General features: G+C 36.8%; 1 protein-coding gene, 3 long non-coding RNA genes and 1 pseudogene across 4 annotated transcripts; all 5 read left to right on the top strand.

Moving 5' to 3' along the window:
* Positions 1 to 5,485: 5,485 nt before the first annotated feature.
* On the top strand, positions 5,486 to 6,297 carry LOC121051151. The gene is made up of 3 exons (XR_005805282.1): positions 5,486 to 5,760; positions 5,883 to 5,918; positions 6,121 to 6,297. It is a non-coding gene; the product is annotated as an uncharacterized LOC121051151 (long non-coding RNA).
* A 7,470-nt stretch (positions 6,298 to 13,767) lies between these two features.
* On the top strand, positions 13,768 to 14,754 carry LOC121051933. Its single transcript, XR_005807514.1, has 2 exons — positions 13,768 to 13,886; positions 14,026 to 14,754. It is a non-coding gene; the product is annotated as an uncharacterized LOC121051933 (long non-coding RNA).
* Positions 14,755 to 29,624: 14,870 nt separating this feature from the next.
* On the top strand, positions 29,625 to 30,185 carry LOC112187038. Its single transcript, XR_002930967.2, has 3 exons — positions 29,625 to 29,685; positions 29,778 to 29,811; positions 30,105 to 30,185. It is a non-coding gene; the product is annotated as an uncharacterized LOC112187038 (long non-coding RNA).
* A 19,017-nt stretch (positions 30,186 to 49,202) lies between these two features.
* On the top strand, positions 49,203 to 50,968 carry LOC112188411 (7-deoxyloganetin glucosyltransferase). The gene is made up of 2 exons (XM_024327520.2): positions 49,203 to 49,846; positions 49,929 to 50,968. The coding sequence occupies exons 1-2, from the start codon at positions 49,351 to 49,353 to the stop codon at positions 50,861 to 50,863; spliced, it is 1,431 nt and encodes a 476-aa protein (XP_024183288.1). The 5' UTR covers positions 49,203 to 49,350; the 3' UTR covers positions 50,864 to 50,968.
* A 6,389-nt stretch (positions 50,969 to 57,357) lies between these two features.
* Positions 57,358 to 59,638, top strand: LOC112189713 (annotated as a pseudogene).
* The last annotated feature ends 12,451 nt before the right edge of the window (positions 59,639 to 72,089 follow it).

Here is a 72,089-nt window from a genome sequence, read left to right on the forward strand (position 1 = left end):
TTGCAAAATATGAGAGACAATGGATGAGATTCTCTTCTTAGTCAAGTTGTTTCATTTTGTGAAAAACAGGAGATTGATGTTCCTAACATGGATGATGTTCCTTTTATTCCAGGAAAATCACGGCATAGATCTCTGAAGGTCACTAATCTGCATAGGTATCGAGTTGAATTATTTTGTGCAGTCATAGATATGCAACTTCAAGAGCTAAATGATCATTTTACAGAGACTACTACCGAGCTACTTCTTTGTATCGCATGTCTTAATCCATCTAATTCATTCTCAGCTTTTAGCAAAGAAAAATTGATTCGGCTTGCTCAGTTTTATCCTAAAGATTTTTCTGCAGTATCTCTCTTGGCTCTTGAAGATGAATTGGACACTTATATCTCTGATATGCGAAGCAGTAATGTGTTTACACAATTGAAAGGAATCAGTGACCTTGGAGAAAAAATGGTTGAGACACAGAAGGACAAGGTTTATCCATTAGTTTACTTGCTCATAACATTGACGCTAATTCTTCCAGTTGCAACTGCCACTGTAGAAAGAGCATTTTCTGCCATGAAGATCATAAAAAGTGATTTGCGAAACCGAATGGGAGACATGTGGATGAATAGCAACATGATTACATATATCGAGAAAGAAATATTTGATGGTATTGATAATGAAACCATCATGAAAAGATTTCAAAATATAAGCAATCGTCGTGGACAATTGTAATTGTTTTAGAGAGACTTAATATTTTTAAGTATTATAATGATTTATAATTTTATATTATTTGATGAAGTTTATGTTTGTTTAATATTATTATTTAAATTCTGACCCTCCTAACTAAGATTTCTGGCTACGCCACCGCCTTAGTGGAAGGGCCCTCTATATATATATATATATATATATATATATATATATATATATAGTATTATTAAGAAAACCCACTTTGTCAGTCAAAGTGGGTGTGAAATAACATAAATATCCTTTAACTATAGGTTAATTTAAAATAATCTTTAATATATGAAGTATACTGTGGTAAATAGTAAAATAATAAAGCAAAATAAAAATTCAGAAAAAGAAAGAAACTGTCAATCCCACAATCTTATGATATATATAACCACCCACATCCTGACATCCTACAGGTATAACTTCCTACTTTTTTTCTCCAACAAGTAAAAATAAAAAAATAAAATGTTTCACACATGCATCGCATGTATCAATGTATCAATAAATCTATACATGTTATAAAGTAGAGAGAATATAGAGAGAGAATAATTGGGAGGAAGTAGAAGTATATCATTCAGTCTCATTAGCCTTCTTTATATAGAGGTAGGGTTTACGTCAAAGTACATAACTAATGAGTATTTACATGGACATCCACATAGATAATAATATGGACTAATTTCAGTTTACCCCCTTAAGGTTAGGGGTCCTCATCATGTTAGTCCATCTAGTTTCAATTTAATCAGTAACACCCTTGTACTCTCCAAATTCATCAGGTGTCTCCAATTTTTGGACCTCCGTCCAAATTGACTGTTAAATCTGTTATGTGGGCCCCACTTAGGAGGTAAAATGGTAATTTTGAGCTCCAAATTATTATATAAAAAAAATCTGTTTTTTCCTTCTTTTCTTTTTCTTCGTTTTTATTTTATTTATTATTATTATTATAAATTTTTGTCTTCAACCTATACACCACAAGTTATAATAGGTTTATAAAAACAAAAAAAATACTCTAGGTGTTTCTTCGTTTTTTTTATATTTTATATTTTTATAAATTTTGTCTTCAACCTATACACCACAAGTTATAATAGGTTTATAAAAACAAATACTCTAGGTGGTTAAAAAGCCTCTCGCTCGTCTACGATATTTGTGATATATCCCCGATAAAGCGAAGAATTTTAGGATATATCTGTAAAATATAATAGGTTTATAAAGTGAAGAATTTTAGGATATATCCTTAATAAAGTGAAGAAATATCTGTAAAATATGATTAAAAAAATAAATACAGATATTTCTTCACTTTATTGGAGATATATCCTAAAATTCTTCGCTTTATTGGAGATATACCACAAATATCGTAGACCAGCGAGCGAAGAATTTTAGGATATATCCCCAATAAAGTAAAGAAATATCTGTATTTATTTTTTTAATCATATTTTACAGATATTTCTTCACTTTATTGGGGATATATCATATTATTCTTCACTTTATAAACCTATTATATTTTATAGATATATTTTACAGATATATCCTAAAAATTTTCGCTTTATCGGAGATATATCACAAATATCGTAGACCAGCGAGCGGCTTTTTAACCTCCTAGAGTTTTTTGTTTTTGTTTTTATAAACCTATTATAACTTGTGGTGTATAGGTTGAAGACAAAATTTATAAAAAATAAAAAATAAAAAAAGAAGAAGAAGAAATAGGAGAAGGAAAAAAACGAAGAAACACCTAGAGTATTTTTTTTGTTTTTATAAACCTATTATAACTTGTGGTGTATAAGTTGAAGACAAAATTTATAATAATAATAAAAAAAAATAAAAAAACAAGAAAAAAGAAGAAGGAAAAAACAGAATTTTTTTTTAAAAATAATTTGGAGCTCAAGATTACCATTTTACCCCCTAAGTGGGGCCCACATAACAGATTTAACAGTCAATTTGGACGGAGGTCCAAAAATTGGACACGGCTGATGAATTTGGAGAGTACAAGGGTGTTACTGATTAAATTGAAATTAGAGGGACTAACATGATGACGACCCCTAACTTCAGGGGGATAAACTGAAATTAGTCCTAATAATATTCACAACACTCTCCATTGGATGTCCACCAATGAATGATGGTATTGGACGCGCTTATTGTTGCCTCGTTAAAAACCTTGCTAGGTAACAAAAACTCAGTGGAACAAAAATAACCCTGGTCGAAGGACAAAAAGAGCACAACGCACATATGTCCTAGGTAGCTTGCTTCTGGATGCTCCCTTGATGAGAATCTCCCCCTGATTATTGCAAGCCTCATTTATGTATGTGATAAGCTACATGTACCATGTATAGTAGTTTGATGTGTCTATCACTGAAGTGAGACCATATGTGCTTTGCATATAGGGGCTCATCACAAATTTTCATACCTGCAAAATTTAAGCAATACTAACAAAGCTAGACAATTTTTAATAAGTCTTACCTCATATGATAAGGTTAGAAATAATCTCATATTCTCAAATTCATACACAAAGTAATAGCTAAACAATATAAAGAAATTGACACATTTAACTTTGTATAGTTTAAAACATTGAAAAATCATCATGGCATACCTAGCCATACACGTCAATATCTTTGTGTATTGATATGTCTCATACAAGCTCTTCAAGAGCTTTACATAATTCATAACTTTGTGAAAGTTAGAATATGTTGCAACATTATAATCATAATTCGAATTCGATTTCATAGTCTTATCATAGTACTCATCGAGGCAATTTGGATCACGTTAACTATAACAGAATTAGTACATATGAGCTAGCTTTATTCCATGAATGAGCTTCAAGCTCTTTCAATCATTCATGGACTTACATTTGAATCCCTCAATGGTTTGATAAGCAATACTCTTATAATGACACTTTACTTTTGAGATTTCTCTTTTAGCAATGTTTCTTTTTTATCTTCATAATATACGGTGACAACATGCCATAAATCTCTCGTCAATATAACAGCTATATGTAACACTGTACTTATAGAAAATTGTCATTTGTATAAGGGAAGATATTCATAATCTCATGTCTCGATAAATAGACATTGTGTCATAGTGATTTTTCTTCACTTTTGATAAATAACCTTTTGTACCGTGTAGGGTTAAAGGTCCAAGTATTTCGTCACGTTTCAAATATTCAATTTCATTGGAATTGTCTCTTTCCAATTTGGCCAATAATATACTTTGTCGATATTCATAATGAAACATGGTACAGCATCAATACATCCCATAATGATTTTTGGTAGCTACCATATATAAATTATCATCAATGATCATTAATCATAGATCCCACACATTCTTATATGCATGCATTAGCTGTAATAAGCTTATTGATATTGGGTACCCATGCCACTTCTGGGGCATACATTGTCAGTTCTCGGACAATCATCTCTCATAGATGAATCACATATAGAATGTGGATCTTTTTACTTATAATCTCATGTAGAGCATTATAGGACTTGTATAATCTTTCCTTTTTGGGGCCTTAAAACTTTAGACCTGGTGGATACATTCCACACAAATTCACGCCGTTATTCAAATGACAGTAATCTTTCCTCCCCCTAACAGCGGGAAGACTGTCTTATTATGACCATGCGCAAAAGATGCATTCAAATATCTATCACTTTCTTTGGTGTGAAGATCTTCATTGGTTAGTGGCATACCCAAACTAACTTTTAGGTCAAAAACATTTAATTCATGAGCATTAACCATATTGATGTACTATTGGATCACTACTACATCATTCCCTAATGGCGTACTTATAACCTTTGTTGTGTAGCCATATTAGGTTCACTGACATTGTTTTATGACATTCTCTTCGAGAGAACCATGTCATTTGCATACATGTATACCACAAATCAAATGGGGTCCAGATTGTTTGTGATAGTATGATTGGTTTTAGGGACTTTAACCCATGCAAATGCCTTTGCGTTTAGCATATGATTTTGTCACTTTCTTTTATCAATTCACTAGTTTTGATATTTCTTGAAGTCAAAATGAGACGGTGGACAAATATCTCACACCAATTCATATCGTTATTCAGGAACAATCTTTCTCCCCCTTATGGCAGGAGGATTGTCTCATTAAAGTGACAACTAGCAAATATACTGTAAATAAACAATTTGCTTGTGAGTAAGATTAGCAGTCATCAAACTTGTAAGTGATTCCACGCAACGTGGTAGACAAAAGATGATGCAATCGATCATGCCAAATAGTGTATTTGGTTCAATGAACTTCTGGTTCATGACATTATATATATGCCTCAATTTACTGTAAAAAAAAATTCGATACAGTATATATCTGATGGCATCAAGTCTTCTCCAACCATATAGGAGGTAATTAATGCAACAATATTTCAAATTTGGTAATATGATAGTAGCTCATTCGGAGCTATAGATCAAGATCTACAACTCTTGATATGGTTGTTACTTGGGCTGGCTTGAAATGCCGAACCTGCCGGAACCAACAGGAAACCGGTGGAGTCGGTGCCGACCAAAACGGCAGCCGGAGGTGCGGTGAGGTAATGCCGTACCGAATGTTGATAATCGGCTCGGTAGCGGTTTAGCAAATAGAGGAGGTTTGGTATTGCCGAACCGACCGAATAGGATAGATTTTAACTATTTTTTATTATTTTTATTAGTAGGTGTGTTATTAACCGTTGATGTATATCAACAATCAGTTTAAGCCATTGGATCTGAGTCGAAAGTGGGAAAGACCCTAAGGGGGTCAGTTAGGGATCTCATTCCCGAAAGCAGCCTCTCGACCCTCTCTCTCTCTCCCTCTCTCGCGACATCATTCTGGCATTCTCTCAGCCTCTCTTTCTCTCAGAACCCAGCCCCAATTTGTTGATTCCACCCCTAATTCCAGTCCCAAAAACACAATCTAAGCAAGATGCAAACCTCACTAACATAAATTTCAACCCATATCGTTTGATTTTCGAAAACCCTAAAAAATCCTAGATCAGTTCCTTGGTTCAAGTGGTGGTTCAGAGGCTTATAAGGTGTTGAAAAGGCGGTTCTTCGCACAACGAATTAGGTAAAATCTAGCTTCTCTTAGTCTTATCTAATTTGTCTGAAAACAAACATAATCTGTATATATTTTTTAAATTGATTGGTTGTGTGGTTATCTAATATATATGTTAATCTGTGTCTTGCTAGGAAAATCCTTTGTTTTGGGATTGCAAAAATGCAAAGGTTAGTCACTGTTAGATTCCATGAAATTTGAATCTACATTGTAAAGCCTGTGGGTTAATGATAAATTATGAATGGTTTTGTTTGAAATGATTGAATTATGATTTTAGAATTAAAGGAAAGATTGATTATTTTGTTTTGGGTAATTCTAATTTGTGAGATGCTGAATGTAAATTAATCATTAATGTGTGTGATTGTTGTACAGGCCAAGATGGGGGGAAACGAATGAGTCTGAACTTTGATAGAGTGAAGTAAGTGATCTTCTTCGATGGCTTTATTAGTTTGTGACATTTTTCATAAATTGTTGTTTTTGAGTACTTCTGAATTGGTTGAGGGTTGAGCAACCTAATTTCTATTCAAAACCAATAAAGGATGAGCATACCTTGTATAGTGATCTAAAAGAACTGCAAAAAGGTTATAATCTAGTAACATTAACTTGCATGTTTTTATTTTTCATCAACTTATGACTATACTGATTATTGACTTGGCTATTTTTATTTTTGTGGTTTTTACTTTGCAGAACCTCCTAGGCTACATTTGGGAGGTGCGAACTCTTCCACAACAACTACTGCTTGAAGATTTGGATGCTGCAAAGTGCAAGCATCAGTACGAAGATATAGTTGTTGGGTTTTTTTTTGTTAAGGGATTGGAGTCTACTTGAAGATTTGGATATGCTGCAGTGCAAACCTCCAGTTCAAAGATATATTGTTGTGTTTTTTGTTAAGTGATTGGAATCATCAAACCATCTACATATTTTTGTTTGTTTCAAGATTTCTAGTTCCTATTTGAAGTTATGTAATACTTAAGTAGTTTTAGACTCAGAAATCAGTTGCATATGATTTGTGAACTTGTAAATTGTCATGTAGAACTGGAACATTTTTAAATATAGGAGAAAGTCTGAAAGAGGAAAACATCAAGTCTACAACTCACATCTCCATAAGAAGGTGAGGAATAGACTTGATGAAGAGGCATTATTCAGAAAATTGCTGAAAGAGTTGAGTATTCAGTATTAGGCATGTGGTAAAAACTGATCAGAAAAATTGGGCTTAAAACAGGCAAGAATGAATAATTGGGCTGAAAAAATACCAATCAATAGTAGGCCTATTCATCCATTTCGGTTGGGCCTTAACCGGAATTATACCGACCAGAAAGTAGGTAACCGACAGTTTCGGTACCAATTTTTTTGGTACGGTAGTGGTACTGCATTTCAGCAAACCAACCTGTTCTGGTCGGTAGTCGGTTCAGCCCCAAAAACCCGGTAACGGTACCAGGGCCAGGCCTAGTTGTTACCTTAGCTTCAGTGAACATTAATTGTGAAATACTGATAATTGGAATGGACCAACTTCATTTTGAACTATTGGCCAAAAATAATATACCCGAAATTTCAAGTTGAAAACTATAATCCATAATAATAGAGTAACTTTATCACGTGGAGAACCTCAAGTTCTGTGTCACATATAAATGTGTGGTCATAAAGAGGATGGACTTCAGGCCCTCATATAATTGGAGATACAAGAAACTTGAGATTTCAATTTTTGTTCATTTATAACAACCTCTTAAGGAACATCAAGTTCCTAGATAATCGGATTAAGAAACATTTAGTTTCAATGGGAACTAAAGAGGTTACAATAAATCTGAGGAATAACACAATAGTGCTTTCAACTTTGCTTATTATAAGCTCAAGATATCAGGGATGTGTGATAATCTCAATGTTCATATTAGTCAATGCAATTTAATTTGACCAGTGCCTTGACAAAAATCCATCATATATTGTACAGTAGACACACGCCTAATTTTCAATTTCCTCACATACGTGGATGGTAGGACATTATTTATATTGACTCATGATTTCTCTTTTACCATGATCCACTTCTTGTGGCATTTCATGCTATAACCATGTCAGTCAGTTTTCTAACTATAGAATGAGACCATGAGAGGGCGAGGTTATACATCATAGGTAATAATATTATGTGCTCTTCTGGAGCCATCAATCAAATATGTAAAATCTGAGATGATTATTATATTATCTTTATGACCATAACTTATAAATGAGGGATTTTAGATAGTTATCTAGTGAGTATGATCATTGAGGAACTTCAGGTCCTCATGTAATTAGGGATCAAAGAACTACATGTTCCGATCTAAATTATGATTAAATCATGAGTAATTGAGGCTTCAAGCTCGAATATTTATTATTAGAACTACAGGTTCTAAGATTTTGTATAATGAACTTTTGGTTCAAATAAATTTAGTGCTCGAAACTTCAGGTTCGAGCAATTGAAGTGAAGTTTTAAGTTCACTTTATAACCAATTTTTATTCTGTACTCAACGCTTCTAGTTTGAGTTTTTACTGTTAGAATTTCAGGTTCTACTATATGGTATTTTGAACTTCTGGTTCAAAAAAGTACACTTGAAATTTGGAGGTTCGAGATATCAGACTGCTGGTCCATATAAAAAAAATTACTTTAATGAAAGAGAAGAAATTAATAGAGTGCGAGCAAATAAATAAAATAATAATGGAAACTTCTGGTTCCATTAGTGAAGAGAATACACAGAACTTCTGGTCTGGTTAACTTCAAAAAATATTTCTCTCTCCTCTAACTGTACGAGTGTATCATATGTAGAACCTCAAGCTAAATATATAGCTTCTCGCTTTGGCCAAGTGTCCGATATTGACCTTCAAATTCACATTGTCGTACAAAGGAGGAACCCTAATATCGAAAAAAAAAATTGAGGAACTTCCAACCCCCTTCTAATGATTGGGGTTCGAAAATATGTGAGTTCATAGACTCAATTGTATAGGTACAAGGATCTTTTGGCCCTCGTTAATTGCATAAATTCTGAAGAGCTTCATGTCACAATTTTCTAATTTACATTTCATAACCCTTGAGGAACTTCAGGTCCCCATATGATCACGGATCAAGCAACATAAGATTTTGATCATTGTATAATTCTAAGGAACTACTGGCCCTCATTAATTGTATAAGCTCTAGAAAAAATTAGGTCACAGCTTTGATCATGTAACTCTCGAGGAACTTCAGGTCCTCATGTAACTGGAATAAGAAACTTTTGATTCGATCTCTTGTGATTACGAAAAAAAATTCACGGTTAGAAATATCTAGAAATATGTATGAGTTCACCATTTCAATTTATCAAATTAAAAGAAATAATAAATAAACTAAGTAATCCACATGGTCAAACAAGATAAATACATACCCGGATTCCCCAAAGTTTATACTTGGTGGAAAACAGTCAAGAAAATTGGCATCAGCAAAGATAAGCCTAAAGTTAGACTTTTATACTCGAGATAAACATGATTTGTTACGATGCAGATCCAAACAAAAATTTCACCGGCATAAGTGTGTGTGTAGAGGAGATAAGATAACCGATATGTAATGGAAACAAAACGGCACAGATAGAGAAATAACAGTATTCTTGCGGCAATCAATACATTATACATATGATATGATATGATCATAGAAGGTGCATGTACAGTCACAGACTTGAGATTAAAATAAACTGTGAAAATCAATTATGCCCAGACATGCGTGAGCTTCTGGGGCTTATGACACTACAACAAAAGTGGACAATAGATACCATTTCTTCTCCACGATTGAGTTAATGGTGAGTGAGCTTTGATTTTATGTTCCTTCCTTAGATGGTAAAGGGCTGACCCACATTATTTGACACCAGATGACAAATGGTGGAGAGATGGAGAGGTGGAATGTGTTGATGATGGTGACTATCCAATTTTTTATGGTGACTATCCAATTTTTTTTTAATACAAAATATATTTTGTGGATGTGATGTTTTCACGTGGTCATAATTTGTTTTTTTTTAATCATAATTTAGGTTGTGAGTGAATGTACTCGTTCTTTCTAGGGGTCGTCAACGGGCCGGGCCGGGCCTTGCTATATTTTTAAATAATTGCGGGCCGAGCTTTATTAAAAATCAAAGGATCCAAGCCCGTCCATATAAAGTGGGCCATGCGGGCTTTTTCGGGCCAGGCCGGGCTTGGCCTTGCGGGCTTTATTTATAAATAAATATTTAAAGACACAAGTTTTTTTTTTAATCAAGCTTTGGAAATTCAATGGATAATGATCAAATACAATCAAAGATAATAGATCTATATAACTATATTGTACCCAAAAAATCTATATTTATATATAGATACTAATTTATTGATAAATAAATTTTTTAAGACACTAATTTTTTATAAACCTATATTTATATATCATACACTCCAAAGAGCAACCCCTATCAATTCAAAGAAAATGGAAAAACCGATCGTTGGATGAGTTTATTACAATAAATTATGAGTATGGTAAAAAATTTAGCCAATTTCACCATATTTTAGAATCCGATCGGATTGGTCAACCGTAATCACTTATATGTTTTATTGGTTGACCGATGGCGTGGCAACCGCGAAACGTGCTTATTTTTTCACATCACGTTTGTATATATTCCATCGATGGATGTGCGTGGACATAAGATAAAAAAAAATTAATTTTAATTACAAACACATTGGACTATACCAATTTTATTCCTAAAGTTGTATGACTTATACATTGCATTTAAATTGTTTAGGTTCATTCTAAAGCAACCATGAAGTGGAAAATGAATTCGGAGAAACCAACCGCTCGATGGAGAGATTGTAATGTTTTATAGTGGTTGTAGAAAATCCAGCCAATTTGGTTCTCATTTCGAATTCGATCAACTAGGTCAAACGTAGTTACTCTTATAAACCTATATTTATATATCATACACTCCAAAGAGCAACCCCCATCAATTCAAAGAAAATGAAAAAACCGACCGTTGGATGAGTTTATTACAATAAATTATGAGTGTGGTAAAAAATTTAGCCAATTTCACCATATTTTCGAATCCGATCGGATTGGTCAACCGATACGTAGAATATATATATGCACATTAGCACATATTTTATATAGAAGTATAAGAACTTCCACACACACACACACAGATATAGTCATATATATATATATACATATATATATAACACACACACACACACACACATATATATATATATATATATAAACACACACACAAATATATATCTATATGTGTGTGTGTATATATATATATATTTATAAACACACACACACACACACACACACATATATATAGATATATATATATATATATATATATATATCATATATCTATATATATGTGTGTGTGTGTGTGTGTGTGTGGAAGTTCTTATACTTCTATATAAAATATGTGCTAATGTGCATATATATATATATATATATATATATATATATTTTACGTATTGGTTGACCAATCCGATCGGATTCGAAAATATGGTGAAATTGGCTAAATTTTTTACCACACTCATAATTTATTGTAATAAACTCATCAAACGATCGGTTTTTTCATTTGTGTGTGTTTATATATACATAGATATATATATATATATATCTATATATATGTGTATGTGTTTATATATATATATAGATATATATATATATATATATAACACACAAATATATATATATATATATATCTATATGTGTCTATATATATATATAAGATATATATATTTGTGTTATATATATATATATATTTATATAACACACATATATATATAAACACACACACAAATATATATATATATATATATGTGTCTATATATATATATTTATTTATAAACACACGCACACATATCTACATATATATATAAACACACACACACACATATATATAATATTTTACGGGTTTTTACGGGCCTGGCCTAGCGGGCTTTTACGGGCCGGTCTAGCAGGCCTTTGGCGGGCCGGGCCGGGTTTTTGCGGGCTTTTGGATGGCCGGCCCTCGGCCCACCGAGGCGGGCTTTTGCAGGTTTTTTGACGGGCCGGGCAGGGCTAAAAGCCCTCAGGGCCGGCGGGCCTCCATCGGCCCACTTGATCCGCGTGCTTTTTGATGAGGCCTAGTTCTTTCAGACGAAAAACATTCTTCTCTCTCTTGGCAGCCATGGCCATACGCAAGGTTTTAAATATCGGTATTTTCATATCTATCGGTACTTTGAAAAAGGGAGATATCGGATATATCGGGGATATATCGGGGATACAGTGTACGAAAATATCGTTTTTGAAAAAAGTCAATTTATTAGAAATTTAGAACTACATATAAATACATATGAATGTAAACTTCATCTACATCCAAAAAGAGACTCTAGGCGGTTGAAAAGCCGCTCGCTTGTCTATAAAAATGCAATAATCAGACTAAGACATATGACCCATAGAGTGCGAATTGTAGTGATGAACATGATAGTTATAGATCTCTTTAGAGCTGCCGACTGTTTCCCCTATAAGGGGATAATAAGGATGAACCCAACTAGATGACTGATCATATACTTCTCCATATTAATTATATCCATAAGCATCATAACCAAATTGATTGTTGCCTTCATGAGATTCATTTGAGATCCCACTGCGCTCTGTGCCTAAACTGATAGAGTCAAAACTTAAGACAATTGAAGAAACATCAAATGGGGTACTTTGATCATCAGTTGCACCTCTAGTCCTCCTCCCATATCGGGTCTTCTCTTGAGCAGCATGACCAGCTGTTCTCACTCCGTGGTCTTCATCTTGGGTGGCATGATCAAAATTACCTTCACAGGTAAATTGGAATCCTTCATCCACAGAAAATTGTCCATATTCATATCTTTCACCTCCACCACCTGTTCCGCTTCCCGCCTCTCCACCATCATCAGAACTATCTGGAGTTGCTGTACCACCCCACGCATCATCACTATCTGAATTATCTTCTGGGTTTTTAACAACTTCTTCAAATAAGACTCTCTCTACGTTGATTCCAGCATTAGTTGCAATTTCTACAACTTGTGGAAGAGGTCTTCCAGCTTCATCATCGAGGTGTGCAGGCATAATCCAATCATGAAGTGGATCAATGCCATTATCAAGTGGCTCACTTGCAACATGAAGTAGATCTATATAGTTGTTTTCATTGACCACATTATTCTTTGCCTGTTTATCTCGCAGCCGCAGCTTCATGTTGTAGTAGCAGTATACAAGCTTTTCCAACTTCTGATATGCCAAACGGTTCCTTTGCTTGGTATGAATAAATAGCAAATGTACTCTAATTTCTCTCACACGCAGAAGAAGAAGCCGTTTGTGCCAAAATACGCATTGCAATTTTCTGCATGTTTGGTGCAGAATACCCAAATTGTGTCCACCAACCAGCTGTAAAGCTACTACAATGAGTTACTACTATAATAGATCAACATTTTCTATTAAAGAAATTATATGTGTGTGTATGTGTGTGTTTTAATGTATACATATACGGATATACCACAAACCTGTATTTTTGGTTTCTCTTGTTTTTCTTGCTATGGTTGACCCAAATGATTCCTTTGCATCTCTAAAGCATACAATTTGCATTAACCATTTGAAAAGAGAAGAAAAGGGAAGAAAATGTGGGGAGGGCCGGAGGAGACGACAGAAAAGAGGAGAACATGAGAGAAAAATAGAGAATTGTCGGTTGCAGTTTGTTATATACTTATATATATTATATATGTTTGATTTTTTTTTAGAAGTACTATAACGTAGTCTATATATATAATCATTATTTTTTATTTTTATAACGTAGAGAATTACTGAGGTTTTTTTTTTTTACCTCAAATTTTATAGATATTTCTTCACTTTATCGGGATATATCGCAAATATCTAATATATCGGGGATATTTGACGATGTCGGAGAAATTTCGCAGAAACGGTGACAGATAAGATATTTACCCCCATAAATATATCGGTCCGTCGAAAAAAGGAGATATCGGGGGATATATCGGATATATCGCAGAGATTTTGAACCTTGGCCATACGCCAGTCCATGGAAACAAACTCTCCCACTTGCTGTCTCTAGCAGCTTAGCAAACTAACAAATTATTTTCAGGGTTTCAAGAACATCGGCCGAGATCTTTTATTACGGGTGGTCTCTATATGCGTTTTTCTTCGTCTCACCTAAATCTCACATCTCTACGAAAGGTGCAACAAATTTATTTTCTTTTTTAATTTTAGGGAATTGATTCTTTTCCTTATGTCTGTTTGTTTCTTGATTTTGTTTTTAGGCTCTTGCATGTCAGCGGATCTAAGCCCAGATTAGCCTCTCTTCACTCTCCTCGTACACATCTCTTCCTCGCTCAAATCACACCAGATTTAGTGTTCGTAGTACAATTTTCGGTTGGGCTCGGAGAACTGTGCAGCTTCTCGTTCTATGCTCAGCTTCGGAGCCCAATTAGAATGCCGAATCCGAAACCGGAAACGACGTCATCTCCACCGTTGTCTTCGATTGATTGGGTTTCTCGAAACGACCTTCTTGACGTTTCAGGATAAAGGTTTGGTCTTTATGATTACGTCGTCGTTTTAGCTACTTCCCAACTTCATAACTATCTTAATTCCAACACCCAGAACAAGGAAAAAGAAAATTTTCCACTATGTTTCGAGAAAAGGTTTGGTTTTTTTTATTGTGAATTTGTGATTTTCCTTTTGATTTTGTCAGTGCTCCACTTCCATTGTTTTGAATGCTTCCATATGGATTAGTTGCCACACATAGTATACAACTATTGACTGCAAAGAGTTTACCTTTTGGATTTGGGAAATCTAATGCTAGCATGGTTTTACTTGGGACTACAACCTCCATGGCAGCTGCTAGTGCTTGTTTCTTGTACATTCTTAGCACACAGTTTTCAGGAACTTCATGCTTCGTATTGTTTGTTATCGGCTTTCCTTTACTTTAGCTTATTTTCATCACTTTAAAGCTTAGCTATGAATGCTATTCGATTTGTTTTCTTTGGTTTGATGTTGTTATTGAGAATGACCTGATTTTGTTTCCTATTATTGAATTGAATTGAAATTCTGCTATCGTTGTTTTGACTCTCACTGTCACCCTGCAGGAGTCAATCATTAAGGAGAAAACCAAAAACCCTTAATATACTGATGGCAAGCTGCTATTAAGTCCTTTGTGTACCAATTACACTGTAAGCCTTTAACTGGTAACATCTTCTCTGAGATAATTTAGAAGATTTTCCTCTTTTTGTCTCTGCACTCTTAGAAATTCATATATTGGTTTCTACGTTTGACTCTTAACTCTTAAGATTTCCTTTTCATTGCTCAGGTTGGTGAGTTTATGCACCTTCTAGGAGCCGAATCAATACCTAAAAAGGAGTTGTTGGGTGTACCAATCGTAAGTCATCCAAAATCTTTCAATTAAAAACATAAGGTTCTGATTCCTTGCCATTGTCATTTGTATGTCAAATGCTGGATCAATTTCTTTAATTTTTGTATACATACCTGTTATGTCTTGCTGTTGGACTGGGTTGGTCAGTTTTTTTTTCCTTTTGTGTATTTTTATCGGTCAGACTGAATATGTAGTGGAATTAGCTGTGCTTTCTCTTATAGTATTACTCACTCCCAGCTTGTTCCGTCACATCTTTAATATTCGTAGGTTTCTCCAGTATTGATCTGTACATGTACCCTAGTTATTTCTCAATTGCTATCCAAGATGTATGGAGCATTTTCAAATGTCAATACTGGCATCCAGTGATACCTTTATGTTGCAAATGGCTCTGAGCAGCTAGCAGGCATCATCAACCGCAATATGCTACTTTGGTATGTTCTCTGGCTTTCCATTTCATCAAACCTTATATGTTATCCATGTCTGAAATTGATATATCATTTTTGGCATGTTAATCTGGCTTTTTTCATCTTATTTGCAAACTGGTTTATCTTTTGTATATTATTGCTTCTTGATACCCTACATGTAAACAATAGTTTGTAATTTATAATAGTTTGAATACTATGATTGTGAGCAGTGGCTGACATGAGCGATTACTTTTGAACATTTACAGAGGCATTATTTTCTTAGTTTAGACCTTCAACTATGCTACTATAACTAATGTTTAACTCTAGCCAGGAGTCAAATATTCTCTCTGACATAGCTTGATTGGTTAATGGGACTTGAGGTCCAAACAGATGGTGTTCCCCTTTAAATGTGGTAGGAAACAGATTCAACTACATGCCCACTATCTAATTAAATTAATAGATTGTGACAGTTTTTCCATTGCATAGTTTCTCTGGGATCTAATATTGACTATGATGCTTTTATTTTGGATCAACAGCCAATGGATTTTGAGTTCCCAAATGGAGTTTCTTGAGGAAGTGGATGCATATAAATATGCTGGAAGGAGATCCTTAAGCTGTTGTTACCAGTATTGGACAGATTACGTGCTTGACAGTACTTGACAGTTTCATCGGGAGATCATACATATATTAGGTAATCATATAACCATTTCCTTAAGCTTGTGTGTTCAGAATTTTAATTGTTACACAGCAATAATTTTAGTTGATATCTCATATTATGGCTATATTTTCCTTTAATTTTATGTGATGTAGTCATCCATGGAGGAGAAGAGAGAATAAGGAGATTATTGATATCATGCCATGGTTTAAGGCTGCCAAGAATTTTATTTTCTCATTATGTGGTTTGATAAAAATTATTGATATTGTAATTTTTTTTATTTATTTGTAATATTGGTAGTCACCATTATTTATGATGGAGCCACATATTGCAAAAATAAAGTCACCAATAAAATGAATGAGATTGATGGTGGTGATGGGGCCCACGGTTTTCAGTCACCAAAAAAGTGATAGTGGTTTCTTGGATATATGTCACGGCAGCAACAGAAACCATCAAGTAATAATGGAAAAGCCCATGTCTATTGTTGTCTCCACACCAATCATTGGTTTCTATAAGATCAACACACACCATTCTCAATGGTGTGGTTAGGCCAGTTTTGTGGTAGTGTGATCAGAGGAAACCTAATCTCAAAACGAATTTGTAAGTTCCATGATTATGTAACTATGGTATGGTATAGCTATTAATGAAACAAACATATAGAATAATATGCAAATAATATTTCAATGGGAATCATATATATATATATATATATATATCATTCAAGTTGCATGTATGATCAGCATACTTGAAAAACGAAAACCGTAGAACCATGAAATATGGATGCAGCTGGGATACAAAGGAATCAGAATCGAAGAAACAACAAAAAAAAAATTTAAGGTAATTGACGAAATTGTAATAGCCGTGCCATCATATAATCTAAAAATTTTGACTCGTAGATTATGAGTTATGGTCAAGAGCAACAAAGTTGCACCAAAAACTCTTAAATCATCAGAGTGAAAAAAAAAAAAAAATTAAGAGTAAGCGTGCTGATAACGTGTTATAAAGTAGAGAGAAGATAGAGAGAGAATAATTGGGATGAAGTAGAAGTATATCATTCAGTCTCATTAGCCTCCTTTATATAGAGGTAGGGTTTACGTCAAAATACATAACTAATGAGTATTTACATGGATATCCACATAGATAATAATATTCACAACAATACTATCATTATGAGAACCCACTCTGTCAGTCAAAGTGGGTGTGAAATAACACAAATATCCTTTAACTATAGGCTAATTTAAAATAATCTTTAATATATGAAGGATATTATGGTAAATAGAAAAATAATAAATGAAAATAAAAATTCAGAAAAAGAAAGAAGCTGTCAATCCCACTATCTACGGATATAACCTCCCACATCCTGACATCCTACAGGTATAACTTCCTACTTTTTTTCTCCAACAAGTAAAAATAAAATAAAATAAACAAAAATGTTTCACACATGCTTCGCATGTATCAATAAAGACTAGTATATATAGTCTAACAGGCAATATTTTATTCTCTATATATATATTTTTTTATATTTTTTTTCTTTCAAAAAATCAGAAACGTACTGTGTACTTTTTTTTTTCTTTGTTTGATACACTCATGGGATATTACTTTTTTTTTAGAGTAATAGTCAACCATTTTATTAAAAATAATAATAAGAAAAATTACAACTTGCAGATGTAGAAACTACGGGGGTGTATTCATTTAAGAGTCTACAAGATTTTTTTTTGTATTTTGAAAGTCTATGGGTATTCAATTGAGATTTTAAACAATCCTTTAAAATATTGATGTATTCAATTAAGATTTAAAATTATCCATTCAAATCTGCAGATATTCAAAAGTATATAGATTTTTAATGATTTCATTAAATGCTGAATTTTGGAGGATTTTATAGTGCTTTTTATACATATCAAAACTCAAAAATAATCCAACCACTTCTCAAGAGATTTTGATGGATTCTTTCTCACTCAAAAAATAAAGAAGCTCTTCACCAAAAACAAAAAAGCAGCTCTCAATATGTGACACTCATCCATTTTGTCTTAGACCTATCTTCCCACGTACTATCCTCCTCTGCCTCTGCTCTCATCTAATAATTTTTTTATTTTTATCACTATAGGTCTGGAAGCCTTAATCCTTCTAGCTAATTAAGCTCACTTTCAATGGTATTGTTAAGATGATACATACACACGTGTTTTTTTTTTTTTTTTGAATCAAACCCGAAGCCGGGTGCCGATATATATACATATATTCATCTAAAGCCAGAATAGACCGTTACATACACACATGTTTCTTTAGTAAATTAGATATGAATTAAATTATATCATTAGTTTACTATTTTATTTTTAGTGTAACATTTTGGATGATTAGTTTTCTCTTATTATTCATATAGTATTATACACAACATAAAAAATGGTAGATTGCCATATATATATATATATATATATATATATATATATATACTTTCAGGCTTGCTCACCTAAGGGACAGTTTTAAGGGACTGTAAGAGACAAATGCATCTCAACCACATGTATTAAATATAAAAGCAGAAATTATAACAATTTAAAACTGTGCATTTATTTTTAGCCGTCAAATTCACTTGTCCCTCTCAGTCCCTTAAAAACTGTCCCTTAGGTGAGCAGGCCTTTATATACTTTTTTGTCACTGATATAGTATTATAGTTTGGTCCATACATCCATTGCTTTTAAAGAAGAAGAAAAAAATTAAAAAAAATTAACCTACCAAAAACATCATAAAGACTTGTAAAATCTAAACAAATACTAGTAAATCAATGTATTAGAATCAATCAGAGTCCATATAAAATTTAAACAATCTTTGGATTAAGTAAATCTATGGATTATAAAAACTCAAACAAAATCTTTTAAAATCTGAATTGAACCCCCTACATCAAAATATAAAATGATAAGAAAAATACTAGATGCGACAAAGCATCAGAAATAATACCTAGCAGGGATACTAAGGGATGCAATTAAGCATTTGATGAAGCACTGGACAAAATCCGGGCTATGTAAAACAGTACCAATAGTATGGTCGACCATACTTCCACGTAAAGAAATGGGTCGAATAGAGGATAACCTTCTAGTAAGGCAACCGGCGGTAGTGTGACCGACCTTGCCTACTCCACGCAAATTAATACGTTGAACAGAGAGAAATCTTCTACCTACGTAACCAACACACCAAATCCAATAAGCAGAAGTATTTATGGCCCTTAAAAAGTCTCCTGGATCCCAAATGTGAACCCCAACAATATCGGGTTCATACACAAATTGCAAAATCTCAAGAGGATAGGCCCAAACCTTGCTTGAGAAATCCAAAATGGCAGAGGCCCAGGCCCACGGGAAACTCCTATGGACACCCAAAATTCTAGGCACCCAACTCCTCCCTGACCTTGACCCCAATCATTGCTCCACCACCCTTCGTCTGAGACTGACTTTCTCGGCTCCATCTGATTGACACCAAGTGCCACCTTCCACACCGGTCTACCTCTACACCATCAACAACTTGATCGTTGCGCCACCATCACCTTCTAACAACCGCACTTCCATCATTCATCGGAGATGATCTGAACCCATTCTGACCAGATCTGGGACGGGCCGAGCGCCAGCAACTCTCCCCCATTCAAACCGCCATGCCAACCCTAGCCACAACCCCACCAAACCAGACCCAGAACCGTTTAAATCCAATTTCAACTGTGCCCTTCTTGGACGAAGATGGCTAACTCTCAGCGTCATTCCGATCCAGACAAGTCGTGCATCCTCTTCTCCACCCAGACCAGAGCCACCACGAAAAGACAAAATCTGAGAACACGAAGACGTCGCCGGCAAGAATGCGAGCCACAGACGATTAGGAGACATGGTATGAACCGTGCGTAAAGACAACGACGCCGAGATCGGTGCCGGAAAGGTACTCCAACGATGATGGAGAAAGGTACATAGAGGCCAAGAGCGTCGCTCTCCCAACCCTAGCAGAGCGCTAGGTATTTTCATTTTTGTAAAATTTCTGTGGTGAAGCCTACCTAACCACAAAGACCTCAGTCTCATGGGATATTACTTATGTAAGGTTGTCTTGCTGGATTAATGGGTGACATGGATTAATTCGAGTATAAGTTATTAGCCTATGGGTGGTTCTGTTGGGAGAATTTTTTTTCTCTTCTTTATGTTTTTTATTGGGAGAAAAATTTTGTCAATAGTTCTAAAATTTCTATTAATTATGACTAATTTGGGATAGGAATAGAAACATTTCTCTGTAATGAAATAAAAGTATATGTGTGACTCTTTGGTTTAAGTGATGGAGAATATTTATCTTGTATTTGGCATCAAAGGTAGATTTTACGATGGTAACAAAATATTTCAGCTATAGATAAGAACTTTATACCAATTACCAAATCAGAAAGTGAAAGATAGAAAATGTCATCATACCATAACAGAAATGCCATCAATGTCTGGTTTTGAAATTCATAGGAGAATTCTCACTACCAGCAAAAATGCCATTGCACACTGATTTTAAACCTATTGACTTGCACACTGATAAAAAATATGTGGAAATTAGTTTTTAGCAACAGATATCAGTGTGAAATGATCTACTGGACCCTACATGAGCACATGTTGACAATATTATCACTGAAATCTGTGTGACATAATGTTTTTCATAGATGTCCGTGTATCCCAAACATTTAATAGATACAGACATCTGTGAGAAATATTCTACACACTGATATCTGTGTGTAATAAAAAAATATAATTTATTAAATAACTTTATTCTTACAGACATCTATAACAAAGTTTTTACACACAGATATTTGTGCATAATAACTAAAGTATAATTTATTAAATTGTTAAAGTAAAATGACAATTGGAATTGGTCTCTAACATAAATACTTAATCGTCTCTGAGGACCCATTTTGATGGGTTGTGGGGGCGCAATTGGCACATATACTGCGCAACCAAATATGCGCAAGTGTGAAATGTCAGGCTCATAGCCAGTTACCAACTAGTACGCAGAAAATGGTTGGCAAGTAGTGGGTCTGAAACGAATGAGTAAAGCTGCGTGCAATATTGCATAACCCCATGCAGATATAGGCAGGTTTGTGTGCATAACCAATGCCCTAACCACCATCTGTAGCCTTTTGATGGTGGCTTCTGTGAGACCATTTTGTGTATTTACATGGGGTACATGATGCTCTACATCGATCCCGATTGACATGCAATAATCATCAAATGCTTTTGATGTAAACTCTCCAGTGTTATCAAGCTTTATAGACTTGATAGGGTGATCAGGGTGGTGAGCCCTTAAACGTATAATCTGTGCTAGGAGTTTTGCAAATGCAACATTTTTTGTGGACAATAAAACGACATGTGACCAGCGTGTCGAAGCAATCACCAGAACCATAAAGTACTTGAATGGTCCGTATTCTAGATGGATAGGTGCAGAGATATCTTCTTGTATCCTTTGTAAGAATGGAATGTTTTGTTTTGAATCTTTAGCATAGGAAGGTCTCAATCCTGTTTTTGCTAAAGAGCAGGCTTTGTGAAACGAGTGATGTGCCTTTCAAATAGTCAATGAGGCATAATGGGAGGGAGGTAGTGCTTTTGGTACTTCAGAAGGCAATGACTGCATTTGAGCAGTAGTAGGACCGACAATTTGCAGTATGGCGGACTTTTCTCCCATTTTATTTTTCACTCGAAAGAAGGGATATCCATAAGCCTGTATGAGTCAGTGTCCCATATTTCATTGTTGGTGACAGCATTGGATTCAATGATCCTAATCGTAGTGAGGTACAGTCCACTAGATTGACTCATAAGTTTCCCTAAAAATGCGTTTCCTTCCACATTCATTAGAGTTAATATCAAGGTATTCAGTTGTATTCTCAGTGTGTTTCTACTGGATAATCGTTGGCACAAATAGCTTTGAAACTTAATAAGGTTGGATTAGCTCTTAGTGCATATAGAGCGTCTGTGACTTGAAATGTTGTGCCATTAGGCAGCAAAAATTTGGCAGTTCCTCGCCCTTTTATTACTTGTGATGATCCAATCATCGTAGTCACAGAGGAATTATAGGCTATTGATTCAATGAATAATTGCCTATTTCTTGATATTGTGTGGGTAGTCCCACTATCAATTAAGCACTCAAGTTCTCCTCCATTCATTAATACAAATAAATGGGAGGTATTTAGAAAATATAGCTCATATTCTTTAGAGTATTTCGATTTGCGTAGAATGGTATTCTTTTCATTCTAATAATTTTTCTCTAGATGAATTGCTTTACATCTTTATAGTGCTATGTCGAACCATGTAAATATGTGTAGTAAATAAATTTGAATAAAATTAGTGCTTCAGAATAAAATTCAAAATTTATTAATAAGCCAACGATAATCAAATCAAGGTCTTTGTTCAGAAATCTAATTCATCAAACCATTCTTTAAGACCAAATAATACTCTAATTAAAAATGAGGCATTATGCCTTCACAACTGTCTGTGGAAAATAAAATGAATAAAGCAGATCAGTCAAGATTGAGAGCATCCATTGACTTAGCAAGTTCCTCTTTGCCGTTGAAGTCTGCAATTGTAAGGTTGGCGTCTAGGTCATGACCTCCTTCTTCCATATAGTGAGCTTCTTGTTCTTTAGACTCTCTATACCTCTTGTAATTGGCTGCTACTCTGCTGTTTGCTTGGCAGTTCTTGTACCGATGCCCAATGAATCCACACCTATAGCATGGTTCATTGTCAACTCTTTCCTTTTGCATCTTTTTTCCACGATCCCCATGTCCCTTTCCACGTGGTGCATTGTTGCCACGTGGGTAGGGACCAGCATGTCTAAATCCCCTTGCATTGGAGTTCTTTCCACCTTTCATTTTTCCATAATAAGCCTCGGGAGTTTTCTTTGTCCCAATGGGCCTGGCATTATTGTTCAAGAGAACCTCATTTTGTCTCTCAGCCACTTGCAGTAGGCTTATTAACTTATTGAAGGTTGTGATTCTTTTCTTGTCATACTCCAACTTATACTGGTTCGCTAGTATAAATGCTGAAGTAGGAAAGGTGGTAAGAGTCTTGTAGATCATATCATCTTCTGTGATTTCCTTTCCACAGAAATTGAGACGTGTCTTAAGGCGCAACATGTCCTTGTTGAAGTCATTGACCCTTTTGTAGTCAAGCAAGCGGATTCCATTCCACTGAACGGCCAGTTCTGGGAGCAAAATGTCATGAATGTTTCCAAAACGTCCCTTAAGGGCATCCCACAGTTCTTTGGGTGTCTTCAACTGAAGGTACTCCCAGCGTAGGCTAGGATCAATATGTCGCCTCAGAAACAGTAAGACATCTGCTTTCATCTTATTAGATAGTTCATCATCTTTGGGATCGGTAATGGTGGTAGTGTAGTCTTTTGCTACAAAGGCAGTTTCTTCATCGGAAACCCAACGATGATACTCAAGTCCTTCTGAGTCCAAGATGTCAAACTCAGGTCGAGTTGGATCAGCCATTTACATAAAACAAGAGAGAAGATATAAATTACGCAGTCATAAAGACATCCACGTAAATTATTTTCCAAAAAATGTGAATTAGATTTCAAGACCAAGATTCGTAATGGTCACATTTTTTTTTCTTTCAATGCTATGTGAAAATGTTTTATCACAGTAAGTGTGTATGGAAAATGCGAATGAATTTTCATTATCATGGCCAAACGGAATTGATATGTTGCATTAAAAATAATCATAGCACATTTAAATATAGCATATAAAAATAAACTACATGGCATGCTCAAATTTCACAAATATACAACAAATTATATACTAAACATAATAATATTAAGAATATATCATGCATAAAAAAAAAACACGAAACATGCTTAAGATTTCATAAATAAAAACATAAGCAAGAAAATACAAAGCATGCTTAAACATAATTATAAATCATGCTTAAAGATAATCACATAAATAACAAGGCATGCTTAAAATGAACAAAATTATCTAACTAAACATGCTCTATAACAAAATATAATAAAAGCATAAACAATTAAGTATAAAGCATGCTTAAAAATAGAAAATATAAATAAAATTCACATGCTTGATTAAAATCATAAACAATCCTAGCGCACGCGAGTGTTGATGCAGGCGTGTGTAGCGATGTTTTTGGGCTTGAGAAAAATTGGGTCTCTTCCTTTTCTCTTTTTTTTTTCAGCAATGTGCTTGTTCTTTTTTCTTTTTTTTTTCGGTTTTTTTTTTTGTCTGAGCCGGCTTTTCTTTAGGCCTTTTTTTTTTTGAAATTTGTGCCAGGTCATTACTTTGGGCCTAGTCACCTCCTTTTTTTTTCTTTTTTCTTTTTTTGTTCGCGTCTTCTTTCCTCTCTCCTCTTTCTTTCTTTGCCTGTTCTTCTTTTCTGGTTTTCTGGGTTACAGGTGGTGGCTGGTTAGGTGCGGATAGCAATGCAGATTGGCTGGCTGGCTGGTTGGGTGTGGAGGGCGCTGGGCTGAGGCTGGAGGGGTGAGCTGACGAAAGGTGAGGCCGGCTGTGGAGCTTCGTGGCCGGGAAGGATGAGGCCGGCTGTTGGGATCTGTCGGCGGGGCGCAGGTTGGGTCAAGGGCACCCTGGGTCTGTTCGACGGCGTCGGTGTGGATTCGGAGACTTGGGTGATCTGGTATGGTAGTGGAGTTGTTGTGCGTTGTTGGGTTTGCAGGGGCCGCGCGGGGATGGGCTGCCGTGTCGGTGCTCGATGTAGCAGCAGGTGGACGGGGGCAATGCGGGGCTGGAGGTTGAATGATCGATCCGGAAGATCGATCTGGCTGTCTGGCGGCGGTGGTGGGATCTGTGCAGCAGGCGACCGATTGGGCAGGTTGGAGGCTGGGCTGTTGGGATCTGCGAAGGTGGTGTGCTTCGGTGGTGACGGCAGAAAAGAAAATATTTCTTTCTTAGGGTTTTTTTTTCGACCGGAGAAAGAAACAAATTTGGAAATTAGATTTTTCTTCTTGGCTATTTGCTCTGAGCGTGCTGATAATGTATTAAAGTAAAATGACAATTGGAATTAGTCTACTCATTTCATTTCATAGTCCCTTTATATAGGGATAGAATTACAATGGAAAAATTGATTACATTAATGATACTAAATGTTGATTGATCCGTAATTGCGCTGATTAATGGTAATCACTGATTCCTTGATTCCCTCTCCGTCAGTTGCTTTGACGAAGGCACACAATATGTTTTTCCTTTAACATAAATAACTTTATACTCATAGATATATGTAACAAAGTTTTTACACACAGATATCTGTGTGTAATAACAAAGCATACAAATTACTAAACAATTTTATACTCAATAAATTTTTATTTCTTTCATCAAAATTAAAAGATTTATTAGAAAGAATTTAAAAACAGAATATATGAATACCAATGGCTAACAGAATACTCACAGAAATCAGTGTGAGTAAATAAATACTCACAAATATCAGTGTGAGTAAATAATCAATCACCGTAATCAGTGTGAGTAAATAAATACTTGTATGGATTAAAATGAACTTATTTAACTAAAAAGAATTAACTAGATACACATACAGATGTACGTGAAAGCCGGGAAAGCTACATTCTTCTCTTTCTCGCCTTTTAAAATTGAAAAACTTTATCTACTCTATCCCATCTGTTATGCACATGTCCATTTCTTGCCTTTCGAAACTGAAAAACAAACTTTATTTCTCTCTCTCTCTCTCTCTGTACCCATACTGCTATGGTCTTTAATTAGAGTCAAGTTTCAATCTCGCTCTCTTTTCCCAAGCCTATTTCAAATACTCAAATATCCAATCTCAGTCTCATCTCCTTCTAATCAAACAACCATTCAGATTAGTCTCTGTGGAACGTGTATAGAGAAAATCCCAAGCTTCCACCGTTGCGTGGATAGATCAAGAAGTAGCAACCCCAAACATTGAAGGCGGATCGTGTTGCTGGATCGGTTTTGGTTGATCAGAAAGGAGATGACATCGGTGCTCCCATCGGGGTGGAGGATGATATCGTCGGTGTATGCGCTTATTTTTGGTTGATTCACATCTCTGATTGCTTATTGTTGGAGGTCCTGCCTGTCACTACTACAGAAACTTAATCACACAACACTAATCACACAACGGAATAGAAATCATCTGTTGTGTGTTTAAGTAAACTCTATCATACAACGGTTTTATTTATATTCTGTTGTGTGAATGTCAACTAAGTGATAATTTTTTTCTCAGAACTACATGGCACAACAGAAATGAAGTAATGTCTGTCGTCTGAGTCTTAAAAACTTTAGCGACAGATTTCCCTCCACTTTCGAGTCTTGGTTGGCTCTTGAAACACTGAAATTTGGGCTACTAGGACAACGGGTTTTACTATTTCCGTTGTGTGATTGAAAAACTAAGCATCAAAGTTTGAGGAAGCTTGCTTGAATGTCTTCCCCTATATAAGCCTAGTGCAAGCTATAGAAATTGTATAACAGATTTAAGATTTTCTGTTGTGTGAACTTGGAACTGAGCGGCAACATTTTGAGCCAAAATGATGTAGGCGCCATGTTTCCCTCCATGATTTCACATTTTGATTTTTAGTGCTGCATTCAGACGACAGTTAGTAAGGTTTAGGTTGTGTGAATAACTTTGAAAATTTTTAGCTAGGTTTAATTGCCATCGTGTCCAAAAGAAAGGAAGAAGAAGAAAGCCTTCCTCTCGACACTTGACGCTCGACGCTCAGCTCTCTCTCGACCCTAAACGAAATCTCAGCCTCTTAAACCTAGAAACTCATCTCTCTTACAAACCCATCTCGATCTCACTCCTCTTCTTCATAGATTGAAAATTCCAAACAAAGCTGGACAAAAAACCCATCTCTCTTTCGAACCCTTTTCCGGCGAATGGATTCAATTTCAAGCTTTGTACTCCGCTCCTTATTCTCATCCTCTCAGCCTCTTCTCCCATGCCGTCACCATCCTCAACAGCCTGAGCCTCGTCCTAGCTAGTTTCGGTTTTTCTCCGCCTCGATTGGTACCTCTAGCTCAGTGACTTGGTGTTTCGGTACTCCAAAAGCGGTGTCGTTTGGGGCCTATCTTGAAATAGAAGACCCTCGTCGTCTACAGGCATTGCTTCCCAGCTTTTCTTCTTCCTTCTTCCTTTCACTCTCATTCTTGGCTTCGCCGCTCACCCTACTGAATCTAACGGCCAGGTACGTCACTCACCCTTTTGAATTGTACTAAACCCTGCTCTGTCCTAAAAACCCCAAACCCTAAATAAATTGTGTATTTGGGGGGTTTTGTAGAGGAAGTGGGTATTGAGAAATGGAACGATTTCGAGAACGAGTATGCGTTCGTGTATTTGAACCTAGAAAAGGGTTCGAAGAAGGTTTAGGTGAAGTGTCTTGTGATTGATGGAACATTAAGTGTAGATGCTTTGGCTGATGGGGCTTCTCAGAACGTTCACTGTGAATTTAAGTAGGTTTTTGCTTTGATTATGTGTTTGTTTTGGAATTGGGTAGTCTTTGAATTCTTGGTTGTTAATTGGGTTTTGGGTTTTTTCTTTAAACAATTTTGCAGTGTTGGTGATTATGTGCAAGAAAATGAGGGCAGTAATTACTCATCACAGTTTAAGAACTTGGACACCCTAGTGAAGAATCTCAACGCTCAAGTTTTGTTGAAATTGGAGGAGTCTTCCACACCCAAGGCAACAAGGTAAATTCGGGCCCATCTTCTATCTTATTTTGGTTCTGTTATGGAGTTGTTGCGTTTTAAATTACGGAATGCTAAACATGTTGGTTTCAATATGGATTCGATGAGCTAGACTGCTAGTAAGACTGAGTTAGAACAGTTATGTTGAGATACACAAATTTGCATACCAATGTTTTTGATAGCTGAATGCACTGAACATGCTGCTTTTTATCTGTTTAATCGTTTTTGTTAGGGAAACTGGCAGTTCAGACTTGACTAATATATCAGCAAATGAACCTGGGCATGGTGCTGTATCTCCAGGGTATCTCTCTTGCTCTCTCTCCCACACATCCACATGCACATTCACACACTAATTTGGTATTGTACTATAGATTTTGGAGTTGCAATATCTGGTGCAAACAAATTGCATCTTTTCCCAATAGGGTTGTCTAGCTGGGTAGTCTGTTGGTGTAGCTAATCTAGTATTTGCCCTGCTAATTTTCTGTTTTATATATATATATATATATATATATATATGATATTTGTTTTTATTTATTGTTACTTTTTATTTATTTATGTAATGGTTAAGAGAGAGGAAGGAGTGGGTTTTGGTTGCTGACTGTGGGGGGTGGGGGATGGAAACCAAAAAGAAGAGGAAGAGAACGGGAAAAGGAAAGGGAGAAGAGGGAGATGAAAATAGGAAGAAGAAAGAAAAGAGAGGGGAGGGGAAAACGACTAGTTGAAAAAGAAAGAAGAATGAGAAGTAGAAAGGAGGAGACAGAGAGGGATTGAGAAGAGAGAATTTGAGAGTTTGGGGTTTTCTCAAAGGCTGCGATTGGGTATTTCTAGATTAGAGGACAGTGAAGCTATAGAATTGTATGAGTTTCGATTGAGTGTTAGAAGAAGAAGAAGGAGGAGGAACGAATGGGAATGAGAGTCTGATTTTTCTGCTCTTGAAACTGAAACTGAGTTTCGGTTGTCTTGCTTTAGGTGAGTAGCTTCTATTTTCTGAATTTGTGTTTCTGTTCTTTATTTTATGTTCTTGTTGTTCATTCTTTATCAATAGCATGTTGTTCCAAATGTGAGGTTACCTTTCAAATAATTGAGTTAGTTTTCCATCTTAATGTTGGACTTCCTTTCTACTGTGAGTGACTTTGTAATTGGAATTTTGCTTTGTTATATCTTTTTCCGATTTTACTACGGAATTCTTTTGGTTTGGGTTATTTGTTGTTTGGTTCTTATTGTTCAATTAGTTGATGAAACGGTGTCCGTGAGATGGTGAGTGTGCAGCTGAGATGGGTTGGTTGTTAACTGGCTTTTTAAATGTTCTTTAATCCTTTGGATTTGCTTGTGTTTAAGTTAAGGTGTTTCTGCCTTTATGTTTCAATTTCAGTGAAAGGTACGTTTTACCTATTTATTCATTTCTAATGGAAGCCTTTTTGAATTCTTTGGGGGCAGGTTTCTATGCCAATGATTTTATAGTTAAGTTTAAACTTGTTAATCGAAGTTTTGATTTTTTATAAAACGGTTACAATTTTGATTACTATTTGACAGAAGTTCTTGGCAGTAATTGTATGCCCAGCTCTAATTGTTCAAGGCAACCTATTTAAACGCAATTATCACCCTTTGATGTCTATTCTTAGGAACTAGTATAATCTTCTTAGAAGTTTAGATACCTCTGACTTTTCTTGGAGTTATCTAATTCTATTGAGTGCTGTGACTGCTGTCGAATAATCAGATCATGCATTATTGTGCGATAGTGCATACTCTATGTTGTTTTAATTTGTCGATCCCTTTTTATTGATGAACAGGTGGAGCAAGAGCAAACTACAGGTCATCGTTGGCACTGTATGTTTGCTTGGACTGACCATTTTCTTACAGAAAGTTATCTTTCCTTGGAAATCTATCTTTCTTAACCCAAGGTTACATATGCATTCCAGGTAGCATTTGGTATGGGAATCAACAAACCTGATGGTTAGTATTTGACATCATCCACCATGTGTTTGAGTTTGTCTCTAAGTATACTTTGCTAGTTTGAGAGTATGTCAGGACTTGATACTTTTAACAGTATAATTGTCGCCATACTTCCTATTAGGCCACTAATTGGCTAGAATATTCCAAACTACCGTTATCTTTTGTCCATTTATATACACTCTACATACTGTAATAAACTGTTTGAATACTTTTATATAACCTGGAAAGTCCCTCATAGGATATTCCTGACAGTTTTGTTTTTAATTATCTAATATTTTGGCTATTGCTTGTAGTCAGGTTCGTCATCCATCACATCTTGAGTAAATCAATGGAAACATACTACCAGGTTTTCTACCGTTCCAGCTAAGCTTACATACTTTTTTAACTTTATCCGTTTTGTAACCTTCTTTGCTGCAGGAAAGTGGTCGTGCTGGTCGAGATGGACTCCCTTCTCAATGCCTACTTTACTTTAGACCTGCTGACATGCCTAGGCAGGTGCTATTTCTACCATTTGTACCTTTTCATTTATAATTCCTAAAACACTCCGTAATGTATATGTATGACCTTCCTTTGAGCAGAGTTCAATGGTCTTCTATGAAAACTCCAGACTGCAGAACCTTTATGACATTGTACACACTACACCAATTTTTCAATCAGACAACACATATCAGACGACAGCAAACATTTTAACTGTCGTCTGAAATAATCAGACGACAGCAAGAATATTTCTGTCGTCTGAATTTTGGAATTCGACAACAGTTGTTACATTGCTGTTGTGCAATTGTAATTCAGACAATGGTTATTTTTTTGATGTTGTCTGAATCAATCAATTCAGACAACAGTTATTACATTGGTATTGTCCAAGATTGATTAACACAATGGTTGAGAAAAGATGTTGTATGATTGTTTTAATCACACAACAGTTATTACTTCTCTGTTGTGCAATTACTATTAACACAATGGTTGAAATAGATGTCGTCTAATTGTTAATTCAGACAATGGCTGAAATAGATGTCGTCTGATTATTAATTCACACAACAGTTTTTAGTTGTCTGTTGTGCCATTCTCCATCAGACAATGTACTTAAATTGATGTTGTTTGAGTTTTAGGATTCAATATATATATATGCTAGCGCCCTTCTTAAAAAACGCGGAAAACTCTAAGTTGAAAATTTTCACATACGCGGGCACTTAAGTCAGATTTCCCACTTTTATCTCGTTCACTTTATCTTCAACAATAGCTCTTCCCCGAAACCTTATACCTTTCCTCCTTCCTCTCCCGCTCTCTTTCCACGGTCACCATCGCTTCCTTCTCTTCCGAGCAGAAAGTCGGCCACCTAGGCGGCCTAGGCGGTGCTGGGCGGGTCGGCGTCTCAGTCTTTTTTTTATATTTTTTTTTTAACTCTTGTCTCTTGAAACTTAAAACCCAATCTACCCAAATCGAAGATGAGTTCTTTTGGTTTTGTGGGTTAAACCAAATCGAAGATGGGTTCTGGGTTAAACCAAAACATGAAGGCCGGCTCTCTCTCTCTCTCTCTCTCTGCGGACTCCGGCACAGCCGCACGACCTCTCTCCTTGACTTACTCTCTCTGTCTCTCATGAATTTTTGGGTTGAATTGAATTTCTGGGTTTAATTTTTTCAATCGATCTTTTCTGGGTTTACAATCGATCTGTGTCTCACTCTTTCATTAATTTATGGGTTTTCAGTTGAAGTATCGGGCTCGTGGTCAACTGATCTTGCTCTTGGAGACTTGGTTTGATTCAGAAATTTTCAAGCTTGGGTAAGTTGCTGCTTTCCTCTTGATTAAATGAATGAATGTTCTAATTGCTCTTGCTGCCTTGCTGTTGGTTCGATTTCATTATGTCAGTTCCAATTGGTTTGGATGCTGAGTCCTAGTTATTTCGCTTATCAAGTTGTGCTTGGATCTTTGCAAATACAAGAGTATGTTGAAGCTGCAAGCTTCTGTCAATTCTGGAGGTAAGGAACAGAAAATTAATGTTGAGATTTATGAATAATTTTCAGATGGGTTTGTTTTGATTGTTGTTGTGTTCTTGATTTTATTTGGTCATTTTTGTTTCCTGGTGGGTTTTTGGGAGAGAAGGGGCTTTTGGATGGCCAAGTTTTGCAGCTTTAACAGCTTTAAGATGAGAGCAACCCAGATTTTGTTGTGGAAGTGGTGTCTTTGTTCTTTGATGATTCTGAGAAGCTTCTCAATTATATCACCAGAGCTCTGTGAGGCCCCAAGATTTTTCTTTTTCAATCTGTCTTTATATCTTTTGGATTGGGTTGCTTTGTTTTGTGCTGATGCTTTGCTTTTGGATACTTCGATTTTGTTGTTCATGAGGTTTTCCCTTTTTTGTTTTCATTGCACAAAGTGCAACCAAGTGTAGACTTCAGAAAAATTGGTGCCCATGTTCACCAGTTCAAAGGTAGCAGCTCCAGGTACACATATAATTCCCTTTTTTATTATTTTTTTTCTTGTAAATAGAAAATTACAGAAAGTAATGTCAATTACTCTCTCTCTCTCTCTCTCTCTCTCTCTCTCTCTCTCTCTCTCTCTCTCTCTCTCTCTCTCTCTCTCTCTCTCTCTCTCTCTCTCTCTCTAAATGTAGATATACATAGAATGTGTACTTATGGTTTTATGATTCTCAAATGGATTGATTTGGTTTTTTTTTTTTATATATGGTTTTATCTTCTCATTTATTTTCACTTTCTTTTCAATCTTCTGAAGTTATAACTTTAGTATTCGCTAGTGTTCTGTTTTTCACTTACTCTACTTAGTAGCAGCTTCCATAAGGTTGTTTGTAGCAAGACAATCCTCACCATCTTCACCATTTCTAACTACATTTCCTTTTGTGAATCTTGAAGGCAGTGAGAGATAAAGAAGGGATTCCTGCGTTGGAAGATGTGCACTAGGGTGCTTAGAGATATTACTGCTGTCCACCTCAGAAGATATTGTGTTAATACCTAGACCTTTTCAAGTCCCTTGTATATGATACTTTGTCTTTTCAGGTCAAACTGGATGAACGAGTAAACCCCAAGAAAGAAGTTGCTGATTACAGAACTGTTATTACAGGAATGTATGCTGCAGATTTGGCTGGTGTTACATGTACTTTAGCTGATATACAGGTATAATGGTTGTTTATTGGTTTCAAGGGTTAAATCCATTAACATTTTTTCACCTCAATTCTTGGTGTGTATTGTAGAAATCCTTCAAGAAGTTGTTGTCAGATGGAACTATTTTAGTTGGACACAGTTTGAATAATGACCTGCAGGGTAAGTTGATTGTTGTTTCTGTAAGTTGGTTTTGAGTTGCAATCAATCCATAATTTTTTTTTTGCCTTCTGGATTTTCAGTCTACTTATACATTTATGTGTTCTTTTTTCAGATCTGTTTCATTTGTTTGTTTTTTTCATTATGACGTTTTTCTTGTTTTCAGCATTGAAGATAGACCATATATTAATGGTGATTGATACCGCATATGTATTTAGATATTTGGATGGGCCTATTTCTAGAAACCTTCCTTGAATAATATGTGCAAGGCAAGTTTCGATAAACCTGTTAATTCACTTTTACATTTCCTATTTGCACCATGGAATCCATTAATTAGTCCATTACAATGATTTGACTAGAACCTGTCACATGCATGGTTTATTGTCGCATATATCTCTTTTTCTTGCGTCAGACTGTGTTAGGCTATGAAGTTAGAAAGAAAGGTTCTCCACACAATTGTCTAGATGATGCCTGTGCTGCAATGAAACTTGCACGTTCTTGCTAAGGTAGAGCGTGAAGTTGGTGACTAGAGATTGCAATCTACTTTTTATAAGAGCTTTAGTATTTGATCATGATGCTCTTAATACCTTGACAATTTATTAATTGCATCTACTTTTCTTTCCTTGCAGTGATTTTGCTTACAACTATCTTAGTGGTACAACACCAAAGGAATAGGCTTCAAGCTTGCAGTGATTTTGCTTACAACTATATCTTGAGAGATCGAGCAAATTGTATTCTTTTTTATTATCATGTAAAGCTCATGAAACTTGAAAGCTTGTTAAGCTAATGAAAAAGATATAGGCACTTGGGCAAGGTTAATTCCTGTGTAAATGTTGGGACGAATACTGGAATGAAATGGTTTTTGGAATCAAGGATATGTTGTTCAATTGTGTATATCTTCTTTTCTATCTCAGACAATTCAATACCAATCGCAAACCATTGTCTAACAAACGAACATAAAGAAAAAAGAAAGAAAAAACTGTTGTCTGAAGCAATGACACACAATAGCTTTAATAGTTTTCCTGTTGTCTTGTTCAAAGTCAGACAATAGTATTCAATTACATTGCTGATCTACAAGCTTCATTCAGACAACAGTTTTTGTACAAATCAATGTTCTCTAAATATTCATTACACGTCAACATTCTTCCAGGGTCTGCCAACTGAAATTACTTTGCACAAGAGTTCTGGTACAAATTGCTGTTGTTCTTTGTGGTGTTCAGACAACAGATAATATAGTAGTCGCTGTTGTAGTAAACTTTATCAGACGACAGTTTTTAGTATTATTGCTGTTGTTCTTCGTGGTATTCAGACAACAGACAATATAGTAGTCGCTGTTGTAGTAAACTTTATCAGACGACAGTTTTTTGGTATTGTCTGATTATGTATCAGATGGCATTGAGATAGACAACAGCAAACTCTATAATCAGACGACAGTGAAAAACTGTCGTCTGATTGAAAAATTGGTGTAGTGACACTATTATCAGGTAGTGCCATGCATTATAAGCTTCATATTTAGTGTCGGGGTCCACTTAAACTAGACCTTGCAACAGGTTATGTTTTGCGGGGTTTTGTTGGATCACGTTTATGGTATATGAAAATTAGCCCAACCCAAACATCAACCATGAAGCTAACTATGAAGTAGGGTGAAGCCTAACAAAACTCGAAAGTTACCAGTTTACTCGTGATATGTGTTGTGACCTACTTTTTCATTCTGCTGTCCTTCTAGTTATATAATTCCTCAACAATTCTGCCTTGTCCCAAATACATTTTTAATAAATGTGTTAACTGTGTGGTTAACTATTGGTCTTTTCTGTTGCAGTAAAAAAGACAATGCCGTCGTAGCTCTTTCTTTCGCCACTTTGCTGAGCCATTACAGGACTGCAACCTCAGACTAATTCTCTCCCTCAAAAATGGAAAGAAGAGCAACTTCTCCGATGACTGCTATTCTTGTTTACATTGCAGTTTTCGTGGTTGCTGCTTATTATTCTTAATCTGTAACAGCTGAAAGAAGCTCCCAATCTTAGACTAGTGATCCCAAGAATTGAGCTGGTGTGGTTAGCGTCATGGTGTTTGCAGTATGAACCTCATGAGAGGCCAAATGCCAAGTCTCTTGTGACTGCCCTTGTTCTTCTTCAAAAGGAAACTTCGTTGAAGCGAAAAGATATTATATCATCTTTTGTTTCACGTATAGGTAGCTAGGAATGATTTCTTATTTGGGACATTATCTATCTTGAATGTATGGATGTTTGAAAAATGGTGATTGAATGATATGGATTAGAGTACTGTTTATGTGTTAATTACTATCTAATATTCAGTCATACAACACAGTACAAAATCATGTGTTGTATGATGATAAAAGAGTTCAAAATTGAGGCTTCTCCTACAACAGTCACTGGTTGGTACGCAATTTGATTACAATATTCACACAACAGATAACCAAATATATTTGTTGTGTGAACTAACAACCAACAACAAAAGAAAACAAAATTCTGTTGTGTGAGATTCGTAACAAACAACAGAAATAAAATGATCACTATTGTCTGAGTAATCAACAGACAAGGGAGATAATTTTACTTCAGTTGTGTGTTACTTACCTCAGATAACAAATATTAAGTTATATCTGTTGTCTGTTATTAGTCTCAGACAACAAAAAATGAGTTATATCCGTTGTGTGTTATTAGTCTTAGACAACAAAGAATGAGTTATATCCGTTGTGTGTTATGAATCTCAGACAACAAAGAATGAGTTATATCTGTTGTGTGTTATGAATCTCAGACAACGGCAAATTTCCTTTTCTGTTGTCTGACTGTGTCGTGGCATCCCCGCGCATGCCATGCCAGGCACATGTCTGCACAGAATTCACACAACGGAAACTAGTATTCTGTTGAGCAAAGTACTATCACACAACACTCACTTAGACCACGGTGAGCTTGGTCATCACACAACACAAATCCACCGTCGTCTGATGACCTTTTTGTAGTAGTGCGTGTTAGGTTGGATCTGGTCAGATCTGTTGGGTGGTTGGGATAGTGATGCTTGGATTGGCATTTTTCGCGACGTTTTGAAGTTGGATCTGGGCTGTAATCTATCTTTCTGTTTATTATTATTAATTTTTTTTTTTTGTTGGTGTTTTGTTGTTTAGTTTTCTTATGTTGTCAATAAGTTCCACTTATTGCAAAGGTTTAATCTGTATACTACATTTTTTTTCTTTTGTTTGATCTCTATTGTTCTGTGTATTGGATCGGGATCTATGTTTTTGTCTGGGCTATAATCTATCTTTCTGTTTATTATTATTAATTTTTTTTTGTTGGTGTTTTGTTGTTTAGTTTTCTTATGTTGTCAATAAGTTCCACTTATTGCAAAGGTTTAATCTGTATACTACATTTTTTTTCTTTTGTTTGATCTCTATTGTTTTGTGTATTGGATCGGGATCTATGTTTTTGTTGGGGAGAAGCCTCTTTCGTATATCACTTTTATTTTTCAATAAATTGAGAATTTTTGCTGGATATAAAGATATTTTAATTAGAATTGAATATTATAATTCTTAAAATTTACTAAATTAAAAATTGTAATAGGTTCACACTGATTTGTGCAATATTCCATTTCACACTGATCTTCCTACTGGATTTACAGCAAATGCGATGTTGGTGGGTCCCTTCTAAATAATTCACACTGACCTTTTTTTTGTGTACGCAAAAGCCACTGGCCACCCGCTCAAATGGAACAGATATTTAATCTGTGACTAGGGATGGCAATGGGGCGGGTTGGGGATGAGGATCACAATACTATCCCCATCCCTGGGGTCATTTTCTATCCCTATCTCCGCCCCAATCCCCAATAAAAATATATTGGGGATTCCCCGTCCCCATCCCCATTGGGGGCTAAACCTCCAAACCCGCCATCCCCAATAAGAATTTAATAAATAAAATAATTTTTTCTCATATTGCCTTTTTTAAAATCAAAATCTACAACAAATAAATTTAAAATATGATTAAATTCATAAATCATAATTCAGTGAGTGCAAAAGTCAAAACACTATTAAAGTAAAAGTGTAGCCATTAATGTATATATTTGTGATTCATATTATAAAAAAAAAATTATAAAAAAAAAATATATATATATATATACACACACACACACACATATAAGTTAACCATATGTATATATTATTGGGGCGGGTTTGGGGATGGGGATCACAATACCATCCCCACCCCATCCCCAATATTAGAAAGCGGGAATTGGGGATCCCCATCCCTATTCCCCGTTTGTCCCCGAATTCTCCCCCCATTAGAGGCGGGTATCCAATGGAGCTCTGCCCCACTGGAGATTTTTGCCATCCCCTATCCGTGAGTGTAGGGTAGGCAATGACCATCACACATAGATATCGGTGGGTAATGGGAGTTACACATAGGGATTGAAATCAGTGTCTACTAGCTGTTTTACTAGTAGTATCTCTAGTTCAGAATTCTTTGCAATCATGCATGCTCAATAGCCAAGGCTGACAATAAGCTCTCATAAGTGTATTTTCAGGTTGGATACCTGGAATTAATTTGGTGATGGGATTCTGAGTTGTTTGCTTCGTCACCAAGCCCAAACTGAACATAGTATAAAGTTGAGTTTCACTGTTCTACTGTTCCTAAGGCAACAGTAAGGAACAGTTCATGGGGCTTAGGAACAGTCATGAATAGTTTCTGGAGTTGGAAAAGACCGTTCTGCCCTTCTATGAGATTTTTTTGTTCGTCTGTGTAACTATCTTATCTAGGGATGGCAATGGGGCGGGTTGGGGATGGGGATCACAATACCATCCCCATCCCCAGGGTCATTTTCTACCCCCATCCCCGCCCCAATCCCCAATAAAAATATGTTGGGGATTCCCCGTCCCCATCCCCATTGGGGACTAAGCCTCCAAACCCGCCCCAAATCCCCAATAAGAATTTAATAAATAAAATAATTTTTTCTCATATTGTCTTTTTCAAAATCAAAATCTACAACAAATAAATTTAAAATATGATTAAATTCATAAATCATAATTCAGTGAGTGCAAAATTCAAAACACCGTTAAAGTAAAACTGTAGCTATTAAAGTAAAGTAGTAAAGTGATTTATATTATAAAAAATAAATTAAAATATATATAAGTTAAATATATGTATATATTATTGGGGCGGGTTTGGGGATGGGGATCACAATACCATCCCCACCCCATCCCCAATCTTAGATAGCGGGGATTGGGGATCCCCATCCCCATTCCCCATTTGTCCCCGAATTCTCCCCCCATTAGGGGAGGGTATCCAATGGAGCTCCGCCCCGCTGGGGATTTTTGTCATCCCTAATCTTATCTTCTTCCTCTCTTCTAGAGCCGTCTACTCTAATCCTCACACGCGAGTCAAAATCCACCTCACAAAGAACTGTGTTGACGACCCTAACTTCCCAAAAAGAGCCGACCTAGAAAACCACTTCTCAGACGAGCACCAAGCGACCATCTTTGCTGCATAACCAAGCTCAGTACCAAGGTTAGCAATTGAATTTTCAGGGTATTGACTCTTCGAGATTATCAGTTTTAACACTCGATAAAAACTGTTTTTGTTTTGTGTTTTTTTTTTCCCCGTCCGGATTTTTGTGTTCGACCAATACAGAAAGAAAGGGAGAACAGAACGGGGAAGAAGGAAGAGAAGGAGAAGAGACCGACTGGAAGTTCTTGATTAAAACAACACAAGTGGAAGGTATTTGTGGCTTTTTGAGAATTTGACTTGAAATTTCTTCTGGGTTGTATATTTGATTGGTGAAGGATTGGATTTGAAATTTTTTCTAGGTTTGTTATAATGTTATTTAGAAAGAAACAACTAGAAAAGATGGAGGGGCATATTCGAAATAAGAATCACAACGTGCCGCTCACAACTCTCCCATCTCCATGATCAAAATAGTTAGAAAGTGGCTTTGAAGATTTGACGCCCCAAAAAAAAAAAAAACATAAAAAGCGGCTTTGATGCATGTTATTAAATTGAAGATTAATGAGGATTAGATTCTAAAGGGCGTTGCTGTAGGAGGTGTGGTGTCGAACAGTTCTGTTGTTAGCTTCGTGTTATTTTATGTATAGGCGTATAGCATATAATCTTGCTCTTTAATTCAGTCCTTAATTGATGTTATTGTATGATTAGTGTGTCATCTACTTTTGGAATAATTAGTTGGCATTTGTATAGCAATCTCCACTATGTATTTGTTCTGATGCAAATGAAACACAGGCCTAGCCACCTACAACATAAATATGTTATAGCATTCCAATTTGGTACGGCAATCACAAATAGGAACTAAATTATGTTTATATGCTCTGCTACTTTTTGTGATACAAGCTTTTTGTTAAAGTTTAGTCTTTTTCTATAGTTGTAGACTACTTTGATTGAAGTCAAAATTTTGGTCCATTGTTTGTGCCTTGGTCATTTTCAAACGTGATGGTTGGTCATTGCCCTCCAAACCAATGGCGAATCTAGGTGGAAGGCTATCTAGGCTATAGTCGAGACGAGATTTGAGCCTAAAAAATCTCAAGTATAGGTATATTTACCATCAGCTCATAGTAGCCCAAAGAAAAAAAAGAAAAAAAAAAATCTTATCTGCAAGACTGCAACTAGTTAAAGATATAAAGGGATGGGATCGCTTACTGTGTTGCTTTTTTTTTGTTTTTCAATTTATGCATTGCTCAATTAGGTTGGTTTTACTCTCAAAAAAATAAAATAATGTGCATTGCTCAATTGCACATGAAATTCACTGGCTGCGGCCCTCAACCTAGTCCGCTGAGTTTAAGACCTAATCTGCTTAAGCCCAAGACGAACATGGGCATCGGATTTACTTTTTTTTTTTTTTTGGAGTTTCAGAGACAGCCAGAGTGCCAATCTTGTGTTGGCCATTCTTTGGTTACCAGCCTAAAGAGTCTTACTTTTTTTTCAAGAAAAGCTTACCAATTCCAGCCACTGTGTGTTAGTAGTGATGTTAAGAGAGACGAAGTAGAGAACCTTGTGAAGGAGTTAATGTTGGGAGAGGAGGTTAAGAAAATGAGAAATAAGGCTATACATTGGAAGAAACTAGCAGAAGAAGCAACTACGCCACATGGTTCTTCATTCACAGACTTAAAGTAATTTAGTGAATCTAGTGCTGTTAGTGAAATGCTAGATATGATCAAACTGGGATGAGTATATTGTTATCTATGATTATTTGTTTTGTTTTGTTTTTTTCCTAAGATGGATGTTTGTATATCAAGTTTTAAAGTTTTGGGTGAATATTAATTGGGTTAAATATTATTTAGTACCCTGTGATTTTGGTCGAACATCAATTCAGTCCCTCGACTTTCAATTGCATCAAAAACACCCCCGCACTTTCATATTCTAGTCCAATAGGTCCATCCGACTCAATTCCGTCAATTTCAGACGTTAAGTGCTGACATGGCATTTCCAACTCATCAAAAGTGGGGCCCACACGAAAGTGAAATTCCCAAACTGACCCTGGGCAATAGAATATGGAAAAATCTAAAATTAATTCCAACTTTGAGGTTGAGGAGACTCGAAACCCTCCCAAAGCATATGCAAATGAATGGCCCAACCACCAAACCACTTGCATGGTTTTGGTATATTGCAAACAAAAATAATATACATATCTGAATCAATTCGTGAATATACCTCCATTTATTATTCTGATTAATTCTCTCTCTCTCTCTCTCTCTCTCTCTCTCTCTCTCTCTCTCTCTCTCTCTCTCTCTCTCTCTCTCTCTCTCTCTCTCTCTCTCTCTCTCTCTCTCTCTCTCTCTCTCTCTCTCTCTCTCTCTCTCTCTCTCTCTCTCTCTCTCGTGTTTTCCATGTTTAATTCCAATTATCTTCTTTCCAATTCTCTCACAAACACACATACACACTATTTGCCCCTTTATCTTCTCCCCCAATCTAATTTTGGCAACCCACGTCTTTCCCAACAAGAGAGAAAGAGAGAGACCCAGAAATACCACTCCTTTTCTTGATTTTAGAGAGAGGGAGAGGGAGGCAGAGACAAAACCCAGAAACATTCTTCATTTCTTATGAATTGGGTAGTCTAAAGCATTGGAATTCTGAGAATTTCCTAGAGAGCATTATTACAATCCCCTTCAATCTTGGCGAGAGACATATGAAGTTCGATTGTTTGATAAACCCGATTCCATCAGGAACAAAGACGACGTGGTATCATCCCGTCCCCAATTTTTTGATGACGATGATGGCGAACTTGAATTCGAAATTAATTAGGGTTGTTCCGATTAGGGACACGGTGGCAGAGCAGTACTGGGAGTGGGCCAGAGAAGAGGGTTGCGGCGGTTTGGGGCAATGGAGACTACAGGAGGCTCGGATTAGGGAGCTTGGACTCTCAGTGGAGCCCTACCCCTCTGCTCTGCTCTGTATTTCAGGACCAAAGCCTTGAAGCCGTTGCTTGCGGCAGAGCTCACTCTCTGTTCTTATGAATTGGAATTAAACACGCGAGAGAGAGAGAGAGAGAATTAATCAGAATAATAAATGGAGGAGGTATATTCACGAATTGATTCAGATATATATATATATATATATATATATTATTTTTGTTTGTAATATACCAAAACCTTGCAAGTGGTCTGGTGGTTGGGTCATTCATCTGCATATGTTTTGGGAGGGGTTCGAGTCTCCTCAACCTCAAAGTTAGAATTAATTTTGGATTTTTCTATATTCTGTTGCCCAGGGTCAGTTTGGGAATTTCACTTTCGTGTAGGCCCCACTTTTGATGAGTTGGAAATGCCATGTCAGCACTTAACATCTGAAATTGACGGAATTGAGTCGGAGTGACCTATTGGAAGAGAATATGATAGTGCGGGGGTGTTTTTGATGAAATTGAAAGTCGAGGGAACTGAATTGATGTTCAACCAAAACCATACGATACTAAACAGTATTTAGCCCATATTAATTTATGGAAATGTACTAGTGTGGTTGTGCAGTTGTGATCCAAGGGTCCAATCTAAATGATATTAATGAATGGTCCTGCACTACGTCGCGATGATATAATTTTGAATGGACTTGGTTGTGCAGTTGTGATCCAAGGGTCCAATCTAAATGATATTAATGAATGGTCCTGCACTACGTCGCGATGATATAATTTTGAATGGACTTAATGCCCTATCAAATCAGATGTAACAACTCGCAAATATGTAATAACTATTAAACATGGTTTTAAAAATCGCTAGGCTAGTCGGGCGGTGACTAAAGAACTAGCGCCCAGGCGGTTGCCTAGGCGATTTTGTATTTTGTATTTTATTTTTATAATATATATTAATAAAATTAAGAATATACAACAGCTGCTGCAATAATTTTATATAATTATAGCAATAATTAATAACATATACACATGATACCATACACTGATACACCCATGATGTGTAAAACTTGAACCCAGGTGGCAACCAAAACTCTAAAAGAAGGGCGAACTTCTCCAATCTCCCTCTCGTCCGGCGGCGCGCCTGTGTCTTCCTGACGCTATGCAACTGCTACCAGACAGGTGATGCAATGGTTCCAAAGGAAGTTCTCTTGGGACTCCCATCCTATGTTTTTAGTTGTGTCTAATTACAATAAATTTCTTGTATTTAGGAAGCTAAGCACCGATATGTACTCTATGTATCTCTAGCGCCTCTGGAGTAGTACCAAAAGAGAAACTCTGCTACCTCTACGTATTTGAATGTATAATAAGTATGACTATATGTACGTACCACTTGTGGGTACTACCATTAGCTTCTTGATTGTCTATGGCCTTACATGACAGCGGAAAGGTATGTAACAACATATTCTTGCTTGTGATGAATATACTATTTCTTTAACTCACAAAATACACCCATGATACATCATAGATTATTAGAATATATACACCAATTCTATTTTAGAATATCCACACCACACATGCTTCGCATCACCTCTCTCTATCTCGCTATCTATGAGCAGTAAACCCCCACAAACTCACAACACACACACACACTCTCTCTCTAGGCTTCATGACGCAGTCGGATTGATAACTAGGTTTACCAGCAATAAACCTAACAAAAAGGGTTCTGGAGTCCACAAGAGATAAAAGAGAAAATTCTCTATTTAAATGATTAAAAGTTGAAAGATAGGTTCTGCAGCCGCTTGCGGTTGCATAAATAAGAGAAAAATAACTCTAGGGCGACTAACAATGAAACCCTAAAGCCCATGGGTAAAACGAAAACAAACAAAAAAATAACTAGGAAAACCAAAACGGGAAAAATAGAAAAATGCAGTTTTGAGGCCCTAAACGTCCCCGAAAGCCCGAAAAATGCTACAGCTCATGGCAAAGTGATAAGTCTTGTTTCTAGCGCGATTCCCTTTCCGGAAAGGTAAGGCGCGTCCCAATCAGACACCGAGCTGTTTCCTGTCTACTAGTCACTTTTCGTTTTCCTCCCTTAGCACAATCTAACTGTTCTTCAAATTGGGCTGTCATCCGTTCTGCATCACTTCATCTTCCAAAAGCTTGCTGAAAATCAAAACTAGGTGCCAAGTTTCAATCAGTCTCCTTCTCTTTCACTGGTAATCCTCTCACAAAGCTAAGAACTCATATCAATCCCCAAATCTCATTTAACCCTGATAAAGCTTTGATTGTTTTCTGGGTTTTCTTTTAATTCCAGATTTGATTTCTCTTCGTTAATTACTCAAGCTCAGATTTTGCTTATCGGTAGGATTCAATTCAATTTCAAATCTGCCTAGCCTGACAGCCCAGCGCCTTGCTCAATCGCCCAGGCACCTAATCGCCCACCTAGGCGACTGCCCAAACCCTAGCTCTCCTATCCCTACTGATTTAGCATTACTCGGGGTGGATACTAGCCGCCCAGCGCCTAGATGCCGCTATGCGGCCTAGGCAGCCGATTTTTAGAACACAGCTATTAAATTTCTTGTATTCATTTTTTTTTTTTTGAAATAAAATTTCTTGTATTCATATCACTAGCTAGAAAATTGACATGACAGATTTTTTTTTTTTTTTATACGAAAAGACTATAATTTAGATTTGGAAGCCTCTTGGGCATCCACAATTTACAATATCGTAGAGCTAAGCTCTTGAGGCCTCACTAGAGAACCGTTTACAGGACTATGTCCTAAGTTGGCAATAACATCCGCTACAAAATTTGATTCTCTACATATGTGTATAAAAGTAATGGAAGCAAAAGAAGTGGCAATGGTCTGGATGTCTTGAATAATCTTGATCAATCTCCAAGGAGGTTTGCTGACTTTTTTAATGGCGTTAACGACCAATTTGGAGTCACACTCAACCTCAATTCTTCTGTAGATGACATGATATTGATGCACCAAGAAAGTTATTTTCCAAATTCTTAATTGTATATATTCACAAAAAATCTTGTGAACAACATTATTTGCTTATTAACATGAGAGAATGGATAATTGATTTAGACGTACAAAACAAGAGTTATATATTACTGTAATTTTAATTTCGTTTAATACAAACTTCTTTATCAACGAGCTCTACCCACTAGTGACATCCTTTAAATAAAACAATACAGTTCTCATGGCCGGAAGCGCATAATAGAAATGTGCAATCACGTAATAAGTATCATGTAGAGCAATGAATGAACTATTCTGGTGAGTCCTCCAGCACTTAACGTGGGTGTTTTGTATTGTATTGAACCCCGTATGCCCGGTCATATATGTTAAGGAAAACTTAATACAATATAAATAAATAAATATATATATATATATATATATACAGATCCTATGAGCGAGGTTAGGGTTTAGGGTCACTTTTCGGTCGCATATCCACATCTCAACCGTTCAGTTTCTAGGTACTAATGTATAGATCATCTCTGCAAAATTTCAAAGAAATTGATGGTCTTTAAGGCATTGATAACTGCCTTAAAGCTAGTACGGTGCAGGTTGGACAGATTCAGTTCGTCCATTAGTTTAAGCGAGTTAGATACCTTAAAGACCATCAATTTCGTTGAAATTTTGCAGAGATGATCTATACATTAGTACCTAAAAACTGAACGGTTGAGATGTGGATATGCGACCTAAAAGTGACCCTAAACCCTAACCTCGCTCTGAAATTTCAAAGCGATGCCTCGCTCTGGATAGGATCTGTATATATATATATATATATATATATATATATATATATATATATATATATATATACAGATCCTATCCAGAGCGAGGTCTCGCTCTGAAATTAAAGTGCGAGGTTGAAATTTATGATCACTTTTCGGTCTCATATCCACATCTCGACCGTTCAGCTTTTAGGTACTAATGTATAGATCATCTCTGCAAAATTTCATCCAAATTAATGATATTTAAGGTATCTAACTCGCTTAAACCAATGGACGAATTGAGCAAAGAAAGTTAAAAATAGTGAGACAGACATGATATATTGTAACAACAAACACCAAGTACAATTTCAAATAAAATCTCAATAGTTACGTATTGAAACTTACTGGAGGCAACGATCTCGGATTCAATGGTTACGAGATGGTGACCGGAATACTTCATTCTTTCATAGAAGGGCGTCTAATCGACGCTGCAGGAATCGAGTTAAGGGCTTGCTTAATGGTCAAGGACAATGGACCTCCCAACCTATTGAGGTGTCTGATATTTTAATCAACTACTATGAAACTATTTTCCGTTCGGAGACAGTTGATAGTATTGCTCTAGAGACCATTCTGGACTCCATGTAACCTAAAGTTACAGAGGAGATGAATAGAGATCTTGTAGCTTCTTATACTGATTCCGAAATCAAGAAGGCCTTATTCCAAATGCATCCGTCTAAATCCCCCGGACCTGATGGTATGTCTCCTTGCTTTTTTCAAAAATTCTGGAACGTGGTTGGTCATGATGTTTGCATGGCTGTTAGGGATATACTTCTTACAGGAAGGATTTCACAGGAATCGAATTTTACTCATTTGACACTCATTCCAAAAATTAAAGAGCCACAGGTACCTTCTGATCTAAGACCTATTGCATTATGCAACGTGGTTTATAAGATTGCTTCTAAGGTCTTGGCCAACAGATTAAAGTGTATTCTTCCTCACATTGTCTCTCCATTGCAAAGCACTTTTGTTCCCGGGAGGCTTATCTCGGATAATACCTTAGTGGCTACAGAGGTAGCACACTTTATGAAGAAACTTCGACATCAGGCTGATGGTTTCTTCTCCCTTAAGCTTGACATCTCCAAAGCCTATGACAGACTAGAATGGCAGTATGTGGAAGCAGTGTTACTCAAACTTGGCTTCTGTCGACAATGGGTGGATGTTGTGCTCGCTACTATTAAATCTGTTAGCTACTCTATCCTTATGAATGGCACCCCAACTGGTTTCATTGTTCCAACTAGAGGAATTTGACAAGGGGACCCATTGTCTCCTTATCTCTTTATTTTGTGTGCTGAAGGGCTTTCTTCGCTTATCTCTTCCTCTATACAGAACGGAACTATCAAAGGACTCTTGATGTCGCCTACTGCCCCAGTACTTCATCACTTGTTATTTGCTGATGATAGTTTTCTTTTTGGAGAGGCTTCTGTTCGAGAGTGTCAAGCATTTAAGAATTTGCTTTCTATTTATGCTCGGGCTTCGGGGCAGATGATCAATCTACAAAAGTCTAGTGTTGTCTTCAGTGGTAATGTTAGTAGGCAGGTTATTAATCAACTTTCCTCTATTCTTGGAGTGACCTGCGTTAAGGAGCATGGTCTGTATTTGGGATTGCCTATTCACGTAGGACGTAACAAGACAGCTATTTTTTCTTACTTGAAAGAAAGACTTTCCAAGAAGTTAATCAGTTGGCGGTCTAAGATTCTCAGTGCAGGTGGTAAGGAGTTATTATTAAAAGTAGTGGCTCAAACTCTACCCAATTATGTCATGAACTGTTACTTATTACCTAAGTCTCTTTGTGATGATCTTCAGCAACTTTGTTCTCAATTTTTTTGGGGAAATACAGATGGAAAAAGAAAGATTCATTGGAGATCTTGGGAAAGAATGTGTGTTCCTAAGGAGGCTGGTGGCTTGGGTTTTAAACATCTGCATGCTCACAACCTTGCCATGTTAGCTAAGCAAGGTTGGCGACTTCTCTCGAATCCAGATTCACTTGTTGCACGGGTTTTTAAAGCTGTTTACCATCCATGGGGATCTTTTCTTGATGCTGACATGGGTGATAGACCTTCTTATTCATGGAGGAGCATCATGGAAGCTAGACCCGTGTTACAAGCTGGGTTATTTTGGAGGATTGGTAATGGAACCTCTGTGAAGATCTGGGAGCATGCTTGGATACCTAATGTACCATCTCATTCCCTTGAGAAACCGAATGATACAGTTTTTGAAGTGGTTTCTGACTTGATTAATGCTCAGGATTGTACTTGGGACATCCCTGCTATTCATGCATGTTTTCCTTCTAATATTGTTCCTCAGGTTTTGTCCATTCCATTAAGTCGGAGAGTGGGGGTGGATAAGCTTGCTTGGAAACTTGATAAACGAGGTCTCTTTTCAGTTAAATCAGCCTATACCATTGCTCGTGATTTTTCTATTGGCCATGTTTTTGCCTCGTCTTCCAATGGGGATACTTATGCTCCACTTTGGAAAGCTTTGTGGAAAGCAAATGTCCCTAACAAAGTGGTTATTTTTGGATGGAGAGCAGCTCATAATCTTCTTCCTACTCGAACTGCATTAACATCCACAGGTTATTCTGGTGATCTTAATTGTTGTGTTTGTTCAGAATCTGTGGAAACCCTTGAGCATTTGTTTCGAGATTGTAGCATTGCTAAGGATATTTTGGGTGCTCCTCCTTTTTCCCTTCCTTCTTCTCCACTGACTTGGAAAGAGTGGTTGCTGGACCGAGCCTCCAATTTGTCTACTAGCTTGTTTGATAAGTTACTGGTTCTTTTATGGAGCTTTTGGAAGAACCGAAATGAGAAGCTTTGGAAAAATCAGTCTCAAACTAGTCCAAGGTTGGTGGCATCGTCTATGGCCTGGTATGAGGAGTATCTACAGGCTAATAAACCTTGTACCATTGCCACATCAGTTCAACAGAAAGCCAGTAAACTTTGGCTAGCTCCCTCGGGTGAAAAAGTGAAATTGAATGTGGATGGTGCTTTTCTACCTAATCTGCAGTTTGGGGGTACAGGCGGTGTCCTTCGTGACTCTATTGGTCAATTCCTTGCTGCCTTCTCTAGTCGTGTGCAGTTTGTTAGTTCTCCATTACATGTTGAGCTTTTGGCTCTGAAGAAGGGATTGGAGTTACTGCAGGCCATGCATATTACGAATGCAGTAGTCGAAAGTGATTGCCTAATGGCGGTACAAGCAATTTATGCTTGGGATTGTGATCTGTCACCATTGAGAGCCTTAGTTGCTGATGTTCGAAGTCTGCTTCACTCTAGTACAGATTTCTCCATCACTTTTGCCCCTAGACAGGCTAATGTTGTAGCTCATAGGTTGGCTGCCCTTAGTTTTGAGTCGGAGATACAATGTGAATGGTTTGTAACTGCTCCAGATATCATACTGGATGCCCTCATGTACGATTTTAATCGTACCTAGTAATAAAACTTTCTTCTTCTTTCAAAAAAAAAAAGATATTAATTAAGCCGTTGCTTGTAGTTAGATTTCTAGCTAGAACCCACCTTGTTAGATGGCAGTGAATAATCTTCAGTAATGGTGACAAGAGAAACAAAATTTATAAAAACTCGACACAAAAACTAATTGGCAATGAGCGGAAATGTCTAGGACCTTATCAGAGCTCTTATGCTGGGCTTTGTTTTTCAATGCAATAGCACTCTGTCCTCACAAACCTCACAAAATTAAGAAGCTCGTTTGAGGGTTATCAGAAGGAGAGAAAGGTAAGAAAACAGACAATGATACATACCTGTACTATACATATTTGGTGAAGCATGGGTCTATATTAATGAAAGATGCCGACCAATCCTATCATACTAGTTGTCACTTGTCAATCATATCATTGTCATGTAATTCATTGTCGACAGCTCCCAGTTGCCAATTATTCAGACATGTATATTATCTGCTGGTTATAAAACTTACATCTACCAATCAAAAATCATACTAGCTAGTAGCTACCTACCAAAGATTTTACAAAATCACTAGAAAAGGGTTACGATAGATAAACTCACTAGTTAACTAGCTTTCAAAACTGTTCTTGCTAAATTCCAAACACATCACTACATTGTTACTTATAGAGTGTATATATAGTCTGCGTTGCTCCAAGTACCACATCCACATTCACATCCACTAAGATGGAAGCTATTAAGCCTCATGCTGTTTTTATTCCAGTTCCAGCTCAAAGCCATATAAAGGCAATGCTTAAACTAGCAAAAATCCTCCATCATAGAGGCTTTCATATCACCTTTGTCAACACAGAGTTCAATCACAAGAGATTTCTTAAATCTCAAGGACCAAACTCCCTAGATGGCTTCCCTGACTTTCGGTTCGAAGCCATTCCAGATGGGCTTCCAGAATCGGATGAAGATGCCACCCAAGATGTTGCTTTGCTTTGTGACTCTATCAAGAAAAATTTCTTAGCTCCTTTTTGTGCCCTTATCATGAAACTGAACATTACTAATCCTCCAGTGAGTTGTATAGTTTCAGATGGTTGCATGTCGACATTCACCATCACAGCTGCTGAAGAATTTGGAGTTCCAGTAGCAATGTTCTACACCATTGCTGCTTGCAGCTTCATGGGGTTTACACAATATCCCAGTTTGATCGAAAAAGGACTTGCACCACTTAAAGGTACCAAACTAACTTTTCTCTTGAAAACTCTCATATTTTTAACAGGGGATTTGTTTTAAATTCATTACATTGGGTGTTGTAGATGAGAGCTGCTTCACCAATGGGTTTTTAGACAAGGTAATAGACTGGATTCCAGGAATGAAAGAAATTCGTTTAAGGGATCTCCCAACATTCTTTCAAACAACAAATCCCGATGACATCATTTTTAACTACTTCATAGAAGCAACAGGCCCAAGAATTCAGAAAGCTTCTGCTGTTGTTCTCCATACATTTGATGCATTGGAACAAGATGTTTTGGATGCTCTCTCATCTATGCTTCCACATGTTTATGCCATTGGACCTATCCAATTACTTCTCAATCAGATACCGGAACACCCTCTGAATCCTATGGGTTACAGTCTATGGAAAGAAGAACCAGAGTGCCTTGAGTGGCTGGAGAACAGGGCACCAAATTCAGTTGTTTATGTGAATTTTGGTAGCGTAGCAGTCTTGACACCAAAACAGCTCGTAGAGTTTGGTTGGGGACTTGCAAACAGCAAGTATCCTTTCTTCTGGGTAATTAGGCCTGATCTGGTTATTGGCGAGTCAGCAATTTTGCCACCTGAATTTGTAGCTGAGATCAAAGATAGAGGTCTGCTAGCAAGTTGGTGCCCACAAGAGCAAGTACTCAACCATCCATCCGTTGGAGGGTTTCTAACACACAGTGGCTGGAATTCAACCATTGAGAGTTTGACGGCCGGAGTGCCTATGTTGTGTTGGCCATTCTTTGGCGACCAGCAGACAGACTGTTACTTTTGTTGCAAGGAATGGGGTGTTGGCATGGAAATCAGTAACGATGTCAAGAGAGACGAAGTAGAGAAGCTTGTTAAAGAGTTAATGGGGGGAGAGAAGGGCAAGAAAATGAGAAACAAGGCCTTGAATTGGAAGAAACTTGCGCAAGAAGCCACTGCTCCACATGGCTGTTCATCCATAAACTTGGACAATTTAGTGAATCAAGTGCTACTAAGGAAAAGCTAGATGTAATCTGGCATGAGAATAATGTCCTGTAATCAATTTGCTGTTAATTGGCTTGTAAGATGAATGTTTGGTAGTCTCAATAAAATTGTATTGTTCCAGCTTTAATTTTCCGGGTCATGAAATTTGGTGGTTCTGCAGCATGAATCAACTGTCATTGAGACTAATCAATGATACCTGCAGAAACTTTCATTGATATAGGTCCCAATATAATGATATCCCGGACATAATATTGTTGGGTCATGAATAATGCCTTTCATCTAGACTCTGGAGTAGTTTGTACAATGAGCTTCTTGTCTTCTTTCCATAATGGTAAAGAACTTTAGTTATAAGAATTCCAACAAAACTCTCAAAATTGATGGTTTCTTTCACAACTAGATAAGAGATGTGTAACTTGTCCGTTCCCTAGAGCGTCTCTCTCTAAAACCTAGAGAGAGAAAACATATCTGAGAAAACCCATTTCTCTCCCCCTTCTCTTTGCCCGGATCTTGATCCCTTCGGATCTAGATCGAAGGCTTGAGAGTTGGGGCGGGCTCTCTAGTTTTGGCCTCTCTTTTTCTCAGTTCCTCTGTCTATCATCATTTTCTCTTGCTTCTCTCACACGCCTGTGGTGAATTACACCAATCTTGTGGTGATTTTGCTGGCTTATGTCCAGTTGTAGAGGACTTTGTTCCTCCTTTCTTTGCCGATCAACCCAAAAAAATTTCAGATAAAAAAAACTCCATGATTCCCCTCACCCATCACCTCACACCAGCTCCCCTCCATCTACCATAGACCTTCTCCATGAAGGATTTCGTGCCTACCTCTTAAAAGTGCGAGTCATTTACCTTATGGACTATGGGTGCTCACGCATGGGTGTTTCACCCCCCATTCTCCGCTGGATTTTTTCTTTGCTATTGGCTTTTGTCCCATCTCGGTGGTTGTCTTCTCTTCCCGGTTTGAGTCTCTCTGATGGAGAAGAGAGTGTGTGGTATTGGTTCCTTTCTCTCATCCCCTTTAATTTTGGATTTGCTTTTTGGGATTGTTCTGGCAACGGCCATTTGATACTCATCACTTCGATTCAACACTTCTCGCATCCTCTTGGCTTCTGGAGGCGGCAGCAGCATCAACTGTAGCGGCGGTTGTGCAAAAGAAGTTGGGCGGCGGCTGCTGTGCTAATGTAGGAGTTGATGTTTATTTTAATTTTTAGGGTTACACTCTTTTGCCCTATCCATGTGGATTATGGTTGAGTTGTAATTTTCCTTATTGGATTTATTTGTACTTGGGCCTTGTTTTGGGCACCTTCCATTGAGTTTACCCTCATTGGTAATTATCAATGAAATTTCATTAAAATTTCATTAATATCCAAAAAAAAAGATAAGAGATGTACCCACACATAAAAATGGTGCAAAGGGCAAACAAAAATTAACAATAACATACCTCCCTAACTTTTTCAAAATACAAGAAAACTCTCTGCTAGGGTTTTTAAAAAAACTCTCTTACCTTCGTCCGGCGGCGCGTCAACGGACGTTGTCGTCGGACGGGCCTTGTTGCTGGGTAATCGCGCGTGGTCCCTTCTATCGGGGTGGCTTTGTTCTTGATCGTTGGGTTTGATGACTGGTGGTAGGGGAGATCAGAGTTGCTGGGGGGTGGTGGTTCAGTACTTACAGGTGGAAGTTGTGGGTTGGTTGGGCGGCGTCTGGGGATGAAGAGGGCAAAGGAGATGGGATTTGTGGCGAGTCGAGTCCTGGATGGTCAGAGAAGGTGGTGGATTGTCGATCAACTATGGGTTGGCACTACGAGTCCTCGACTCGATCTGGGTTGGGTGGACTCTTGGATTGGGGTGTGGGCTGTGGATTTCTGGCGGTGGCGCGACCGGGTTGGTGGATGGTCGGCCATGGTGCGAGACAACTGGTTTCGGGGCGCGCTGAAGGTGGCTGTCCGTCGCAGGTGGTGGCACGTCAGGAATGGGGGGGACGAAGGTGGGGGCTGTGCAGGAACTGGGCTGGGCCCTGTTTGGTGGCTCTATTTCTCTCCTACTTGGGCTGGATGTGGGGTTTTGGCTCAATTTTGGGCCCTGCCCTGGTTATCTTTTTATTTAATGTTGTTTTTTAAGTTGTTTTGTTGGTAATAAGATCAGGTTTGCCATGGTGGCGGGATTGGCTGTCACTAGTGTTTTAGGGTTTGGTTTTTTTGGTAATAAGACACTACTAAAGGTATGGCAGAGACAATCTTCTCTTTCGCAGTCTTGGGGGTCGTTCCTGTTCTGGAGTTGGGTCAGCAGCGGTGGCGAAAAAGTCTGGCATAGACAATCATCCTTGGCCTTCTAGTGGGTCCTTCATGTCTGGGATCGGGTCGGAGGCGATGGCGTTTTGGAGCAGTGGTGGATGGATGGTGTTGACAATAGAGAGGTGATGGTGTTGGCTTTTTTAGTCCCAGGTCGGAATGTCCGGTAATCCATTTGATTGAGTTTAGGTCGCAACGAGTGTTGGCTTGGTCAATCCAATGCTGGTCAGGAGGACTCTGGTTGGTGAGTTTAATGTCGACACAAGTGAGTTATCTAGTCTTAGAGTTATTATTGGCCGGACAAGAGGTGAGATGTTAAGGAGTCACTGTTCCTGCGCTTTTGTCTTTGTCATACAATTGTAGTGCAAGTTTAGAGTTAGTCATTATAGAGTTCCAGTGTGAAGTCTAGAGGCCATTTCTGGGTTAGAGATGTCGCCTATAACTCGTTGTAAGCAGTTCATTATTAATGAAGTTCTTCTTTGATCCAAAAAAATAAAATAATTAACAATAACATTTCCGTAATAAAATCTCAAATTTGATTTTTCATTTTCCTTAATGTACGTTTTCGATTCCTGCATGCTTAAATACTTATCATACTCAAAGGGCTACTAAAAAAAATAGGTGTTTCTAAATGTACCGAGCAAATTTCTATGTAGACTCAGTAAGTTTTTTACACCCAATAAAAAATAGAATTTATAATTGTATTCAGCAACTTTTCCAATAATACCCTTAGCAAAACTCACACCCAACAAAAGTCATACCCTACAAATCTCACACCTAGCAAAACTAGGATTATCTCCGCATCAATTTTTGTATCTTGCTAGGTGTTTGGAGATTTTGGCTCTGATTCGAGCTTTCGTTGATGCTTAATTTTGTTTTTTGTTTCACTATAATTAGATCTGCATTGATTTGATTTTCGTATTGATTAGTTATTAATTATATATGAAGGAATTGTGTTTGTTTGTTGGTCAATTGAATCGCGTTGGTGAATACTAGAGATGATTTAGGAGATAATGAATGTTGTAGGATGGCAAAGCCGTAAAGGTGCTACCTTTCTGAAGGAAGGTGGTATCTTTGGCAAAGCCCTGTTCTGGTTTTACTGATACAGGTAATATTCATATCATTTAACATCTTGGGACTCATTTGCGGGGTCAATAAGGATCCAATTACGAGTTTTTTCTTCACATTTGGTTATCTGCATAGCCTATAGGAGGTAAGTGATTCTCATTCTGAGTAAATAAGGTGGCATTACGGGGAGGGAATGATAACCAAGGAAAGGGATTTCTCAAGTGTATGGAAAAATTTGAACAGCAATTGGTATGTATTAGTTTGTGCACATGGTGAACCCAAAATTTTGTCAAAGGGTGTAAACTCTTACGAATTCTTAGACTAATTAGCGAGGGAAATAATAATTTACATGGATACATGTTAAAGATAGGAAGACAAATTAGCAATGTAATAGAGTATGTGATTGAAATTGTTTATCCTTGATAAGTTCTATGCTCGGCAAGGAACTTTACATTCTAAGGTTTATCTGTTGGGTTGGAGTCTTTGGAGGGAATTGTTTGTGACTGCAGTGGAATCAAAGTCTGGCAATAAGGAGTGATTCAACTATGCTGGGTGTGAGATTTGCTAGGTGTGACTTGTTGGGTGTGAGTCTTGCTAAGGGTATTATTGGAAAAATTGCTGAGTATAATTATAAATTTTATTTTTATTGGGTGTAAAAAACTTGTTGGGCTTATATAGAAATTTGCTGGGTACATTTAGAAAGACAAAAAAAAATCTGAGTTAGTAAGTGGACTAACCTGACCTGAGACTATTGTTGCTAGTTGCTTTCTTTTCTTCACAATTTTCTTCAAGGGAGAAGCCCTCTGTCTTTGATACATGGATGGGAATTGGGGAGTGATTTATATTGGGCCCAAGATAAGAAATTTGGCATCCACTTGTTGTCCCCCCAGAAATTCAAAATCTGGGATTTGTGTTCCCCGAGGCCGGCAGGCAAAGCCTGCTGTTTTGTTGCTCTGGCTCTACAGACGGAAAAAGGGAAAGTTGTCATTCTCAGAGGAACCAGACCCACTACTATAGTAAGTATGTGGCCCAGTAAATCAAGTCCAGGACGACAAGTGATGTGCATGCTTGAGATTGTTTTTGTTTCTTTTTTTTTTTTTTTTTTTGATAAAATGTTTAATATTTTTTTAATTGAAGTATAGCAATTTATTTGAAATAAAAATAACATTTATCATTTGAAAAATGAGTTGTGTCTTTGGTGAGTTTTAGAAATACTTGAGTGTGGTTTTGAGAAACACTTATCTAATGTTTTCTTGTACAAAAACACTTTTACTAAACATGAAAAGTGATTTTAGGCCTTTCAAAAGAAACAACCGGATATTATGTGTACTTGTTTGGATAGAATTAGGGAATAAATAAAGTGATTTTCATACTAATTGATGTTTGTATGTATGAGTCGGTCCTTTTTTTTTTTTTGAATAACTATGAGTCGATTTTTTTATTCTTAAAAGCGTATATAATGAAACTAAAATTATGGATAACATAAGGTTTATTTATATCTCTAACAACATTTTGGTTTGCAATTGGATTCAAATTTGCTCACTATTTTTATTTTGTGGTGATATCATCACTTTACTAAAACTTGCCATGTAGAATTAATTTAAATCTGGATGAATTTCAAAAGTTAAACAAAAATTAAAAGCCACAAACCCTATCCTTTTGTAGTTTTGTTATATCTTCTTTTTCTTCTTTCTCTTGTCTCAACCTGACTTTATAACAAAAGCCCATAATGTTGGGTTGGAAGTTGAGACTGATTAATTAAGTTGAAGGGCATTGAATGTAATAGCTAAACTGGAGGTCGATCCCAATATTGGTCAAACTTGAATTTGGATCATCTCAACTCTATAACAAGAAATAGCAAGACCAAATGATTTCCGTAGCATGCAACTTTGATTTCGCATTTCCTAATTAACTGGGAGGGCAAGCTAAGCTTTCCTTTCCTTTCCTTTCCTTTCTCCCTGGTTTCCTATCTTATTCATATTTTGACTGCGCTTTATGACAACTTGACAAGCTACGTACCTGGCCTGTCATATCTTATCTTGTGACCTTTTGGTCATATCGTATTACAGAAGTCCAAGAGATAATTAAAAATACGGAAGACGTATCCAGTTTGGTGACTTGATCTCTGCCACTGCCAAAGAAATATTATATATACACACACATACATGCGGGACATACATGTTAGTTAGCTAGACATGCTATCAGAGCAAGGACTAAAAAATCGATAAAATCGGCGAAATATCGCCGAAATTATCGTTTTTTTGCCCCTCCGAAATTATCTCCGCATACCACACTAATTTCGTCCGAAAACTTCGAAATATCGAGATATTTCGCGATATTAATCCAATATATCGCGATATTTTGAAATTTTCTTCAGTTGCTCTCAAACTGAAAATTCTCAAAAATTGTACAGACAGTGGTTTCGAACCTCGGACCACTTATAAATTAAGTGGGCACCAAGACCACCTCTGCTGCGCGGCTTTTGTGGTTATTGTTATATCTTTTTAGTATATATGGTGCATATTCTGAACATGTAAATTTTATAAATTATCCTTTCTTTTTTTAATTCAACTATTAATTTATAAGTTTTACATTCACTTGACTTCACTCCAATATTTTTTAACTTATCTTTAGAAATTCTAACTCTATAGATATAAAAATTTTCAACATATTCATGTCATTCTTTCTATATCTAGTATCTACTTCCTCACTCACAGTCCTTTACATCAAGTATCTATCATTTTTTTATTTTCAAATAAAAAATTAGTTACTCAAGGTTACTGAGTATTTGCTTTTTATAATTTATTTTCATAATTAATAAAAATATTTAGTATGTATTAAGTCAAATTCAATAATTGTTGTTTGTCAGTGATTCTATATATACCTATTCTCCTTTAATAACTACAAGTCACTATGAAATGAAGCTTGTTCAATATATTCTTTTCATATATAGTAGATAATTGATAAAATAAACATATTTAGAAGTTTCACTTAAAATTTCCATGTTTTTCTTCAAATTTCCATTATTTTTCTTTATTATTTACTGAAATCGATATATCCTCGATATTTCCGTCGAAATTTCCGTTTCCGGGACCATCGATATTTCCTCGAAACTCGATATTTTGGTCTTTGTATCAGACACACACAATCTATATCTAAGGTCGATGGATTCCAAGGAATTTGTAGCTGACAAGCCTCATGCGGTTTGTATTCCAGCTCCAGCACAAAGCCACATAAAGGCAATGCTCAAACTAACAAAGCTTCTCCACTATAGGGGCTTCCACATGACCTTTGTCAACACAGAGTTCAACCACAAACGGTTTCTTAAATCTCTAGGACCCAACTCGCTCGACGGCTTGCCCGATTTTCGATTCGAGGCCATCCCCGATGGCATTCCTGCAGGTTCGGATGAAGATGCCACCCAAGACGTCACTTTGGTTTGTGATGCCATAATGAAAGATCTACTACTGGCTCCTTTTCGAGACCTCCTCTTGAAGCTCAACGACGAAGACGGTAGTACTCCGGTGACTAGCGTCGTTTCAGATGGTTTCATGCCATTCGCCATCACAGTAGTTTTCTTCACTATTGCTGCTTGCAGCTTTATGGCATGTAAACAGTATCCCACTTTAGTGGGAAATGGACTTGCACCACTCAAAGGTACTAAAAATGATTATATTAATGGGCTAATTACGTTTTAGATTTTACTACGGACCTTTTATTTTAATCATTGGGATGATAAAAATGTAACTTTATGCTATAACTTTTAAATTGCAACGCATTGCAACCAATTGTTTCAAAATCATAAGTATTCCTACCTTTGTTATTTTGATCATGGGTAACCATCACTATTGACATATCTTATGCAAAATCATTCTTGAATATTAAACGCCAGTTTGTAACTTTGTATTGACATATTCACATATATGTTTGTTTAATTACTCTATGTCACCTTTGTACCGAAACAAAAATTACTCTGTATCACCTTCTCAAATTTTGGACGTACTTCTAGAAGTTCTTGTATATTATGTGTATGTACCAAATAATAATTTTGTCTTTTGATTTAATTGTCTCATTCATTTTACTTCAGGAATTCCCTTCAAATTAGTTCTTTTTTTGTTTAATTAACCTTCAGAAGAGCTGAATAAAGAACCTCTCACTTAAGAAGAACTTGTAACACTAGACTAAATACAATAGTTGTGCGCATGAAATTGGCTAAAGAGATTTTAATATTGTTAAAATTTCTTTAGTCAATTAGATAAGAAATAATATTATCTACAGTGGATTATCATGATAAGAAATAATATTAAATCGACAATATAAAGTAATTAGCACAACTTGATTACTTTATGTTCAATTAATTCCATGCTTTTTTCCTTTTACTAATTACATGGCTATTGGGTGTTGTAGATGAGAGCTGTTTCACAAATGGGTTTTTGGACAAGGTTTTAGATTGGATTCCAGGAATCAAAGACATCCGTTTACGAGATTTACCCGCCAACTTTCGAACTACGGACCCCGACGACATCCTGTTTAATTTCACCATGGAATCTATGCATAGAGCTGATAAGGCTTCGGCAATAATTCTTCATACTTTTGATGCTTTGGAGCTAGCCTCATGTTCTGGAGGCTCTCTCATCTATGCTTAAGCTCCCACCTGTTTATGCAATTGGGCCTCAACAATTACACCTCAATCAATTACCAGAAGACCCTTTAAAGGATATGGGATACAATCTATGGAAAGAAGAAACCGAGTGTCTCGAATGGCTCGATTCTAAGGAGCATAACTCAGTTGTTTATGTCAGTTTTGGCAGTATAGCGGTAATGTCTCCACAACATCTTGTAGAGTTTGGTTGGGGACTTGCAAATATTAAAGTTCCCTTCTTCTTGGTCATTAGGCCCGATTTGGTTGTTGGTGAGTCCGCAATTTTGCCACCGGAGTTTGTAGCTGAAACCAAGGAAAGAGGTCTAATTGCAAGTTGGTGTCCGCAAGAGCAAGTACGTAACCATCCATCAGTTGGAGGGTTTTTGACACACAGCGGTTGGAATTCTACTGTTGAGAGTTTGTGTGCAGGTGTGCCTATGCTATGTTGGCCATTCTTTTCTGACCAGCTAACAAATTGTTGGTATGCTTGTAATGAATGGGGCATTGGCATGGAGATTAGTAATGATGTAAAGAGAGGCGAAGTTGAGAAACTTGTTAGAGAGTTAATGGGGGGAGAGAAGCACTATAAAAAGAAATTGCAATAGCTACGGCGCCCTCCCGTTGCGAAAAACCATTTTGCCGTCACAAAAAAGTATTGGCGACGGCAAAGCTTCTGAAGTCGTTGGTGGCGTCGCCAATACTTTTAGCCACGGCAAAATGCCGTAGCAAGAGCATTAGTGACGGCAAACCTTTTCCATCGCACTACTATCGCGACAGCGCAATTGCCGTCACCAATAGCATTGGCGACGCCACCATCCGCAACCAAAATTTTTTGCCGTCACTAAAAGTGATTTGCGACAGCAAAAATGCCGTCGCAAAAGTGTTATTTATGAACAAAAAAAATCTAGCATGCATATTTGCATGCCAATTTTTTTTTTTTTGGGATAAAAATTGTACAAAAAATAATGAATCTTATATAAAAGGGAATGTTATAGTAATTTCATATATCTCAGCAATGTTCAAAATTGACAAAAATTATATTACAAAGAGCTCATATCTGATGCAAAGTATATATATTGAAGTACAAACTCGATCTGAAATACTTGGTGATGGGAAAGCTTCTCTTTCTCCATCTTCACTAGATTCTGGGCACATGGTGCTTGCTCAGATCGATGGAGGTGTCCGCTTCATAACTCTCCCCTCTGTAAAGAGAAAAATACAGTGTTATGAAGTGAGTGGCTTCAATACTCAAGTAAAGAAAAGCTTAACTGATATGTCTTCCATATCTGAATGACAATTATGTTACTGCCTTTGCAAGTGTAAGTTCTAATTTACTCCCTGAAATTTAAGATGGTGACAAGGTAAAAAACACAAATTCCAGCCTTACACTACAAATTTAACAAGCATTTTACATCTTCTTGGAAAATCTATTACATGACTCTGTTCCTAGTTTTCTCTGACTATGAACTATGAATATGGTCGAAATACTCTCTAATACTACATCAATCCCGACTCAAATAATATTTTCAGGCATTATATGATGTGCTTATATGATGTAACGCTTTTATGCAAGAAGATCATGAGCGATAGGGAAAATATCATGAGCAAGAAGATCAATTATTCTAATGACCAAAAAAAAAGATCAATTATTTTGCAAGGCTATATAATTACTCACTACCGTCATTAACAATATGAACACTATGTATTGAAATGAAACAAAAGAGATACTAAAATAACTTCAACACTTGGAAGAAAATTAAAGCAAGCAATAAGTAATATTAGTTGGATAGAAACTAACATTAGTTCAGAACATGATTTACCTGTAAGGGAATCTAAAGTGCCTCAATATTGCAACACCAGCCAACCCCTGGAACAAAATTCATTGAGAAACTAGTTCAAGAATAACACATCGAGCCAATATACAACTCTTTCATAATATAGCACACATTATAGCATTTGTGTTTACAATTTCCAAAAACATAGTATCTCGGGTATGTACTTTGCATAAGTATGACACTAAATTATAAGTGGTCATAATTCTTCAAATTTCTTCTCTAATTTCAAGATTATTGAGTAATACTGATGTACTAAAATCATAATAGAGTTTAAGTTAAAAATCAATACCACAAGCATTATTTAGTATTGTGAAGTTAGCCAAATTTCATTCTATGTTCTCTCACATAGAAAATATAACAAAAAGAAGAAGTAACAAAAAAAAAAAGACTCACCATGTGCTCCTAGATTACTTCAAATTAGTCCAAAGTGAATTTGTTGACCACACATATAGAAGGATTGATTCTGCAAGCATATACAAGAATGGTTATAGAAATCACAGGGAATTTGAATTTGGACCACTATCTCATAAGATTCTTGATAAGATAACAAGGAGTTTATATATGTTTTGTTAAAGTTAATATAAGACAAACAGAAGAAAACTTTAACACCTACCACTAGTAACCATGGTTTGTATGTGATCCCCAAGCTCCCTTCAACTCAAACGTCCTTCATAGACCATAAAATATCCCTTCACAGTCTTGAAGAATCCAAAACAAAGTCAGCCAAGTAAAGCCAAATTACTCTCTTTAATTAAGCTCACTTTACACCAAACATAATATCCAGAAAGAATAATTAAGTAAATAGCAAAGCTACACTATTATGAAATACACTGGACAAAGTAAAGAGTTATAAGAAACTTTTTAACGAATCTGACCCACAAGTCTTAAGAGTGACCATTGCATCATAAAATGAAACAAAAATGAGCAGACAAACCAATCCTTTATGCCACAAATATATAACTAATTACAGAAGCCCTAATAAATAACCTAGTGGTTTATGATGGCCAATGATCATTGCATTCAAGGCATGAAGCAAGATTAAGGTAACACTGAAGTTGTAGTTAATGTCTTTGTGATTCAGGATTTTCATAAATCTCTGTTGTTCAATATAGACAGTGAATCAATCAGTGTTCATAGCTTTGGAATCATAGATATTACTTTTATCAATAATAGTTTTTTATAGGTTTCACTCAAACTCTTTTGACTAGATGGACCAATTACACAATTCACAGAAAGAAATTCCGATGATAGATTTTGGATTTGATCACACACATAACACTCTTAGTGGTATCGTTATGAAGCCATATATATAGCAAACTAATGCTGACACTTAACGCACAAGGCAAGCAAACTTGTAGTAGAAGTTGGAATCCCAGTATTGATTTTTTTTTTTTTAAGGGTTAGTAGTATAGAGAACTGACACACACATAAAAATGAAACAAATCAAACTGAAGTTCATCTTCTGAGTATGACTTAAGAATCGTACATACCATAATTGGAGTTTCTTTCATTAGCATTCATTCACTTCAACTAGCAAACAAAAATATGATCCAACTTTCCTCGATAACAAATTCGTAATGGAAATTGATACTTGAAGCTGAACCTAAGCAATCAAGATCATATCTTTTAGTAGACCATACATAGTGCATTACCATATACGTTAAGATTCTCATCAGAGCATACTCAAATAAAATGCAAAGTCAAGTCATTAAACTTCAACACCTATTTTAATTAATCAGTGGGATGATCTCAGAGAGAGAGAGAGAGAGAGAGAGAGAGAGAGAGAGAGTACCTGCAACTCGTTGTAGAAAGTTATGGGTGATGAATTGGAGTATTTCTGCTTGCGTTGCGATCTAAATTGAATTTGTACTTAAGGCATTGGTATCTCATAACCAGAGTCATTCTAAAACTTGCAACTAAACTAAAATAAAACCCATTGACAAATCATAAACATGAACCTGACCCAACAGAATAAGGAACTAACAAAAGACAAATTAACAAAAAAGTAAATACAAAAATCTAATCCAGATGGAGGGAGAGAGCAAAGCCCGCCCTGAGGACTACAGCCTCAGGCCACCGCCTCAAGCCACCGCCTCAGGCCACCTGTCTCCAGAGGGCCTCCGACAGTTTTTATTATTATTATATATATATATATATATATTGCAGTTCAGTACGACTGTATATATATTCTTTGCCATCAAAATAATTGACAGCGGTAAGTGTGCATTGTGGCTTTTTATGCCACCCAAGTTCAAAACAAAACAGTTTTCCTTTTTTTTTTTTGGTTTCTTTTGTATTAAGTACCTTTTTTTTTCTTTTCTTTTTCTCATTGCTAAAAATAGTTTCATTTTATATTCTCTCACTTTTTTTTTCCGGTTTCTTTTGGTATTAAACACTTTTTTTTTTCATTTCTGGTTTTTTACTAATGTCCTTTCTAATTTAAGAATACAATATAGATGTTTTTTTTGGTTCCTTTTTTTTTCATTGCTACTAGTATATTTAAGTTTCAATTTATTATAGGAAAAAAATTCGTATGAATGTTTGTCTCAGGCCTCCAAAATGTCAGGACCGGCCCTGGGAGAGAGATATGAACCTGCAAGATCAGAAAAACTTTAGATCTTGCCTGCCCAAAGAAACAACAGATTTGAATATAAGCAAAATAGCAAACAATTTGCATTACAATTGAAAATATAATACACTCTCATAACAAATTGGCACTGAGATAAAACGCACTTACCCAGAAGCCGCTAGCCCTAAATCAAATCGAAGCCACAGAAATTGATTCACTAAACTCTCCTTACACTGCAACTTTAAAAACCTTAGCCCTAGAATTGATAATCTTGTTTATAACAATTTCCTAGAACTGAATTAGGTCGGATGATTAGAGAGGGCCAGATCAGATCAGATGATTAGAGAGGGTGGCGGAGTTGAAAGAGATCTCCACTCGTCAGGGGGGGGGGTGTTGGGAGATGAGATCCAGAAGTGAAGCTAATAATGGAGGTGTTGATGTTTTTGATGCTTGAAAGAAGGAGACGATGTCGCTTAGCAGCAAATAAAGAATGAATCATACGACGGAAGACATTCGCAGTAGCAAAGCCAAGTGATTTTAGCGACGGCATCATACTGCTGATGCAAACCTATTAAACTTTTGCGACTACATGCTTTGCCGTAGCAAATATAGGAGTTTTGGCGACGGCAATTGAGTACTGACGTTAACCATGTGTAGCATATATGCTACGGCTCTCCTTTGCCATCGCAAACTAATTTATATTTTTGCGACGCCTTGTTTCCCGCAGCAAATCTATAACCAATGTTGAAGACATTTTTGCGCCGACGCTAACTGCGGTGGCCATTGCAATTATTTTTTGTAGTGACGGGTGAGAAAATGAAAGAAAAAAAAAAATTTGGAAAGGAAGAAACTTGCAGAACAAGCTACTGCTCCACATGGTTCATCATCCAAAAACTTGGACAATTTGGTGAATCAGGTGCTACTAAGGAAAAGCTAGATGTAATCTGGCATGAGAATAATTTCTTCTAATCGATTTGCTGTTAATTGGCTTGTAAGATGAATGTTTGGTAGTCTCAATAAAGTTGTATTTTCAAGCTTAAATTTTTTGGGTCATGAAATTTGGTGGTTCTGCCGCATGGGTCAACTATCAATGAAACTTGCAGAAACTTTCATTTCGATCTATATGTTCCAAGGGAAAAATTCACCAACGGTGTCTGGACACTTAAGGGACTTTCAGAATGATACCTGAACTTACAAAGTTATCAATGTGATACCTGGACTCATTTTTTCGTATCAATGTCGTACCTATGACCAATTTCCGTAACGGCTCCGTGATGGAAATTGGCCGTAGGTATCACATTGATACGAAAAAATGAGTCCAGGTATCACATTGATAACTTTGTAAGTTCAGGTATCATTCTGAAAGTCCCTAAGTGTCCAGACACCGTTGGTGAATTTTTCCCAATTTTGCACGTGAGTCACTTAATGAAGACAAAATGACTGATTTACCCTCAAATTCTTTTTTTCTTTTCTTTTCTTTTTTTCTTTATTCTTCTTTCTTTCTTCTTCTTCTTTTCTGGTTTCTTCTTCCCTTGATTTGAATCATCAAGATTCAAATCATCTTGCTCGTCTGATTCCCACCGCCGTTGCGTCTCAATCCACCTTCATGCACCACAGATGTTTCTGGTTCCCCCAACTTCAAATCCTATAGCAAATTGAAATTGTGCATTGAGGCTTCACCGCACACTCCGAGTTCATCCCCGCCGCCGTCGCCAATGACTTGACCACAACAACCTCCACCACCGCACAACAACGTCATCCTCCACTGCTTCTCGATTGGGTTTGGGGATAAGGACTGCTTCTTCCTCCACCGCTAGCGAAATCGTGGAGGCTCAAGGCCACATTCTAAGGGCCACCGGCCGGAAGGACAGCCACAGCAAGGTTTGCACCACCAAAGGCCCCAAGGATCGCAGTATCAGGCTCGTCGCCCACACCGCCATTCAATTCTATGACATGCAGGACCGGCTTGGATATGACCAGCCTAGCAAGGTCGTCGATTGGCCGCGCAAGACACGCAGAACGTGAGCCTCAATTTCTCGATGGTGGAGGCTCCGAGTCCTTTGTTTACTAATCGGCGAGGCACAATGGTGGGTAGCAACGGAGTGGGGAAGCTGGTGAATAAGAACAGCTCGAATTTTTTGCAGGTGAGGATGGTGTTGAGACCGAAGTTGTTAATCTTTGTCTGCCGAAAATTGCCTCTGATCGAAGTTGGGCTAGAGGCAGAAGTTGTCGGCTAAACAGATGAAGTTGCAGGTGAGGATGGTGTGGAGGTGGTGTTGCATGTCGGGAAGAAGGAGAGGATGGAGGGGTGTGATTGGAGCTGTGATTTGAGAATGCAGGGCTGGCGGGGCCTGAGTTTCTGATCAATGGTGTATAAAAGGGGGTCGGAGGAGAGAACGAGAGTGGTGGTGGTCAAGTCATTGGTGGCGGCAGCGGGGATGAACTCGGAGTGAACGGTGAAGCCTCAATCCACAATTTCAATTTGCTATAGGATTTGAAGTTGGGGGAACTAGAAACATCTGTGGTGCATGAAGCTGGATTGAGACGCAGCGGCGGTGTTTGATCGGCGATCGGCAGTGGGAATCAGACGAGCAAGATGATTTGAATCTTGATGATTCAAATCAGGGGAAGAAGAAACCAGAAAAGAAGAAGAAGAAGAAAGAAAGAAAGAAAGAAAGAAAGAAAGAAGAATAATGAAAAAAAGAAAAGAAAAGAGAGAAAGAATTTGAGGGTAAATTGGTCATTTTGTCTTCATTAAGTGACTCACGTGCAAAATTGGGAAAAAATCACCAACGGTGTCTGGACACTTAGGGACTTTCAGAATGATACCTGAACTTACAAAGTTATCAATGTGATACCTGGACTCATTTTTTCGTATCAATGTGATACCTACGGCCAATTTCTGTCACGGAGCCGTTACGGAAATTGGTCATAGGTACGATGTTGATACGAAAAAATGAGTCCAGGTATCACATTGATAACTTTGTAAGTTCAGGTATCATTCTGAAAGTCCCCTAAGTGTCCAGACACCGTTGGTGAATTTTTCCCTATGTTCCAATGATATCTCGGACATAATATTGTTGGGTCATGAATAATGCCTTTCATCTAGACTCTGGAGTAGTTTGTACAATGAGCTTCGTGTTATTTCCACAATGGTAAAAGGACAATAGTTATAAGAATTCCCCGACAAACTCTCAAAATTGATGGTTTCTTTCACAACTACATAAGAGATGTACCCGCACATAAAAATGGTGCAAAGGGCAAACAAGCATTAATAATAACATTTCCCTAATAAAATCTCAAATTGATATTTCTTTTTCGTTAATGTAAGTTTAAGATTCCTGCATGCTTAATAGTTATTATACTCAAAAGAGATACAAAACAACAAAAATCTGGGTTAGTGAGTGCCTGAGTGGACGCACGTGACCTTGGACTATTGTTGCTGGCTGCTTCCTAATTCGCAATTTTCTTCAAGGAAGAAGCCCTCTTTGTCTTTGACACAAGTTGGGAATCGGGGAGTGATTTATGTTAGACCCAAGATGGGAAATTTGGTATCCACTTGTTGTCATCTCTAGAAATCCAAAATCTGGGTTTGATGTTCCTGGCGGCAGATAGGCAAAGCCTGCAATTTGTTTCTCTGGATCTACAGTGAATCTGTTTTGGACAAAAAAAAAAGTGGTCATTGTCAGAGTATGTGACACCCACTACAATGCCCAGGAAATCAAGCCCAATAGAACCATAGGATATTAGGATGCATCGTGGACGACAACTGATGTGCATGTTTTTCTCTTACACACACACACAGATATATATATATATATATATATATATATATTTATACTATTATTAAGAAAAGAGACTATGTTAGTCAAAACAGAAAAAATGTACTAAAATGATCCTGAAATATTAAAAAACTCTGAGAGTTAATTAAATTACAAGGACAATTATGACATTTACAAAATATATTTTTATTAAAAAAAAAACCACAATCCACTTTTTCTCACATGATCTTATGTCCGCAATAACTATTTTCTTTATTATTTTCTGCAAAAAAAAAAAAAAAAAAACTTACACATGCAGAGCATGTGTGAAGAAATGCTAGTACTATTATTAAGATAAGAGAGCTTGCTCACCAAAAATTGAAATATTTGATGAATATAACCCTCTAATATTAAAAAAGTTTAGAAACTGAAATAAATAATAGGGACAATAATGTCAATTAAAAAATTAAAAAGAAATTAAATTCCCCAAAATAAAATAAATAGTAGTTATTGTTGTAGAAAATTATTTTGGTTAAATTAAAAAAAAAACCCACACACAGAGAGTGTGAGCACATGCAAGTACTATTATTAAGAGAAGAGAGCTTGCTCTCTAAAATTGAATTTTTTTACCAATTTATCCTTTATATATTAAAAATTATGAAATATAATTAATCAATAAAGATAATATAGTAAATTGTAAAATAATAAAAAAATTTAAAAAACAGAAAATATGGTAGTTGTACAGGAAGTTTTTCCACTACTTTTCATTTTTCTCCACACACATAATGGGTGGGCCCTACTAGTATAATATATATATTTTTTAAATTCTTAACTCACCTCACCATTACATATTTTAGTGAGAATATTTACAATATTGGAATTATAACTTACTAACCGGTCACAACTCACTGACAAGTAATGTGCATGTTGAAATTATTGTTGTTTTTTTCTTTTTTGTTGATAAAATGTTTAACATTTTTCTTAATTGAAGTATAATTAATTTTTTTAAATAAAAAAATAACAGTTATCATTTGAAAAATACGATGTCTTTGGTGAGTTTTAGAAGTACTTGAGTTTGGCTTTGAGAAGCACTAGCAAGTGCTTTTGGGAAACACTTAGGATTAGCTTTCTTGTACAAAAAGTCAAAAACACTTTTACTAAATAAGAAATGTGTATTGAACTATCTCAATTAAACTTGATAAATAAATCTCCGGAGCTTACAAAAGGTGGTTTCAGCCTTTCAAAAGAAACAAACCCGATGTCATAATTGTGTACTTGTTTGGATAGAATCCCATAAATGAAGTGACTTTCTTATAACATGGTGTTTATATATATGAGTCGCTTCATTTACTTATAAGAGCTTATAATGAAACTAAAACTATGGATAACATGAGGTTTATTTATATTTAAAACAATATTTTGGTTTGCAAATCCAGATCAACTTCAAAGCTTGAACAAAAATTAAAAGCCACAAACCTATCCTTTTGTTATATATATATATATATATATATATATATCTTGTTCAACCCTGATTTTATGACAACAGTGTTTCTATTCATACCTCTTATACTAGCATCTGGACCTCCATGCGTTTTTGAATATTTAAAAACCCTATTTTACCCTTCTGACAAACAAAGAAACAAAAATAAAATAATGTTGTAGGGAATCAGAAATTGAGAGAAATTCGATGTGTATTCTCATTGATAATAGGGGCCTCTTTATATAGAGGATTACAATGTATAGAATCTCAATCATACAATGAAAGTATCGTACATTGAATAGGAATCTAGATCCTTCTAATTTAACCCTATAACCACTAGGTCAAGTAACCTAGAGTTTGGTCCAAACACAAATTAGGGTTTACTTGAACACTCCCCATTGTGTTACCCAAACGCGGTGCTTCTCTCGTTGGCTCGTTAAAAATCTTGCTGAGTAACAAAAACTCAGTGGGACAAAAATAACCTCGGTCGAAGGGGAAAAAGAGCACAACACACCCTTCACGTTTCGAGGTGAACATGTAGACATCTCCCCCTGATGTCTGCGTCTCTCCCTGATGACTACGATCATGGGAGTTCAGATAATTTCCGCAAGCCAATTCTTGCCACATGTTTCTCGAACGTGGATTTAGGCAATGACTTAGTAAACAAGTCTGCCACATTATCCTCAGATCGAACCTAGTTCACTTTAGTATTTGAGGAGAGTCTGTTGTTGTTGATTATGCTTGGTGTTGTCGTCTTTGATGTAGCCTTGCTTCATTTGTTCAAAACGAACAACATTATCCTAAATGCTCTTAGGCTTATCTTGTGGTAGACTTCAAACCACAATTGTTCGAACATGCGTGATTATGGATCCAATCCATAAACATTCACGAACCACTTCGTGAATAGCAATAATCTTTGTATGGTTCGAAGATATAGCAACTACGGTCTGTTATGTAGACATCTAAGATATCACTGTTTTTTCCCATGGTGAACACTTAACCAGTTTGGGAGCGACCTTTGTGTGGGTCAGAGAGGTACCCAACATCAGCAAAACTTTCCAAACCACTTATATCGTTTTGGGATGGGGATAGAGAACGTATGCCAGCATTGGTGGCGTTTCTGGTGTGTGATGGGTCCGAATCCATCTTCTCTCGGCAGGGATAGAACAAGCCCATATCAATCATACATCTCAAGTACTGGAAGATATCTTTTACACCAATCAAAATGAGGCCGCGTTGGCGCAAAGCTATACCTTAGCTAACAAGTTCACTGCAAACGAGATGTCTGGTCCTGTGCATTGAGCTAAGTATAATAATGCGCCTATTGTACTCAAGTAAGACACTTCTGCCTCTAGCACATCTTCGTCATCATCCTTCAGACGAAGAGGATCATTTTTAGGATCAAGACTACGGACTATCATGGGGGTACTTGAAGGTTTGACCTTGTCAAAATGTCAAAGCATCTATCGATACGATGCTCAAGTTCCAAACTGAGACATAATCGTGTTCTCCCATAATCCTTCATCTCAAAATTGGATTTCAAGTGTTCAGCGGCCCTTAACTCTTTAAAGGCTTCAACATGAACAGCGATGGAATCCGAAACTTGTTATGGAAATGCGTGGGCATATCCCTTCCCAATCAAGTAGTCATTTTAGCGAGCGTTTCAACCTCTTTGTAAACACGCTCCGTGGTCTAGAACCACTTGACTTGGGTAAATGAAGTTCACCATGAATCTTCATGTATATTCCGTGTCAAGATCCCTATAGAGATACGTAGTAACCACATTTATAAGCTGCATGTTCAGTTATTCGGAAACTACCAAACTGACAGGGTAGTGGAGTGCAATGACATCCATTACGAGAGAATAAGTCTCATCGTAGTCGATTCTAGGGCGTTTTATGAGAAGCCTTGTGCCATAAGGCGAGATTACCATATCTTTTTCTCACTACGCTTTCTAACGAAGACCCATTAGTCAACATGTTTTATGTTAGGAGGTGTTGGCATCACTAGCTCGAAAACCTTCCTCTTAGCTAGAGAATCCAACTTAACCTAGATCGCATCTTTCCATTTAGACAAAATCTCTCTACATTGACATTCATTCATCAACGGAGTGTGGTTCGATATCATCTGACTCAACAAACTCATGCGCAACTACATCATCAATTATGATGGATTTTCTATCCCACATCTCATATACATTAGTGTAAGTTTCATAGAGCTCTATATTCTCAAGAATAGGTTCTGACATTGAGGTGTCCCCCAACGATAACCATAACCCGAAAGATTCTCATGAGATGAATTTTGAGTCTTGATGATCAAAGGATTGGAATGTGCCAAAGTGTCCTTCGAACCTACGGACCTCCCACGAATCCTAGCTGGGGCCATGGCCTGTAACGCCAGAATGCCACTCTCTTTGAGGTTGGCGCCATGCCTACCTCCGTGTAGGGTGATGCTACGTCTTCTCGTAAGGACATCCTTCCTTGCAAGCTTATTTGCAGCATATTTGTGTGATCTCGTCACTTTAACAGGGATCGAGATGAGATATCGTGGGGACAGGCCACGACAATTTCTGTCGTTCCTGCTGAACATTTGTGTTCTTATCTCCCCCTAACAATGAGAAGACTCATCAAAGTGACAACCCGCAAATCTAGCAGTAATGAGATCGCCTTGCAAGGGCATTAAGTGGCGGACGATTGTTGGAGTCTCAAATCCAACGTAGTTGCCCATTAGTCTGTAAGGACGCATCATAGAGTGTTGTGGCGGCGCAATTGACACATAAATGGCTCACTCAAATATGCGTAAGTACTATACTTGTACCCAGTCACTAACTGTAACGCAGAGGTACATTGAGTGGCGGTGGGTCGTAGACGAATTAGCATAGCTGCATGCGATATTGCATCACCCCAAGCCGATATAAGGAGATTGGTGTATATTACCAATGTCCGTACTATCATTGTAGTCGGTTTCGCAAGACCATTTGGGTGTGTACATGGGAATATGATGTCCAACATCAGTCCCATTGCAATATCCATCGAAAGTCTTTCGATGTAAATTCTCTAGCATAGTCAAATCCAATTGACTGAATAGGATATTCTGGGGAGTGAGCCCTAACTCATATGATATGTGCTAGGAGTATAGCATAAGTAGCATTTATAGGTGGACAATGGCATAACACGTGACCAGCGTGTTTGCGTGTCAACCAACATTATGAAATATTTAATTGTTCGCAAGTTGGTTGAATTTATCCATAGAATCCCTATGGATTCTATGTAAGAACAGAATGAGTATGTTCATTTCCTTTGCATAGGACAGTCTTAGTCCTAATTTCCTTAAGGAACGGGCTTTGTAAAACGAGTGAGAGGCTATAGAAGCAACCAATGAGTATTTTGGTTAGGCCTGAGCGTCTGAAACGCTATTTGAAGCAAGCTGGTGATTGCAGCATCACTTGGGGTGCCATCACCATGATGGACGCTATCCATGGCGTTATGGATAGGGACTAGGCCAACCCTAGGCTGGTGGTGGACGGAGGCGTTGCCCTAGGCAGCTGCGTCGGTCACACTTAGTTCAGAAATCAACTTTTGATTCATGCTTCGTTTTGCTAGAAAGAAA

This window comes from Rosa chinensis, chromosome 2, assembly GCF_002994745.2.
Source record: "Rosa chinensis cultivar Old Blush chromosome 2, RchiOBHm-V2, whole genome shotgun sequence".
In the NCBI taxonomy this organism is placed as follows: Eukaryota; Viridiplantae; Streptophyta; class Magnoliopsida; order Rosales; family Rosaceae; genus Rosa; species Rosa chinensis.

Bases quoted from the DNA above. Each gene is read 5' to 3' on its own strand.
- LOC112188411 (XM_024327520.2), top strand. From the start codon at position 49,351: ATGGAAGCTATTAAGCCTCATGCTGTTTTTATTCCAGTTCCAGCTCAA. The intron at 49,847-49,928 runs GTACCAAACTAA...TGGGTGTTGTAG, and splicing joins AGGACTTGCACCACTTAAAG to ATGAGAGCTGCTTCACCAAT.